Source organism: Cnephaeus nilssonii, assembly GCF_951640355.1.
Source record: "Cnephaeus nilssonii genome assembly, chromosome: 4".
Classification (NCBI taxonomy): Eukaryota; Metazoa; Chordata; class Mammalia; order Chiroptera; family Vespertilionidae; genus Cnephaeus; species Cnephaeus nilssonii.
The window spans coordinates 75,530,654-75,602,742 of NC_137075.1; positions in this window are offsets into that span (position 1 = coordinate 75,530,654).

A 72,089-nucleotide genomic window follows, 5' to 3' on the forward strand; every position below is an offset into this window, starting at 1 on the left:
TATTTCTTTTGCTTGAAGCTAAGGAATAATCGGTTGACTGCTCCTCATTAAATGTTAACTCTATTATTAACCTAAGTAACTAGGGTCTCAGGGTGTCAGAATGAGAATTTGACATCCACAGCAGGTAGATTTTGAGCTAACGTTTGGTGTTTGGTGATTTTATTAAACCAAGAAAAGGACCAAGGGAGGAGAACTGGTTTGGGGAACAGACATCTGAGTCAGAGGTACCCAGGGAACAGCCACATTGCAGTGCCCAGCTTCCTGTGCTCTCTGTTCATCCTAGGGCATTTCATCCACTTCTGTGGCTCGGTTTTAACACCCTTATATGCTGATAACTCCTAACTGTCTATCCCTGATCCAGTCCTATTTCTTGAGTTCTAGATATACATACAGCCATCTCCTGGACACTGCAGTTTGGATGACTGGAGGCAGAAGATCTCAAAAAGAGAAGGAGAACAAGAAGAAACCAGAGATATAGTAGGAAAGGCAGGAGAGCTAGTGTCAGGAAAGCTAAGAGAGAAGTTTCAATAAGTAGGGACAGATGATAGTGTAAGTGCTGCAAAGACATTAACACAATAAAACTAGGGGGGGGGGTGGGAGAGACTAAACTTCAAATGGATGATATTTCAAAGTGATAAATGGGATTGAAGTGCCAGATCCAACAGGATACCTAATCTTTTAAGATGACTCAAGCCGGTGTGATCCTTCCCAACAAAATGAGATTGGGCCAGTCTACATACTTCTCACCAGCATCTCCTGTGCCTGTCTATTTTCCAGCTCCTGCTTTTGGGTTGCTGATTATAGCTCCTGCTGTTTTTCTCTTTGGACCCCTGGTCATGATTGATCTCTGTTCCCCGTGGCAGTACCAGTAACACCTTCCAAGCTGTTTACTGAGACCTCTCTGAATCACCCTGGTTACCGCTTCCTTGGGCAGGAGAGAAAATGGGTCCATCAACTAACATGTTTGGCAGGGCTTCAGGAGCCAGCTAGGACTTGACTGATGCACAAGAACAGGTATCCTAGACTAGAGAGTGCTGTCCCATAGCCCTTGTTTCCTGATAGGCAGAGGGACACGCGGGACACGAAGGGACAAATGCACCCAATGTGCTGCTACCATGTAATGCTGGCCCAGCCAGGAATCTCACCAGTCTCCCTGTCCTCCCCGCAGGGTGGGTTTGGAGTAGAGGAGTGGATTCCAAGGAACAGATTCAAAAACAGCAAATGGGACATGGCTATAAAAGAACATATTAGGAATGACCTCAGAATTTAGACATCTGCCCGAACATTATTCCCAGCTCTAGGCGTGTCCTCCTCGGTAAGGAGGATGCTGTTCCAGGGTTGCACTTATTACTCTGAATGCCTTTGTCCTTCTATATTAGTTTTCTAATGCGGCAAAACAAATTACCACAAACTTCGTAGCCTGAAAGCAACACGCATTTATTTGCTCACCATTTTGTAGGTCAGCAGTCTCTGTGGGCTTGGCTGGGTATCAGGAGGCACTCGGGGAAGAACTGGGTCCCAAGTTCATTCAGGCTTTTGGAGAAACTGGTTCATTGCTGGCTGCCAGGTGCGGCTGCATTCCTTCCTCATCACATGACCCTTCATCTTCACATGAGCCATGGCGTGTTCAGTTATTCTTATGTTGGGAATCTCTCTGACTTCTGCCATCAGCCAGAGAAACATTTTTGCTTTTAAAGGGATCATATAATTACACCTAGCCCACCCAAGTGTTCTCCATTTTTAAGGTCAAATGATTAATAACCTTAATTACATCGCAAATTCTCTATTGCCGTGCAACGTGACATAGTGCAGAAGGGGTGTCCCATTGTATTCATAGGGGAGGAAATTACACAAAGGTGAGGGTCTTTTGGTGTCATTCTTAGAATTCTGCCTCCCACACTTTCACAGCCTTCCCTCTTTTAAATGACACCAGTAGTGCCAAATTTTAAAGAGTGTATCTGCCCTTTTGGACACAACCCAAAGTCATCTGGGAGACTGATTTGTTATTAAAAAATGGATTTGAATATAAAGCAATATGTCTTGCATGATCCATAAACAAGATTTGAAAGTAATTTCAACATGGAAGTTTTCTTAGTTCACTGTTAATTATGCTACTGGAGAGGGAATGATTTTTATGGGAACTAGTGGTTGAAAAAAAGAGAGGGATCTGAATGGAAGCACAATGCATAAGTGTATGAAGCCCAAAATTCCCTTCCCAGTTTTTGATAGACTAGTCTCCTGGGACCAGCATTTATTCACTCGCAATGGAATTTGTGTCTTAATTTCCCCTTCCCTCCCACCTGCCAGTGACACTGGGCCAGAGGAGTGAAATTCCTGTCCAGCTCAGCAATTCGGAAGAGAGGAAAGCCTCCTGGGCGCTGTCTGGGGAGACAGTGAGAGGCAGGCGTTTGCCTTTCTGTGGAGTTTGGACAGACCGTGCATCTATTGCAGGTGGGTGGTCTAAATGATCTGCAGACAGTCTAACTCCTTGGGGTCCTGGGTCCTGGAATGTGCCTAAGATTTCAAAATCAACTCGGTTCTGGATGGATTTCTGGAGGCAAAACCTCAGAACCAAAAATAATCTCATTAAAAGGAGCAGAGGCAGCTGAAGCTGAGGTCCCAGAGGAAGCGGTTTCTCCTCAGACCTCCTTTATTTGACTTTCATCAGCCCAAAATTAGATAGATAGATAGATAGATAGATAGATAGATAGATAGATAGATAGATAGATAGATAGATGATAGATAGATAAGCAAGCCTGCATGGTTTTTTATATTTTTATTGGTTTAAGAGAGGAAGGGAGAGGGAGAGAGAGAAATATCAATGATAAGAGACAATCATTGATCAGCTGCCTCCTACACACCCCACATTGGGGATCGAGCCCGCAACCCAGGCATGTGCCCTGACCGGGAATCGAACTGCAACCTCCTGGTTCATAGGCCAATGCTCAACCACTGAGCCACACCAGCCGGGCAAGCCTGCATGTTTTAACTAGTATGGAAATAAAACGTCTCCCTAAGGCTCTCCGCTCCCTGCTCTCTAGCTCTGTAATGTTCTATAGTGACAGGGAGGGGAGGCCTGGGGGAAAGAGAAGGGTGGCCTCCGCTGACCATACCTATAAGATAAAGTAATAAAGATCAAATTAGGAGAAAAACACCGGACCTCAGGCTCAGTGTTACATAAAAATGTCAGATTCCATGATAAAAAGGGAGAAGCAGGCCATATCTGTCAGAAATGAAGACCATCTCAAAGAATGAGGTGATGCAACCCCATAATAATGGCAACATTTCTTAACTTGGCAAAGTTAGAACTTGCAAGACGTGTGTTGGATGGAGAAAGGAAGAATTATTGCCCGATTAAAAAGATGAATGCTCCTTCAAGAAACTGGCTGGATATAATAATGGGAATACTCTTAAAATGTATATATAGTCATTTTTTAGATTGTTCATTCTTTCTGCCTGACTGATATTCCCTCTCAACTATCACACAACATTTTAATTTCATCAGTGTGCTGGCCCTAAAATACTTGGTACATTCTTTCCAGAAAGGAAATTAATTAAATTAAATATTTAATAAAATTATTTAAATATTAAACTTAATAAACTCTTCCTCTTGGCATTTCTTTCCTCTCCTTTCTTTTTCTGACCCAAAATTTCTAAATGTAAGTCGTTGTCCTCTCTCTTATCATCAGAACTTAAGTAACTCAGTGGGTGGAGAATTTGATTTGGGGTGTCTTTGAAACATGAGAGTTAGAACTTAGTTTACCATATATTTAAAAATTACTTTCAAAATCCTTTGTGACCTGAAGATTTAGCTGTCAATAAGAAATGAGGAGAAGAAATAATTTAGTATAATGTAAACATTGAGATATGGACTTCCAACTTAGAAATACCTATTTACAACTATTAACCCTGCCTTTTAATATCTGTGTATCCTTGGGTAAATTACTTAGCCATTCTGAGCCTTTCCTCACCTATAATTTGGGTATAATAAAAATAAATACAAACTATAATAGTATGTGGAACTAGAACATAGTAACACTCAAATATTTGTTATTGGTATTAATATCCCCACTCTGAGAACCTCAAGCATAATTATTTTAAGGTTGGTTTTTAAAAACTTTATGATTTACCAAAAAAATCCCACAAACAAAACAAAATTCCCCCAAAACTGGAGTATTAGACTCTAGTACATGAAACTTCTTCTCTATCAATCCCATTAACCTCAACCCTGAACTTGAACTTTTGCCTCAAGGGTTTAGAAAGAATTTCATCCTCTATTGCCCTTGCAAATATTCCCTTCACCCACTTCCATTTCTTGCAATAAACCACCCACTAGTTCGTCAACAAAACTTTGACAGTCTTCTCTGTTTGTCTTGGCTGATTGATTTTCCTGAGAGCCATTAGAGGCCTTAGCCTTCACCTGCCCTAATTGGGTTATTTGGTTGGTAATGGCCTGGAATGCTCTTAAGAGGTTAAGGTAGAACCCAGGCCTTGCCCATAAATGATCCTGTTAGTTACAATGTCTTGCCTTGATATACAATCCTAGCAAATAGGAATTGATAAAAGGGCAGTAAATGCCTTTCTCTTTGGGTATAGAAATTCATTGCCTCAATTCAGGAAGCTGAAAGAAAAGGGACAACTTTTTGTGTATGTTTTACAGCTATAACGTGTAGGTGATTATGTGGAACACTGGGAAAACAGAGTATAGTTTTTTTGGTGGCAAGTGTGTTTTTATATAAATGAGTATTCTTGGATATGCTAGAACAGGGATTGGCAAATTATAATCCATGGGCCAAAATGGTCCTCTGCCAGGTTTGTAAAACTATGACTGCTTTGTGCTACCACAGTTGGGTTGAGTAGTTGAAACAGAGACCTTGTGGCCCACCAAGCCCAAGATATTTGCTCAAGTGTGCTACCTTGTGAGTTTCAAGTAAGACAAAGCTCCTGCAGAGTTTCTGTTGGTTTGCCGGCCGTGTGTCTTGCTCATCTGGTAGGAACATTGCAGTCATATACAATTTTCTGGGACAGTCTTGTCCAATGTTATTTTCCTATTACACTCATATGTCCTCATATACATGAGGAAATTTATACCGATTTGACAGTATGTTTTGTTCTTCGGTTGCAATAATTTAGCCCCAGGAGCATGGATGCCAGGGCTGGCGAGGAGCACAGAAAAACAGAAGTTGGCAGAGGCTACAGTGATCACTGTGTTGAATCAGTGCGATCGTTATTAGTCCTGAGGCTTTCTTGGTATTTAGAAAATGTTTGCTTATTGCAATTTAGCTCTTCATGATAGAGCATAAGTGAGGATTTTCACTTTCTGCAGCCACAGAGAAAGCGAGGGCTTTAAATCAGTGCATGGTCCTCCAGCCTCCCTGCTCATCCATGCCTCGGGCTATGAAACCATTTGCAAGAAGTATTCTGCAGGAAAACAAGACTCTTGACATGAATAGGTCCTAAAACGTTATTGTACAAGATCACTTGGTTAGAGGGCACTTTGAGAAAGTGCTTTATATTTGTTCCCTAGCCATTTTTTTTTTTTTTTTAGTAATTGTGGGATTTATCATGTGGAGGAAAGGAAAGTGTGTTAAAGTAAACCAGATGGCCAAAGAAGAGAAGCAGAGGACGGGTCCAAGATGGCAGCAGACCGGATGGCAGTGAGAAAGAGAGTGTGAGTGAGTGAGAGAGCGAAAGGGGAGTGCGTGGACGTGTGGGGCGTGTGGGGCGTGTGTGTGTGTGTGTGTGTGTGTGTGTGTGTGTGTGTGTGAATGAGGGACAGTTATATTCCATAGGATTGTTGGAAACTGGCGGACCAGGCTCCCCCAAGCGAGGCAGCCTCTACTACCGCTAAAATCTCTCCCGGGGTGGCTGGATCTGCCACAGAGACCAGGCCATCTTGAGGGGGAGAGCAGCTGTGGCTGAGAGCCCACCCTCACCTTCACCCAGGGAGACCTTGGACACCACCTGGGATCCTACAGCCACACCGGGACCAGCTGCCATGGCTGAGAACCCACGAACACTGAGACTCCAGCCTCCCGGGCCGCAGGCTCCTAAAAAGTTTGTCCAGGGGGAACAAAATGGTGGCCGAATAGATGGATGGGTCCAGTGCCTTCTCACGGAGCAGATAGAAGAAACAGCTGAATTGGATAACATCCACCCGGAATTGGCGAAGTAAACACAGCTGGAGAGGCAATCCGTGGACAGAAAGGTCAGGGCTAGTCAGGAAACCGGTGGGATCAGGGATCTGGGCTGAAGGAAGAAACTCGCGCAGCCTGGACTGTGCTGAACCAACACCGTGTCCCTTAGGGAGAAGGGTAGCGCTGGAATGTGGAAGGGGGTCCACAGGGCTGCTGGCAGTGGGGACTCTAGACCTAAGCCCACAACCATGGGAGGCTGCGCCCAGGAAGGCAGCCTGAAGTTCTGCACTAGCCACACAGTGCTGGGGGGAGAAAGACCCGCAGCGGCATGGTTGCTCTGTCTTTATAATCTCCTTGCTTTTACTCGATAAACCAGGAGCTATTAATCACAAACACTCACTGTGGCTGTGGTGCAGGGGAAGGTGGTTTTGTGGAAGCTGGGGAACAAAATAGGGGGAGGCGATCAGGAGGCCAGCTCTGGGATAGTCCTATCCCTCCAACCCTGAACAGACATTTTTCTCCTGGAGACCAGGCCCCTCCTAGCAGTGAAGCTGAACCCAGCCTTGAGCTAGGTATGGAAAGGAGGATTTGAAACACTCCTAGGGAATCCTTGGGGACTGGGTTGAGGGGCCATTTGGTCTTGGAAACTAATACAGAAACAACGCCACCTAAAGGCAGTGTCAGAAATAGATGCCTGTGTAAATATAACTGAAAGCAGGTAGACAGACAAAGCAGGCAAAGTAGTCCCTCCTGACTGACACCAAGGCTGTGGTGTCTGACACAAAGGAGCTGAGGATCGCTGGGAGCTTCAACATGGTGCTGACTATCTAACAGGAAGCTGAGATGTGGCAGATAGAACAGTGGAGAGGGGTCTTAGACCAGCCCCCATGGGACATTAAATACTCAGATGAAGCGAACGAACTTCACTACTTCACCTTTTTTTTTAACTTTTACTTAAGAAACTAAATTTCTTTTTTTTTCTTTATTTTATTTTTATTATTATTATTATTTTTTAAACTTTTTTGTTTTTTTGTTTTTTTGGATTAGTGTTCAACATTCTATTTTTATTTTATTTTATTTTTTTATCATTACTTTACTCTATCTCATTTTTTTCTTTATCCCAAACATTTCTTCCTAACTTCACCCTTTTTCATCCTGTTTCTCTTCTCCTGTTCCTGCTTTAGATTTTCTCTCTCCTTTCTGTTTACGCCTTGCTAAAATTTGATCTTCTTTATCTGTTTTATTGACGCATTACTATTACAGTAGTCTTTATTGGCTTACTCATATCTAATTTCCTCTCCCCTGATCCAAATTCATGCACCCTTCTCTTTTCTCTTTCTTTGCTAGCCAATATTTTTTCTTGTTGTTTGATAGTTTGTTAGTTTTTTTATGCTTTTGTTCGTCCTCTCCTTGCTTGTTCTCTTCTTCTACTAATAGCTTAATTAGTTTCACTCACCAAACTCAGGTCTATCTGCTGCCTACTCTACTCTCCTTTTTCAAAAATAGATGAATATATAGATAGATAGATTAAAGAAAGGGGGAAATTTTATATATATATTGAATATTTTATTTTTAATTACTATTATTTTAAATTATTACTTATTATTATTTTTTTGAGTATTTTACTTTTTACTTTTCTTCTTATACATTCATTCTCTTTCTACCTCCTCTATACTGAATTGTGGCCATTTCCCCATTCATTTGATTCCTTTACCTTACTGTCTGGAAATAAGCTCTGCCACTTCAGATTCAGCTCTCTTCCATTTTTTTCTGGGGGTTTGTTGTTTGCACATTTTGGTTTAGTTGTTGGTTTTGTGGCGTTTTCTCACCATATACATATATATATTTTTCTTTTTTTTCAAAAATATATTTTATTGATTTTTTACAGAGAGGAAGGGAGAGGGATAGAGAGTTAGAAACATCGATCAGCTGCCTCCTGCACACCTCCCACTGGGGATGTGCCCACAACCAAGGTACATGCCCTTGACCAGAATCGAACCTGGGACCTTTCATTCCACAGGCCAATGCTCTATCCACTGGTTAGAGCTTTATAAACTGGTTAGGGCTTTTTTTCTTTTTTTTCTCTTTCTTATCCCTTCTTTTTTCTTCATGTTCTTTTCTCTCTTATCTTTTTTCCTTTTCTCAATATCATTTTTGTGCTCTTTTCTCTCCCATAATTATCTTTTCTCTGGTGATCACCTTTATTAGGGGTTATTGGTGTTGTGAATACATTTGTGTTTTGTTCCCTTTGTGTCATTTTTTGTCGAGTTGTATTTTGTGCTTTTTGGTCAATGTGGTAGACAGTGAGCCACATAACCAGACACCCTGAGAGGAATGAAAATGGGGAGACAAAGAAACAGCCTCGACACAAAAGAAAAGGAGGAATCACTGGAAAAGGAAGTAAATGAAATGGAGGCAAGCAATTTGCCAGAGAAAGAATTCAGAGCAGTAGTCATAAGGACGCTGAAAAGGGTAGAAGACAAATTCAACAACATGTGTACGAATCAAGAGGAAATGAAGAAGAACCAAGAAGAAATGAAGAATGACATAGCTGCAATAAAGAACTCAATAGGAAGCATCAACAGTAGACTAGAAGAAGCTGAGGACTGCATCAGTGAGCTAGAAGACAAGGTAAAGGAAAAAATACCCAAACAGAGCAGCAACTGGAAAAAAAACTTAAAAAATAGGAGGGGAGCCTAAGGGAGCTTTGGGACAACACAAAACAAAAGAACATCTCCATAATAGGGGTGCCAGAAGGAGAGGAAACTGAGCAAGGAATAGAAAACTTGTTTGAAGAAATAATGACAGAAAACTCCCCTGATATTAGGAAGAAAAAACTCACTCAAGTCCAAGAAGCTCACAGAGTCCCAAACAATATGAACCCAAAAAGACCAACACCAAGACACATCATAATTAAATTGGCAAACACCGACAAAGTAAGAATCATAAAGGCTGCCAGAGAGAGACAGAAAGTTACCTACAAGGGATCTCCCATTAGAATATCAACTGATTTCTCAACAGAAACACATCAGGCCGGAAGGGAATGGAATGAAATATACAAAGTGATGCAAACCAAGGGACTGAATCCAAGAATACTATACCCAGCAAGGCTATCATTCAAAATTGAAGGTGTAATCAGGAGCTTCACAGACAACAAAGGGCTAACAGAGTTTATTACCACCAAACCAGCAATGCAAAAAATGCTAAAGCGACTACAGAAGAAGGAGAAGGAGAAGGAGAAGGAGAAGGAGAAGGAGAAGGAGAAGGAGAAGGAGAAGGAGAAGGAGAAGGAGAAGGAGAAGAAATAGGAAAGGAAGAAGGAACACAGGCATTAAGAATAAAAATGGTGACAAACAAGTACCTATCAATCATAACCTTAAATGTAAATGGATTAAATGCTCCAATCCAAAGACACGGGGTAGCTGAATGGATAAAGAAACATGACCCATATATCTGCTGTCTACAAAAGACCCACCTCAAAACAAAGGACTCACACAGACTGATAGTGAAGGGATGGAAAAAAGTTTTCCAGGCGAATGGAAATGAAAAAAAAGCTGGGGTAGCAATACTTATATCTGACAAATTAGACCTCAAAATGAAGGCTATAACAAGAGATAAGGAAGGCCACTTCATAATACTAAAGAGAGCAATTCAACGAGAATTTAACTCTGGTAAACATATATGCACCTAATACAGGAGCACCCAAATACATAAAAAACTTCTGGAAGATATCAAGGGAGAAATCGACATCAATACAACCATAGTAGGGGACTTTAATACCCCACTGACACCACTGGATAAATCCTCTAAACAAAAAAATCAGCAAAGAAACAAGAATCCTAAATGACTCACTAGATCAGATGGACTTAATTGACATCTTCAGAATATTTCACTCCAAAGCTACAGAATATACATCCTTCTCAAGAGCACACAGGACATTTTCAAAGATAGACCACATATTGGGACACAGGCAAAGTCTCTTCAAATTCAAGAAGATAGAAATCATATCAAGCATCTTCTCAGACCACAATGGCATAAAATTAGAAATCAACTACAATAAAAACAATGAAAAGAAGAGAAGCAGAGGTAGTACAAGTAGGAGTATAGCTATGGAAAGACTTAACTCTCTAAAAAGTTTTCATTGGCCCAGCCAGCATGGCTCAGTGGTTGAGCTTTGTTCGATTCCCAGTCAGGGCACATGCCTGGGTTGCAGGCTCAATCCCCAGTAGATTCTCTCATCATTGATGTTTCTATCTCTCTCTCCCTCTCCCTTCCTCTCTGATATCAATAAAAATATATTTTAAAAGTTTTCATTGTTCCATTGCTTTCAATACATGAAAACACACACACCCAAAAATGAAACATAGCATTAAAAGGGTGAGGCAGAAAAACAGATCTTGGATGTAAAAACAACCTGAAAATGCGTGAAGATGATGTATTGCCTGGAAATTATTTTTTAAATGCACAGCTAAGTACAGGTTATTTCAGGCTGCCCACAACCTAAAATGCCTGCCTTAATAACCAAATAATTAGCTTTCCTGCATAAGCACCCTACCTACTCTGTGGAATTCCCTTTGCTGCCATCAGGAGAACAAATTGGAACTATTTGAAAATTTGCAGGCTACAAAAATAGTAAGTTCTACAACTTTGAAAAAAACAACAGCTTGATTAAGGGAGTTGGTTTGGGTGTGTAATTTTGGATTATGACCCTTATCCTCATCCAGGAGAAGCATGGACCACTGGACCCACGCCTAGGGAAGCAGTGCAGCTCAGGTCTAAGGCAAGGATGTGAGAATTGTTGGGTTTTGGAAAAGTGGAACCAAAACCCAGGTCTATCATCCAGGGTAAACAGGGAAGAAGACTAGACACAGGGCCACTGGGGGGCAGAAATGGAGACTAGGAATAAGTGGAGGTACGAAGTGGCAGGTCGGATGCTGGGAATGTGCTTGGGAGCAGATGATGGTTGGGGAATGTGCTAATGGTGCTTTTGGTGGGAAGTGGTGGTGTGTGTGGGGGGGGGGGGTAAGAGATCAACCAAAAGATTTGTATGCATGCATATAAGCATAACCAATGGACACAGACAGTAGCGGGGTGAGGGCCTGTGCTGGGGGGCAGGGTGGGCAGGGATAGGTCAAAGGGGGGAAAAAGGAGATATGTGTAATACTTTCAACAATAAAGAATTAAAAAGAAAAGAAAATAATATTCAAAGTAAGTTAACATAAAAAGAAGAAAAAGAAAGAAAGAATCTGGAGCCATAGCTGGGAGTATCCCCAGCCGTGTTTTATCAGCCAGGGGCCAGTCAGAAACCACAACTACTTATTGGAACAGAAAAACATACAAACAAGCAAACAAACAAAAAAACCCTTAATATGAAAAATTGACTAGATATTGAAGAACTGAAAAGAAGAAAATAGAATGTGAGTTATGAAATGTCAACTGGTGAAAACAGCTCCTGCCCTGGGCCTGGGGAGCAAAGGAAGGGCTGGAGAAGGGGCCCAGGGGACTGAGAGTCAGACCTCTCGGAGTGAGTGTCTGCTCAGGTTACCATGACAAAACACCACGGAAGGGTGACATAAACAACAGAATGTTATTTTCTCATAGTTCTGGAGGGCAGGAGTCCAAGATCAAGGTGACAGGAAGGTCGGTTTCTGATGAAAGCTCTCTTCTTGGCAGGTGGCCACCTTCTCTATGTGTGCTCACATGGCCTTCCCTGAATCCCAGCTAGTGGAGAGGGAGAGAGAAACAGAGCCAGACAGACGGACAGAGAGACACAGAAGAGAGTTTAGGATTAGGGTCCCGCCCTTAGGACCTCATTTAACCTTAATTACTTCCTAAAAGCCCAAACATCAACACAGTCACATTAGGGGTTAGGGGATCAACAGATGAATTTTGTGGACACACTTCATTCCATAGTAGGGCTGCCAGCTGGCCTGGCATTGGTGCATCTGAAGTGGGGAGAGATGAGGCTGGTCTGTGGATGCTGGGAAACCTGCAAACTGGGACCAACCACCGCTCCGGGAAAGAAATGCCAGCGACAGGGTGAAGAAGCAAAGCTGGGTGACATGGACGGGGACAGCATCCTTTCTCCTCAGGTCTTCTTGTCCCCCTCCAGATGCCCTGGCAGAGCAGGCTGTAGTGGTCAGAGTCCCATCTCCAACATCACAAAGCAGAGTATGAGAGGGAGAAATTGCAACTGAGGGACCAGAACTGGAAAAGTGGCTCCATAGTGCTGTGGGAAAGACAGCTGGGTGCTTATTTTTAACAGGGGTTCTATTCTTCATGCTTAGTGATAGAATGCTAAATTTCTTTGGAAGGCAAGACTCAGGTAAAGGATGTTTCTCAGGCTTCCTTGCAGCTGGATACATCATGTGACTTTATTTGAGCCAATAAATGCAGTGAAATTATTTTGTGGGGGCTTCCAGGAAGTGTGGTTTTGCTTTTGCCCCTTCTTTATCATGCCGCCAGAATGTGGATGTGATGGCTGGTGCTCCATCAGCCATGTTGGGCCTTGAGGACAAGAACCACCCTCAAGGACAGCAAAGGAGCTGTGCACTTGGACAGCTTTGTGAAGTGCCAACACCAGTTCTGAATCGCTAACTTCTAGATCCCCTTTATGTGTGTGTGTGAGAGAGTAACTTCTATCTTGTTTAAACCTGTTAGGGCTTCTCTAGTATATGCAGCCCTGACTAATCCTGAGAAAAACAATACTGAGCTGGCTCGGACAGTACATCCACCTTGCTTTCAAACTCTTTTCCCTTGTGGGACTTCATATTTTAATTGGCTTTCTTATTAAAGGAATTACTGAACACGCCTTTATTTATATATTTAATTGGAACCATTTCTCTTTTACAAGGGTAAATAGTTGTATGAGGAGTCAGGGAGCATGAGTCATCCATAGCTTAAGAGTAGATTTGTTTAATTGGATTTTTTCCTGACCCCCTCACCAAGATCAGTTGCACTGAAGAATTGGGTACCTTCTGGAAATTGTTACTAATTCTTACCAAAAATCTACAAAAAAAATATATTGTTATTTTCACTTTACATAAAAAGGAAACTGAGTTGGTGTGAGGTACATTGTGAGGTGGCCCCTTCAGCGCTCCGGATGGGAAGTGGGGTGCAAACCCTTTAGCTGAGGGATTTTCTGCTGCCTGGGGGGTCTTGGTCTGCCCCTCACAGCAGGGCTTTCAACCTGGCTGGGGGGCAGGTGGAGGGCAGGTGGGGTGGGGCAGGTGGGGTGGGGAGGAGAAGCAGCCTAGGGCAGGCTGGGAAGGCTTTCACGGCATCTCAGTGCTCCTGATTCCTCCCTTCAGCCTCCTTCCTGCCCATAAAGGAATCTGCTTTCCCTCCCGTGGGGCAAGCAACTGCTGTTAATCCCTATCTCGCATTATTTCCTACATGGCTACGTTCCACCCCAGGCTCTGGCTCCCTCTTCCACTCCAGCCCTTTCAGAAATCAAAACAAAACCCCTTCTCTCTCATACTCTTGGCTCTCACACATCAAAAATGCTTTGGTTTTAGACTATTATGCCTGCCATGACTTAAAAAAAAAAAAATCCCTTAGCAAGTCAGTGGAAGTCTTTGTCTCTCTGTTTCTGCCTCCCCTCCTCTCCCAGCCAAGGATGCCCTACCCCCAGTGTGTGGGGCGCTGCAGGGCAACAGGGATAATTTTCAGAAAGGAAAACCTCTGTTTAAAATCTCCATGTATTATCCCATTACGTAAATAACAGAAACCAGCTTAAGCTAGGTTAAAGAGAAGAGAAAGGAATTTACTGGCAGAAACCCCTCTTGGTTCTCCTTGCTGGCCCCCTTCTCTTCTCTTTGGCTGGCCCTTCCTCTCTCCCTGGATAAAGTCAGCAGGGAGCCCACGGCTGCTTTTTCTCTCCACAGGTGCTCCCTGGAGGACTTCTCTCAGACTCAGAGCCTTTCAAGTCCGAGTGGACACAAATGACTCTCAAACTCATGTCTCCAACTCAGCACTCTGACTTCAGCTTCATAGTCATACCGCCAACTACCTATTGATGTTACTGTCTAAAAACACTCTCAATAGCATGGCCAAAACCAAAGTCCTGATTTCCCTAAATCCTCCCTCTTTTCCATGAATAACTACTCTGTCCCTCCAGTTATCAGGCCAAAACCTTACAGTGGTTCATCCCCCTCGTTTATTCACAGCCCTTATCCAAACTTGGAGCAAATCCTGTGATCACTCCGTAGGAAAGTATCCAGACTTTGCCTGCTCCTCTCTTACTGTGTTGGTCCAAATCACCTGATTATGGCAGCTGCCTTCTGAGGTCTTGCCCATCTAGAGATTATTTGCCAAATAGTCAGGGTGAGCATTCTAAAATATGTTATCTTTCATTTAATCACTGTGATCAAAGCTGTTTAATTGCTACCCATCTTGCTCAGAGTAAAATCCAAAGTCCTTATCATCACTCTCAAGTTTTCCTTGGCCAACGCTCTGATCTCTCCCCTGGTCCCTCTTTCCCTTATCTCTTTGCTCCAGAAAACACTTACCTCCTGCTTCACAAACATGCCCAGCTCACTCCTGCCTCAGGGCCTCTGCACTTGCTGTTCCCTCTATCTAGAATGCTTTTTCACTCACTACCTTTAGGTCTCTGATCAAATGCCATGTTAGAGAGATACGTTCCCTCTGCATTCTTCATAAGATACCAATTTCTTTCCCTGACACCATACTCCCTATTTTCTGAATCCTGTTTTATTACTTTTCATTTGTTATAGTGTATATTTACTCTCTTACTTGTTTTTTGCCTTTCTCTTCGCCTCCCCAACAATACTCACTCAAGTGTGAGCTTTCTGAGAGTGGGGACTTTGTTTTACAGTAATGTCTCTGTAATTTCATATTCTTAGCACAAGAACTTATCCTGGTATTTACCAGATGCTCGACAAATATCCTACCTGGGAATATATCCGAAGAAACTAGAAACACCAATTACAAAGGATATATGCACCCCTATGTTCATAGCAGCGCAATTCACCATAGCTAAGATTTGGAAACAGCCTAGGTGCCCGTCAGCAGATGACTGGATCAGAAAACTGTGGTACATCTACACAATGGAATACTATGCTGCCATAAAAAAGAAGGAATTCTCATCATTTGCAGCAACCTGGGAGGAATTGGAGAACATTATGTTAAGTGAAATAAGTCAGTCAATGAAAGAAAAATACCACATGATCTCACTCATTTATGGATAATAAAGAACATTATAAACTTGAACAAAAAGATAGATACAGAGACAGTAAAGCATCAAACAGACTGTCAAATTACAAGGGGAAGGTTAGGGAGAGGTGGGGGAGATAAGAGATCAATCAAAGGACTTGTATGCATGCATATAAGCATAACCAATGGATGCAAAACTCTGGGGGGTGGGGGCATATATGGGAGTGGGGTGTGGGGAGGGCAATGGTAAGATATGTACACATATAATACCTTAATAAAAAAATTGAAAAAATAAAAATAAAAAAAATAAAATAGTAATATGCAAATTGATCGCACCTTCGCTACACCCAAGCCACACCCACCAGCCAAAGCCACGCCCACCAGCCAATCAGGGCGAATATGCAAATTACACAACAAAGATGACGGTTAATTTGCATACGCTGAGGGAGGGAGGGAGGGGTGAAGACTGAAGACAACTTAGAAGGAAGAGGAAGGAAAGCGGAAAGCAAGGTGGCTGCCAGAGGGAAAGCCCGGGCGGGGCGGGGCAGGGCGGAGCGGGGCGGGCGGCACGGTGGCCGCAATGGTGGCGGCAGCGGCAGCGGCAGCGGCAGCGGCAGCACACGCAGCCGCAGCGGCCGCTTGCAGGATTCTTCCTGCAAATGGGCTACTAGTTAAATAGATAAGAGAAAAAAATGGGCAAACACACAAATTAGGGTGTATCAATTAGACATTGCTTCATGATAGATCACCCAAAACTCTGACGTAAAACAATGAACATATCTTTACTTGGGTATGTATGAGTCAGATGATGGGTCTAATGCTCTGGGCCAGGCTTTGCTGATCATAAATTCGTGATCAGCTGGCAGATCCAATGGGGCCTGGCAGGTCTAGGGTAGCCTTTGTGCTTCATTTGCATGCCTGCTGATAGAGCTTGTACATCATCTTCACCACATGCCATTGTTCACAGGTCATCCCAGATTCAGAGGACAGGTAAACATATTCCACCACTGAAGGGAACTGCAAATCACACTGGAAAGAGAAGTGGTTACAGAGAGGGATGAGAATTGCTGTTATTGACACAAATCATTCTGCCACACAGAGTATTTTATGGAATCCAAGGAAGAGTTTAACAAACGGGCCTAGGAAGACTTAACGTTCAGCTGTGGAGCTTATGGACCTTCTCAATCAATTTCTGACACTAAAGTAACTCTGTTTCCAATTCCCACACTCTGAATTTCACAGTTCAAATTCTAGATTCCCAGGAGAAATAATTGGCCCAGCTTGGGTCAGGAGTTCCTCTTGTCCCTTGCATGCTCCAGTTCACGCTGGCGAGTAGGAGGACTAAATTTAGGGCCTGTGGATCAAGGGGCAATTCCCAAAGAGGTGGAGATTATCAGGGAAATTAGAGGAGAATTCTCTAAACAATCTATCACATCTAAGTATAAGTTTTTGCAATTCTTAAAATTTAAATGTATTGCCTTTCAAATATCCATATTTGCATGAAATGTGTGGAAAAGATTTCTCTGAAGAGAGCCTTGCTAGGGGGCTGAGGTAAATTTAATATGAATTTTTAAGAGACACTGAAAACATTGATATACATTGAATTAGCAACTAACCAAAGATGGGTGTAGGCTAATATGGCAGAAGGCTTACAGTGTTAGTCTATATTTTTCTTGCTCCCATTTGGATCTATGTGACAGCTTTCTCATGCTTTCTTAAAAAGGCTTTGTTGAATTCCGAATCAGTATTGGACTTGGCTATTGGGCTCTCTGAATTTATGAGGCAAAGAAATGAAGAAAACAATCATGAAAGCTGCTTGGTGTTGTAGGTTTATATTGCTGCTGTAACAAATTACCACAATTTAGTGTCTTGAAGCATTTATTTTCTGACAAACATGGAGGTCAGAAGTCCAAAATGGGTTTCACTGGGCTAGCTGTTGGCAGGATTGCTTTCCTTCTCAGGCTCTAGGGGAGAATCCATTTCCTTGCCTTTTTCCAACTTCTCGAAACCATCTGCATTCCTTGGCTCATAGCCCCTGTTCAGATCACTCCAGCTCCTGCTTCTGCCGTAGTCACATCCCCTTCTCCGACTCTACACTCTTTCGTTTAAGGACCCTTGTGATTATATTGGGGCCACAGCGATAACTCAAGACAGTCTCCCCATCCCAAGGTCTTCAATGTAATCATATCTGCAAAGTCCCCTTTGCCATGTGAGGTAACCATATTCATAGGTTCTGGGGATTTGGACCTGGACCTGGCCTCTTTGGAGGGGCCATTATTCTTCCTACCACACTAGGAAAATATGAAAATCAGACAAATCCATCCTTGGACATGTAGAGTCCACATTTTTCCAAATGTAGAAGGTTCTTACTCAGGAGGTCTTCATAGAGCATTGGGTCTTCAATAAGTAGGGGTTGTACCTATGCATATATTTTTAATTTATTTATTGTCTAAAATTTTACATATGTCTCCTTTTTTCCCCGCTTGACCTTCTCTCCTCCTCACCCCCCTCCAGCCATTCCCACCCCAGGCAAGCCCCCACTGCCCCAGTGTCTGTGTCCATTGGTTATGCTAATATGCATGCATACAAGTCCTTTTGTTTCCCCAAATCCTCAGATATAGAAATAAACTAGAATTTGTTAATTTGATATCCTTATGTTATTTCAGAGTTAGTAACATTTCCAAGTATGCATTCATCATTCAGTAATTGTTGTTAAGCTGCTCTGAATTGCTATGTGGCTCATAAATTACTCTACCGCGTTGGCAAGCAGAATTGCCACTGTTGTCAAGTCTTTAAGACACTCTTTCATTTTTGGCAGGGTGGTTTTTCTCTAGCTTTCTTCATTCATCACTAAGAATCATAATTTTTTAATAAAATCTTTAACCCTGCATCTGAATCTTCACAGGAGACCAGCTCTATTCAAGCTCCTCACCAGTGCCTTTAGGTCTCTGCTTCTGAGTTATTATGGCACTCGGTGGGCCCTCAGTAATCTTACAGACAGTTTGTCTGGCTTGAGACTATTCATCGCAATTTACTTCATGTTAAACTGGCCTCCAGGCACTAATGTGGCACTCAGAGGAATCTTGCTAAACTAGTTGACTTTTCACAGAATACCTGCTTTCTGTAGAGGCCTACATTGCAAAGTATCTGGAGAAATTGTTCAATCCTCCCCCGAGGACTTTATCCTGCCTTTAAAAATCCACCCTGTTATTTAAGGGCCACCTAGAATCTGACTCTTGAAAACATTCCTGTCAAATTCCCATTCTCCTGCTAAGAGCACTTGGTGAGGTTTAAGTGCTAGCGATTCTGGTCACCAAATTCCAACATATGTTGGGTGGGGAGTTGAGGGAGTGTTTCCCCATACCACAAAGCAGTTCTCTGACACCAGCTGGAATTCAACTCAATTCTAACACTGCCTACCTGGAGAGAGCCTGGAAATGGCATCAGATCCCATCGGTTAAGGGCTTAGTTCTACAGGCTGCCTTCCCACCACTTCAGATGCCTGTCGCAAATCCAGGTTATCACCAGGGCTTCTGACCAACCAGCTATAGATGGGAGGATCCAAGAACCCCCTCCTTGGGTTGGATTAATTGCTAGAATGGCTCACAGAACTCAGAGAAATATTTTACTTACTAGATTACCAGTTTATTATAAAGAAAAAAAATATGTCTCTTCCATCAGGAACAGGAGATGGAAGAGACATATAAGGCCAGCTATGTGAGAAGGGGTGAAGAGCTTCCATGCCCTCCTCGGGGTGGTAACCCCGAACCTCCAAGTGTTCATCACACAGAAGCTCTGCAAACCCTTCCTTTTGGGTTGCTATGCAGGCTTCATTACATAGCACAATTGATTAAATCATTGGCCACTGGTGATTGAGCTCAATCTCTAGCACCTCTCCCTGAGGGATGGGTGGGACTGAACATTCCAACCTTCTAATCACATGGTTGGATCCTCTCATAACCAACCCCCTCCTTAGGTGATCTAGGGGCTCTTCAAACGTTATATAATGAACATAACAAAAGACAACTATTGCTCTCACTACTTGGGCAATTCCAAAGGTTTTAGGCGGTCTGTACCAGAACCAGGGAGAAAGATCAAAAATATATTTCTCACTATAAACCACAATATCACAACTGTTCAAGAAGAGTGCTTCTCAATCACATTTGAAGGTTGTAGAGCCAGAGGGCAGATGTTGACAAGTGACTCCGGGGAGGATGCTGAGGTCAAGGCCAGGTCAGCAAATCCAAAGGGGAAAGTTTATTTATCAAGGGAGCTAGGCAAACCATGGAAGATAAGATGGCCTGTCAAAAATTAGGTGATTGAGGACACATGAAACTAGCGAGGAGAAGCTGGCGGGAATGGATCATGGGAGATGATGAATGAACTCAGGAGACAAAGTGTGAGTAACTGTAGCATATTTTCATTTTCACTCTTTGTAGGCCTGTGAGATTAAGCTACATTCGTTTAAAGAGGCTCAAATATGCACCACAGCATTGCTTATAGCAGCAAAAACAAAACAACAAAAAAATGAAAATGACTAAATAATTTATAATTTTGTGATGAACTAATTTACTCTTGGTAAAAGAATAAAGGAGATTTGTATGTGCTGGGATAGAAAAGCCTCCAAGATATACTTTAAGTGGGGAATAAAAGCAAGGTACAGAATATATACATGCAGATAAATGCCTTTATTTTCCTCTGAAGTATATACAAGAAAATGTTAAATATCAGTATGTCAGGGAGTGATCCTGGGGGAAGAGAAAGAGACTTTTATTTCTTACTAGAGGCCTGATGCACGACTGCATTGAGCGTCCTGCCCCCTGGTGGTCAGTGTGTATCATAGCAAATGGTCATCCGATTTGCATATTAGCCTTTTATTATATGGGATTTTATCTTTTTCTGTACTGTTCAAACTTCTTAATCATGTATCTGTATTTCTTTTGTTATTGTTTTTAAATATCAGCAATGGTGAGCTGGGCTTTAGAACTGTGTATCATTTTCATTTCCTCCCTTGTACTTCTTTGTAATATTTTAACCCAATAATTATTATTTTTAGGAAGAAATCATATACAGGAGCACAATAAAGCAGCCATCTCTGAACAGAATTATTCTCTTTCTTTTCTCCACCTTTACAGCATCTTTATCTCTCCTTTGGCCCATATTTTCTATTTTCCATTATTTTCACACAGCTAATACGTAGAGTTTCAGGACTTGAACCCAGGGCCTTTGACTCTAAAATCTGGGCTATATTTTAAATCAACTCTAAGTGAAACCCAATGGGATGTTTAAATTGGCACCTAGTCCTAACTAGGTGCCAATTTAAACAGTGGATAGAGCGTTGGCCTGCAGACTCAAAGGTCCCAGGTTCGATTCCGGTCAAGGGCATGCACCTTGGTTTGGCTCAGTGGATAGAGCGTTGGCCTGCAGACTCAAAGGTCCCAGGTTCGATTCCGGTCAAGGGCATGCACCTTGGTTACGGGCACATACTCAGTAGGGAGTGTGCAGGAGGCAGCTGATTGATGTTTCTCTCTCATCAATGTTTCTAACTCTCTATCCCTCTCCCTTCCTCTCTGTAAAAAATCAATAAAATATATTAAAAAAATAAATTGGCGCCTGTCTTACAAATTGCTCCCTGGTCTTCTCACGCAGGGAAATTCATTTATGGAACAGAATATTTGCGTTCATAAAGTGCATTCATTTTACACATTTATTTACTTGATGTGGTCTTTTCTTCACAACTAGATGATAATCTGTTTGTGAACAGAGATGATGTCTTCCTTCTTTTTGAAGCATAAGTTTCTCCTCATCTGGAGATTTGCAAAGCAAACACTCATATTTATGCTGAAAAATGAAATAAGTGGCATGCTCATCAATGTGAGCAGAAAGTGTCATGAGGTGCCAACTCTATGATTACCTATAATTTTCATCTCTGGAGGGCTGCTGGGATCACTGTTGAGAAGGCTGGGGTCAGTGAGCAATGTCTGCCATGGGGCGGCCCTGCTTCCACCTGCTGTCTCCATGTAATTATTCCTCCTTTTCACTCTCAAAGGGTTCTGGCTTAGCCAATGAATTCAATGATCACCCCAACTGTGGGTGCAGGAAAGACAAGTGGCAGAATATATGCAATGCATTCATCATCCTGTGCTGTTATAATTCTATAAATGTAACATTTCAAGGGACAGGGTCAGCTTCCATTGAGAAGAGTCTTATGCCAGCAATGCAGCAGAGATCAGAGTAAAGTCCAGGTATATGGGCTGGTGGAGAGTAGACCGGGGTGGGCACCTGAATAACTAGCACTCATCACTGATAAAATGGGTCTTGGGCGAAACATACATTAAATAATGCTCCCTGTAGATGAGATTAGGAGTCACCTCAGAACTGGCCAGGATCTGAGCCTACAGATTTCAATCTTTGGCGATTCCAACCCAGAAGTCTGGGAAGAAAAGTTGCAGAAATGGAGCATTTATTCTATAGGGTTTGGTTATCTGGAGAGATTTAAAACAGAAGCTTCTAGAACATCTACAGATATCATAGTATAAGTAGACAACCAATGGGTCACGGCTGCCTGCCACTGCTTGAGCCAATTAAGCAGAGACAGTGTTGAATTGTATATGAGCATTTATTCTCATAATGCCGGCAGTATGGGAGAGTAGCAGGTCATCCACAAAAATCTGCTCTGCAATCCCCCATAAGCCAGCTGCTTATATTGGGTAGAACAAAGATTACATGGGGAAGTAGGAATTATAGCTTGGGAAGTAGTCTATGGGGGATTGGGGTGGGCCTCCATTGTTTGGGCCACAAGGTTGTTAATCTTTCCATGTTAATAGGCAGTTCTTGAATGAGAATGGATTTCATTCCAAGGTTGACTCCCGGGTCCAAGGTTGACTGCCAGGTCCAAAGTTGACTCTCAGGTCCTGAGGACGTACAACGCCCAGCCATGTTAGAATGTCTTTTCTTTAATCAGAACAAGGCAATCACAGTTAACAGAGCATGATTAATATTTCTTATAACTATAGCTAGTCCTCAATATTCTATTTTTGCCCTTAACAATAGGACTCAGTCATTAAGACTAAAGAGTGTAAATAGCAGGAGTTCACTGATCAGTTACATTCAAATAGAACAAACAAGTCATGGTTCTGTTTTACTCTCTCTTCTGTAAATCATAGATGAGGAGGTCAGTGACTGTTTGCAAGGCTGGTTAGCACTGAACGTACACACTGTCCACTGAGTTTCCCTCAGAGCTGATACACAGCATTGCATAGTAATGAGGAGCTTTGGATGTGGGGGAGACACAGACCTAGTTTGAGTTTCAAATCTGCCACTTTCTAGCTGTGTGATGCTGAACAAACCGCAAAGCCTCAGGATCCTCATCTATGCAATGGGGAAAATAAGAATGATGACCACATGGGGCTTTTGTGAAGATTCAGTAAGGTAACAGAGAGCCTGATACACAGCAATGGCTCAGTAGATGCCCATTAAGTCAGTGATATTAAAGACAATAGTTTCCTCTTTGTGGTCACGTTGACCAGTGTGGTGTCTGATTTCCATTGCATGTGATGTGAAGGTCCCTTAGACATGGCAGCTTCCACTGTGATCGAGGCTCTGGTGGGTGGAGAACTCAGCTGCTGAACAGCTGGGAAGTGTCCCGGGTGTGCCTGAGAAGCTGGGAACTGGCCTCAGGGAGAATTGTTTTGGTGATAAAGAGGTTGCTATTTTGGCTTTCTCACAGGAGCAATTCACTGATGGCACAGAAAGAACGTTTTTTTTGTCCACTCTCATTACAGATATATTCCAGCTGTTTTCTGCTTTACTGTCTTTGGTCCCCACCCGAGATAGGCCAACTCTTTCTTTTAGGTATATCTTTTCTCCATAAAAAAAAAGAGAAGAAAAATATAAGAAAGGGAAAGGTCTTTACTTTGGGTATTTCCCAAAGAGGACAGGAGCTATAACTCACTCACACTCATGTTCCATTTTCTCTCTTTGATTCTCCCCACACCTCAAAGCTCTGTCAGACACATGACAAAAGCTCCCTGTCGGCTGCGGACTCATCCCACAGCCATTTTTCCCTGTGACAGCTCATAAAATGCTGCTTAATAGTTTATGTACAAGCATGAGAAAATATTGAAACGATGTCAAGAAAATCAAGCAAAAGGCACTGGTCCCTGCATGTATCCGCAATGGGTCCCCTTGGACGGAGCCTTTGCTGGGAGAACTATAGTGACTGATGGTGAGTGGGACTGAGCTGGCAGAAAGGACTAAGGCAGTTTCTTTGGCTGCTGCTGCCTTCAGGACCTAATCTTCCCCATTATCCGATAAACTAGAGCTTTCATATCAGATATATTTTTCTTTAGCTTAAAGTCAGAGATGGTCAAGAAAAATGTGATCTCAATGTGCCCCCCGATTCCTTTCCTATCTCCGGCTCTGTGCTCTGTGGTCCTGGGGCTGAGCCCTGCCTGCAGGCTAGGATTTCCAGACTCCTGTATCATCTGGCTTCGAGAGAGGCTGGGAGGGATGGGAGGACGGGAGCACACAGGACAGCTCTCTGCCTTGAGTGGTTTCTCCAGCATGGCTCCATCTGCCCTATGGCTCAGCTCCCACTGGACAGGTCTGCCGTGGTGCCAGCTACTGCCCCGTGACCTTGGCTCTGGATTCTGGAAGCCCCAAGGCCTCTCTTTGGCTCTCTTTGCTGTTGTTAATCTCTGGGTTGCCTCACTATCTCTGTTTGGCTTCCAGCTCTTCTATCAATCACACTTGTAACTAATTCTCTGCATTGATTTTTCTTGATAAAAAAAAAAATATAAAGTGGTTTTCTTGTAGGACTCAGACTGTTACAAAAAGGCAGTTAAAGTATATGTAAATACTTTTCAAACAATAAATTCAGTGAACATTTGTTTCTGGATTATCTTGGAAACAAGTCAACTTAATGCAAACAAGTGGAGGCCAGTTATAATTAGACCTTTGCTGTCTGAGCAATGTGCGATCGTTTTAAAATGTGAAAGTCAAGGCAAATGTTCTAGATCTGAGATGGGAAAAGGTGAAAAGGCTCTCGCATTCCCCCTGACCCTGTTTCTTAGGGCTTGTGGGCACTGCCTGCCTCACTGGTTCCCTCGGTTGCTCTCTGGAGAGAAGGAGCAGGAGGATGGGCAGATGTGGGCAGAGGGGCCTGGAACCGCTCGGGCTTCTTTGTTCCTTTGCCTCAAGGCCTGAGTAAAACAGGTTTATTTGTGCCAGGAAAACGGCATGTTGCGGCCACCAGCTCTCTTTTTATGTCTTGGCTCCGTCAAGCCCTCAGTCTATTGGAGTCTGAGGTTTTGGTAAAAATGCAAAAACATACTTTCTATTATGATCTGCCATTTTTCAGAGAGGAACCCTCATAAATGTTCAATACAGCTTTTATACCCGGGACACATAAAGTGCAGTGCGTATACACACAGTCATTTGTGCTTGGCTGCTCTGAAAAGCATGCTTTAAAAACTAGAATTTCAAAGCAGCCTGCTCGAGGACATTTAATTCCACCTGGGACGTGGGTGGCGTGAGACCCAGCAGCAGCTCGGGCGCTGGGTTGACTTTGTGCACCTTTAGCCACAAGGCAGGAATTCACAGCAAAGCGGCTTCTCAGTATAGTTCCAATAAAATCAGAAGCATCCAGGCCAGTTATAGAACAAGGCCTGCCTTTATAGCAGAAAAGTGCTATATAGAGTGACATTCAACGGCTGAAGAAGCCGTCCTGATTCATTTGATAGCAACAGCCTGATGGGGTTTTCTGGGCACTTTTTCCTGGCCCCAAACCTTCCCAATGAACAAAACGGACATGTGAGTTGTGTTACTTATCTATGTTTGTTAGCAAAAATGAGCTTATTCCCCACTTTATATATAAAAAAAACACACGTAAAAGGATGTATTTCAAAGAATCATTTGTGGATTTTACAAAACTGTTTCTCACCCCAGACTTTAAGAGGCATAGAATAGTGTGCCATTTGAGCAAGGGCTTTTGTAGTTAATACTGCTTAGAATTCTTCAGCTAGTAGGATGCTTGTGTGATTTGTCAAGACATTAGTTTCCCCCTTTTCTCTAGTTTCAAGCAGAAAGACAGTTTTCTGTGTTCTCTTGACCCAGGGGATGTTCCTGTCTTTTGCCAGCAGCCTTACCTCTTTAAGTGGAACATGTCAGGGGTGTGGGGGTGTGGTGGGGTGAGGGAGGGGTTGCAGGGTAAGATGCACTCCTTCTAACTGGCATGTCAACCACTGCTCATCCTTCTTTAAAGTAAGATGAGGGGACGATGGCAGTTCCCATGACACAGTTTCCGGAACTGAAATGCACACTAGTAGCTTATTAGATTGAAGAAAGTAAGGTCAAGAGAAGCTAAGTAACTCGCTCAAGGTTACACAGATTAGTAAGTGATACAGCTGGGATTTGAAGTCTTACCATGAATAAAAAATAAATGTGAAATCATAGTGTCAGTGGAGATTGTTACTACTATTATATCTCTGTTTATTAACCTTTGACCCTGAGGTCATCCCTACAACTCATTTTCCTTCTTGTGTTCCATGAACATATCAACCCTCCTTGGAATGTGGAGAGCTGATATGTTCAGATCAGAAAATCACACATATTTAAACATAAACACTTAAAGTATTCCATCAATTCTATCCTTTCGACATTTCTATCTTTGTTTCAAAAGCAACTCTACTTATATCTGTTTTAAAGTCATTGGCATATAATTTCTGTCGAAGAAGAAGAAAGAGTTTTAGTCTTGAATCCCACTGCTATAGTGTCTATTGACATTTTAAATGTGCATACTTTTCTGGGGAATTCTATTTTGAGGAATATACTATCGAGAAGTATTGTAAAAAGTACAAAGATATATGTAGAAAGGTATATTCCATGATGTTTTTGGTAATAATAAAAAAAAAAGAAGAAAAACATTTACACAATGGAATACTATGCAGATATAAAAAGAAGGATTTCTTACTCTTTGAGACAGCATGAAGGGACCTAACAAGTATTATGCAAAGCAAAATAAGCCAGTCAGAGAAAGACAAGTATCACATGATCTCACTCATATGTGGAATCTAATGAACAAAATAAACTGACGAGCAAAATAGATCCAGACTGGATGCATGGAACAGACTGACAAATCTCAGAGGGAAGGGGATGGGGAAGAGATTATCCAAAGAACTTATATGCATATATGCATAACCCATAACCCATGGACACAGACAATAGTGTGGTGAAGGCCTGAGGAGGAGGCAGGAGCTGGGTGGAGAGAGTCAAGGGGGGCAATATTGGGGGCATCTGTAATACTATCAACAATAAAGATAATTAAAAAAGAAAAAGAAAAATAAACAACCAAAGTGTTAGTTAAACATATCATTGTATGTCCCTATATGGAGGACTGTTAAGCCATTACAATAGAATACAGCACATCCAGGTTAGTGCTTCTCAACCAGTGACTCCTCTTTATATATAACACATAGTTTATAATGTCCCCTTTACTATTGTAAAATTAAATCCATAGATAACATAACTTTATTACACAATTTTTTTGAAACCAATATAACTGAAATATGAGGTAGAAATGAAATAAAAGCAATTTGTAGTATATTGTATCTGTGATAGTTGATTTTTATGTGTCAACTTGTCTGGGCCACAGGGTACCAGATATTTGGTCAAACATTATTTTGGGTGTTTCTGTGAGAGTGTTTTGGGGTAAACATTTAATCAGTAAACTGAGTAAAGCAGATTGCCCTCCTTAATGTAGGTGGGCCTCATCCAATCAGTTGAAGGCCTGAGAAGAACAAATAGGCTGACCCTCATCTAAGTAAGAAGTAATTTCTCCTGCCTGACTGCCTTCAAATTGGGGTGTTGGGTTTTTTCCTGTCTTTGAACTTGAGAGGAAACATCATCTCTTTCTGGGTCTCAACCCTGTTGGCCTTCAAACTGGAACTGTAACATTGGCTCTTCTGGATCTCCAACCTACTGACTCACCAGGAGATCTTGGGACTTGTCAGCTTCCAAATCACATGAGCCAATTCCTTACAGTACATCTCTTCATGTTAATCAAGAGAGCCCTGATTAATGCAATATCTATTTCATTATGTAATGTTTAGGCACAATGAAATTAACCAGTAAAATAATACTGTCAGATGCTTTAGGGCAACAGATACAAATGCAGACTGACACAGTTGCATTGATACGATTCCAGACAAAGGAAAATACAAACGTCCCTTACTTTACAGTAATTGTATTTCTTGAAAATTCAGAAAACGTGTCTATATTAAACTATGCACAAATACTTCATGTTTACTTGTATAACAACATAAGGTTCTTGCCTCAAATCATTATAAATATTTTTTTTCACCTACATAAATGAGATATTCAAAAGTCATGCAGACGACTGAACAATTTCTCATTGTGTGAGACTGGCATGAATGTTGCCCACTCAATGCCTGTAGCATTCTCCAATTATTTGAAACCTAAACCACCTTCATGTATTTTTATATAACCTTCACTGAGAACCATTGATTCTTATGGAAACCTTCCAAGGTAATAATGGTGTGGTGTGGTGTGTGTGTGTGTGTGTGTGTGTGTGTGTGTGTGTGTATGTGTATTAATAATTATATGCTGTATTAGTTTCCTGGGGCTGCCATAAAAAAAATGAATACAAACCTGGTAGCTTAAAACAACAGAAATGTATTCTCTCACTCTCTGGAGAACAGAAGTCTGAAATCAAGATGTCATCAGGATTGGTTACCTGAAGCTAGAAGCTCTGAGGGAGAATCTGCCCCATGCCTCTCTCCAGGTTCTGGTGGCTACAGGCAGTCCTTGGTGTCCCTTTGCTTATAGATCCGCCCCTCTAATTTCTGCCTTCATCTTCACATGACTTCCTCTGTGTGTCTACGGCTTTTTCTCTGTCTCTTATATACAGCACTATTATTGAATTTAGGGCCCTTCATATTCCAGGATGATCTCAAGCTCCTTACCTTAATCACATCTGCAAAGTCTTTTGTTTAATTTCATTTTTTTCTGAGGTAACAGTGGTTTATAGCATTATATCTTTCAGGTAATAATGTATCACATCATGCCCACCACCAAAAATCTAGTTTCCACCAGAACAACACACACAATCTTTTTTCCAAGTAAGATCATATTCTGAGGTTCCAGGTACATGTGAATAGTTTAGTGATGGTTTAATACTTTTAATCATTTAAGAAATCTATCTTCTTTGTCATAAGCAAAGGACAAGGAGGTTGTAACCAGATACACTGCCTAGAGAGTCTCTTTCTTCAGCTAACGCCTACTAAGAGAACTACATCATCAGAATTTACGCTTTGTGTGTGTTTGAGGGGAACCGATCTTGACCCTGAGGAAGAAAACAAAACTCTAGACTTGTAAAGGGCTGAAGCAGGGGCCAGCTGGCATTGTCAATAAAAGAGCAGCCAGGCTTCCTGCCATTGCTGGGGCATCCTAGCAACAAACACGTGCAAAAAAATGATCGTTTTTCTTAGAAACCTGTAGGTAAGGAAAAAAAAAATTCTTTGTACCCATACACTAGTACAAGTGCAGGATAGGTTGGTTGGAAATCGGGGCAATCATACAGCACCATTTGGAATAGAGAACATTTTAAATTGGAAGAGGGACAAACGTGCAGTGCTGGAGCCATTACTGGCTGAGTTTTGGAAGTAATAGATTTCGCTTTCACGGTTCATTTCCTGCTTATCTGTATATTGCAGCACATACTTCCCCCTATGAAAAGTGACTTCAAAACAAACATATGCAAGGGCACTTTTGGAATCAAAGCTACAGGTACCAGGTGGTGCTGAAAGGCAGATATATATTCTGGGGGTCTTGATTTGCTTTCAATTTTTCATGCTTTGGTGCATGAATGAAGTTGGGTTATTTTAAAATTGTTTCCAAGGAGACTTTTTAAAATATTTAAGCCACAGGGTTCAAAGTGCATATACCATTTTAATTCTGCTAAAATAAACCATGTGAACTTGAAAAGATCTAGACTTTTATTTTGATGTTGATTATTTGTTAAGAACTCAAATAGTCATTTATTTAATCAAAGGACATTTGCTTCAAATTGCTTCCATCCATTGTCCTTACCATGAAAGACTGATTGTGTTTTGAACTAGGCTCTTACTTTTTTTTATTATTATGAAAGAGATAAAGAAAAATTTGTATAAAAGAACTTACACATCAAAGAATCAGCTCCTTAAAACGTTTTCCTTTTATAATGTTGGCCACGTGCCTACATCTGTTCATAAATTGATATGTAGTCTTTTTATGTACATTTGACATTACTGAACATTTCCTACCTTCAAAGATGAAAAATACCAATGCGTTGGAAAATGCACTTGAGATAAGGCTGTGGCTTATGGCTATTTGTTTTCTTGTAGCTTTGCATTAGGTTTATTATAACCTTCTGTTTAACCTGAGATTGCGTTTTTAATACAGTGGAATCCCGGTTCTTTAACTTAATTTGTTGTGGAAGGCTGTTTGAGAAGTGATATATGTTCAAAAACCAAATCATTTTTTCCCATTAGAAATGATATAAATGGACTTAATTCATTCCAGACCCCCAAATGATTCCTTGTTTTAATATTTCTTATATACAGTACATGTCTAAAGTGCTGTTTAATTTATAAATAGTTTAAAAACAAAAAGGACATGATATGTAAATGAAAGTTTAACAAAAAGGAAATGATCAGACACACAAACATCTCTATCATACTTTGCGATTTTTTTTAAAGCTCTATCGTTCTCACAACTTCCCTTCTCACTTTGTTGTTATCACTAACCTTCTTAAGGACCCAGGGTGACTTACTGTACAAATCTATAATAGTAAAAGCATAATATGCTAATTAGACTGGACAGCCAAACAACCTTCCAGACGTCATTCCAACGTCCTTCCAGATGAAGCCACGGTGGCGGGGGCTGAGGCAGTTGTTAGGGGCGATCAGGAAGGCAGGTGAGTGGTTAGGGGCAATCAGGTAGGCAGGTGAGTGGTTAGGGGTGATCAGGCAAGCAGAGTGGTTAGGGGTGATCAGGCAAGCAGAGTGGTTAGGGGTGATCAGGCAAGCAGAGTGGTTAGGGGTGATCAGGCAGGCAGGCAAGTGGTTAGGAGCGATCAGGCAGGCAGGCAGAGGAGTTAGGGGTGATCAGGCAGGCAGGCAGGCGAGTGGTTAGGAGCAATGAGGCAGGCAGGCAAGTTGTTAGGGGCAATAAGGCAGGTAGGTGAGTGGTTAAGGGTAATCAGGCAGGCATGCAGAGTGGTTAGAGGTGATGAGGCAGGCAGGCAGAGTGGTTAGGGGTGATCAGGCAGGCAGGCAGGTGAGTGGTTAGGAGCCAGCGGTCCTGGATTGCGAGAGGGATGTTCAACTGCCGGCCTGATCCCATAGGGGTTGGACCGGCAGTCGGACATCCCCTGAGGGGTCCCAGATTGTGAGAGGGTGCAGGCCAGGCTGAGGGACTCCCCCTCCCATGCACGAATTTCATGCACTGGGCCTCTAGTTTAATAATAATAAGCAGCAACAAAAGCAAAAAAGAAAAAAACAACCCAAAAACCCATGATAATATTCACAGCATAATTTCCTGAGATGTTAACAATGCGAGGTTTAGCAGTTAACTGACTCGTACTCTCACATTCTCTCCTTTATTTGTCACCTGAGAGACATGTGACTGATCATATAGGCATCAGCAGGAAAGGGTTGTCAGGTTGGGAACTGAAAGTTTGTTCGACAACCAAGACATTTTTTTTCCATGAACAATTTGGTTGAGAACTACACGTGTCCTTCCCTAGCATTTTGAGGACCCTAGACTAGAGTGTTTGTTTGCACTAAATTGTTCGAAAAGGAAGAAGTTCGAGAACCAAGGCTTGACTATAATTTGTTAACAAATAAAAATACAATCAGAAGTGGCCAAAATCAAGATATAAGAAAGCACCAGAAATCTAAGATTTACTACAATATTTAATAAAACACCTTATTTTTTAGTTATGCCCAACTGGACTCCAGATCCTCATTTTAGGTAGTAGAGATGAAAGATAAAATTGTTCACCCATTACATATTGGAAGGCAAAAGAGGGGAATATTGATTTTTTTCTTCTTCCTGACAACACAGGAGAAGGGAAATTTTGAGAATTGAAACAGGTAAGAAATGAATGGAAAAAAAAAATATATATATATAAGAGGGAGAAAGGTGGGTGCATGTGTGTGGAAGAAAAGTGTCATAAGAGAGTCCTGTGGTAGAGAAAGCCAACGTGGACTCTAGGCAAGATGACATCTAAAATTAAAATTTAAGTTATTCATTTCTCTCTCTTGGAATTTTCCCCCTTCTCACCAAATCTTTCATGTGTCAGACACCTATCATGGCACTGTGATAGTGCCGCACTGGGAAGGATGTGGAGGTCTTGCTTCAAATTTGGGACATAGATGCCAAGAGGTCATTGAGGCAGCCATAAGAAGTGGTGGTAAGAATACTGGAGGAGACAGAGTACTTAACTAGGAGTAGGAATTCAAAGCAAAAGGAGACTGCTATATGCAAACACTCTAGTCTAGGGTCCTCAAAATGCTGGGGAAGGACATGTGTAGTGGTGATAGAATTGCACTGCTCATATGGTCATTCAACAGAAACTGCTATGGGTCACAGTTGACTGACAGCTTCCAGCTACCTGACCTTAGACCCACAGGGCACTCACACCTAAGCAGTGCTTCCCCTGGATGCTCCCAGACAATGACTGAACACGGTGGGTACTTAGGTCGGGCCATGCCTTCCTGATGTAGGACTCTTCTAACAGCAACATTTTCTTGGGGGTTTTCCATCAGCCAAGACTTTCTCTAAACTTTGCTGAGATCTGAGCCTCTTCCTACCCAATCTTCCCTTTCCTGTCTCCTTTGCAACAGTCAGTCTGAAATGCAGTCTGAAAGTTTTCTGTACCTACTTATGTTCCCTTCCTTTATTCTTCCCCCCACCCCATATCTTAGTATCTATTTCTTGGGAGACCTGAATTAACATGGGTGGTATCAAGAATAGATCGGAGAAAGCTGACAGTAGATGGGGTTTAGGACTGGCTAACTTGATGTCAAATGGGCACAAAGGACTCTTTCCTGAGTGGAACATGGGAGGCATGATACAGTCTTGGGCACAAAGTGAGGGCCCAGTTGCTAAAATTTCCTCCTCAATGGTGACATTGGAAAATGACCCAGAGGTGAAAAATGCTCTTGACAGTGCAATGATTCTGGCATGTGAAAGACATTGGGAAGTAATGCCTACAAGGAGTGGAGTTGCCTTCTTATTAATAAGCTATACTGATGCCCTGTGATAAGATCATGAGAAATTGAGGATAGTTAGCAAACCATTAAAGGCTAAGTGTGAGCCCTAGCCAGTTTGGCTCAGTGGATAGAGTGTCGACCTGTGGACTGAAGGGTCTCTGGCTCAAGGGCACATGCCTGGGTTGTGGGCTTTATCCCCAGTGGGGGGGGGGGGGTGCAGGAGACAGCCAATCATTGATTTTCTCTCATCATTAATGTTTCTGTCTCTCTCTCCCTCTCCCTTCCTCTCTGAAATATATATATATATATATATATATATATATATATATATATATATATATATATATGACCAGCGACCTAATGGCCGAACAATCAGAACGACCTGAATGACTGGTCGCTATGACGCGTACTGTGGTGGCCAACCTGCTGGATCTGGGCCATGATCGGCCACCCATAACCGCCCGCAGCCCCTCCCCCTGGCCGGCCAGCCTCCCCCACCCCAATCGGGGGCAGGCCAGCCAGACCCTACCCATGCATGAATTCGTGCACCGGGCCTCTAGTATGTACACACACACACACACACACACACACACACACATGTACTGTATATGTAGCTAAGTGTGAGAGCCAGAGGGCCTCTTGACAGCTTAGAAAGAGATCATTATCTTCTGAAATGGAGGAGTAAAAACAGTTGAGCAGTAGAGAAGCTATGATGGACACAGAGCTCCAGAGATGTTTAAATGCTCAAATAAGGCAGCTCTTTCGTGCTAAAGTGAGGACCCTGGATGGGAAAACCTGGGACCCTGAACTCTCAGGGCTTGCAGACATGGCATCCCTTGCCTAGGAGGAGGCTATCACTCCTCCTGCTGGAAGTTACTGCAGAGACCTTTCACCTGCAAGGCAACAGGTACCCCCTCAGGAGCTGCTCCCACCTCCTCTCCTGGCTGCTGGAGAGAAAACTAGGGGTAACTCCCCACAGGACCTGGCTGGAGACATGCTGGGGCTGATAAGGGAGGGGAAAAATTGCACCTTGGAAGAGTTATAAGAATTAGCTAGCATGCACCATTGAGAATGAATGGATTACCCCTAGAATTAGATTTTGAGGGTGCTTGACCAAGAAGGTTGGAACAAAATAATGGTTAGGTAAGAATTCATTAACTTTGGGACTCTCTCTCAGACTACATAACTTAATACTCTGGTGAGGCCCCAGGAGATCAGGCAAACTCACTCTTAGGGTGGCTCTTAGCAAGCTGGAGAAAGTGATGGCTGGTGCCAAGCAAGGTAGAAAAGCTTCAGTTCTTCTGGCAAGCAGCAGAGGAGAGCAAGACAGAAAGAGGAGGCTGATGGAAGTGGGCATGCAGGAGCGGATGGATTATGGGAGGGCAGAGATTATGTTTGAGTTGCTGCCCCTCAGATCATTCTAGTCACATTGAGGCCACACTACCTTTGAATTGTTCCCAGCCAATTACTAAGTGTAGTGCGGGACCAGAGCTGAGCCTGCCCCAGTGCTGGACTTCTCTTCGAGGCAACTTTGCTCAAAGACTTTTTGGTGTAGCCAAAACTTTCTCAGAACTGCCCAGCAATTCAGGATCTTCCTACCCAATCCTTCCTTTTGCTCTTAGTTTTCTAGCTGTCGGACCTGCACTGTGGTCTGCAATCTCTCTCTACCTATTTCTACACACTTTTCTCTTCATCCTTCACAAGCACTCCCCTCAGTGACTCTCTTGCATGTCTAACCTCATCTTGGCCTGTTTCTTAGAGAATGTGAACTGCCAAAGCACAAAACTCAGTTACATGTGACGCGTTTTTATTGCCTGCTTGATTTCCTGAGAATGGATCACATTTTTCCTGTTTCTTTGTGTGTCTAGTAGTTTGTTGAAAACGAACATGTTCGATAATATATTAAAGCAATTCTGGATTCCAATTTTTCCTCCCCTGAAGGTTGTTACTATTGCAATTTTATTTATTTGCTTATTTCTTTGTTTACCAAGTTCCCTGGGCAAGATCTGTGAAATCAGTCTCTTTTGTGGTTTGTGGCTGTCCATGTCTCTGCTTAGTGTTTTGTTTCTGTTTTTAATATCCTTGTGTTTATTTTTAGGCTTGCTTCACTTGACCTTACCCCAGTGTCTACATTGCTTTGGTCAGACATTGGTTGGATAGAGGTTGTGCTCACCCAGTTGAAGCCAGTAAGGCTTCTGTTCTCTGCTGATAAGTATGTAAGTGAGTATAGGGAGGAGGCTTTCAGGATGGATGGCATTTTTAAGTATGCCCAGCCTTTTACTCTCTGCGTGGCTCTTTCCTCTTTCCCATGCACGTGTTCAGCTTCAGGGTTGGCCAGGCTTGTGTGATGGTTTTGGGTTTTCTCCAGTATCTGCTGCACGTGCACACAGTCCAGTAAGAAACACGCCTCCTCCAACAATGACTACAACCTCAGGCCGGTGGCCTTCCCGACTCAGCCGTCTCTGCGATGGTCACTTCTGCCCACAGTGCTGCTGGGGGTGGCTTTTCCCACCGCACCGCAGGGCGTGGCGCGAGCCCTTCCCCAGCCAGAGAGAAGCTGCTGGTCCTTCTGACCTGCCCCGCCCTGGAAAACCCTCTTGTCCACTGAGCTGGGGAAGGGGACGAAGCACCACGGATTCCCAAGTTCCTGTCTGAGAAGTGAAGCTGATTTTCAAGTGAAAATGCTTCTCCGATTACCACATGCTTTTGTTCACTTCCAGACTGCTGATGCTTTTTGCCAATGTTGTCCTAAGTTACTTCGCAAGGGAGAGGATTCGCCAACTCCTCGCTTGACCATAGCCAGGAATTCTGTCTGTGCAATAGCTTAATTGTTATTTATGACTCTAGCCTTTCTCGCTCTGAGCTCCATCCTGCAGTCTAAGGAACCATTCTAAAATACACATGTAATTGTATCTCTTCCACCATTTAAAGACTTCAGTGGTTTTCCATTTTTCATAGAATAAATTCCTTATAAAACCCAGCACCATCTGGGACCTGCATGCTTTTCTAGTTTTCTTTGTGCCACTTTCCCCTAAACGTCTTTGCCCTGACCAGGCGGGACATCACTCGTGCCACGTGTCTTTCCATTCCACAATGACAACCTACGTCAGATTCCTTCCTTCTTCCTTCTTCCTGGCTCTTATTTTTCTTCCTGACTCCTACTCACCCTTCAGATTTCAGTTTCTATATCTTTTTTTTTTATAATAGGTTTGGTGCCTTTCATTTGTGTTCCTATAATCTGCTCTATTTGCCCTATTATGGATTTGGTCGCAATGTTGATGCTTTTGCTGTTTAACTAGAACATAAACTCCATGGGCAGAGCCTGCCGCTGTGTACTCCCTGCTTTCTTCTCAGCACGGGACCAATGCCTGTGAGACAGCAAAATACTTGTTAAATGATAACCATTGATGAATGCCTGATTAAATCAAGACCCAGCAAACTGTTTCTGTAAATGGCCCCATAATAAATATTTTAGGCTTTGTGGATCATAAAGTCTCTGTTACAACTCCTTAGCTCTGATGGTTTAGTGTGAAAGCAGCCATAGAAAATATGTAAATGAATAGGCATAGCTTCGTTCCAGTAAAACTTTATTCATAAAAGCTGGTGTCTGGCCTGTAGGCTGTAGTTTACAAATCCCTGGATTAAATGAATGAAGGAATTATAGGTGATTATGAAGTGTTTCAATGAATTAAACTAAACTCTAACTTATAGTTCTTTTGTACATAATTAAAACTTATTTTACCTACCTTTGGTCTAGCTAAGAAAAAAAAGTAATTGACATTTCATACATCATAATTTACTATCAGAAATAAAAATTATGTCATTGTATATTTTAATACAAAAACTGTCACTTGGATCGACAGGGGATGCTGGGTTTTTTCATTGTCTCTCCATTTAGTTTTTCTGTCTTTCTTTTCTTACTTCTTATTATTTCACATAAGTCAAGGTGCAAGGTTAGCCAAAGAAATCAGGATAGTTAATTAACATGGTTAAAAGACAATTTACACAGGTATGCTCAGCAGAGCTGTAAAGAACTATGAAGAAATATGCCATTTAGGAATATCATTAAAAAAGGACAGTTTGACATTTTGATATTATCTATTTGTCATTATCTTTTCCCTGCTTTTATCTACTTAATAATACCATGTTTTATATTAATGCATTGACTTTTTTTAAGCAATTCAGTCAATTCATGAAATACAAATTGTTGCATTAATAGATGGTACCTGCTCTTTAAGAATCACAGTATTCTGTTCTGATTTACATGTATATTTATGAAAAAACCTACTTTAGTTAGGGAATATTTTTATAATTACTAACAATTACATGGTATTGTGGAGACAACTCATTTTATTCCTTATAAAACTGAATTAGTGTTTCCATTTTTTGATTAGTTATTGGGCATTTGCCCTAAGTGTACATATAAAAGGAGACAGAATATTGAAGTTTATCAATAACATCTGAATGCACATTTAATTTATGAACTTGAAAAGTCAGCATTCTCTGATTTCACTTAAAAAAGTGTTTTTGTCATTTAAGAAAGAAAATGTCCAGTGCCAATTATACAATAAAAAGGGGGGAGGGGAGAAGGAAAAAAGAAATAGGATGTCTTATTCAATAATTTTATTGGAAGTGTTTTATGAAAACAAATAGTTCTTAACTATGTCTTGGATTTTTAAAAAAATATTCAGATGCAGTGATTTGCTACTAAACATCTAGCAAGAGTTAATGTAGTAATAGCACCCTAACTGGTTTGGCTCAGTGGATAGAGCGTTGGCCTGCAGACTCAAGGGTCCCAGGTTTGATTCCGGTCAAGGGCGTGCACCTTGGTTATGGGCACATACTCAGTAGGGAGTGTGCAGGAGGCAGCTGATCGATGTTTCTCTCTCATCGATGTTTCTAACTCTCTATCCCTTTCCCTTCCTCTCTGTAAAAATCAATAAAATATATCTTTTTTTTAAAAAGAGTTAATGTAGTAACAGGGTGTTTCATTATTGATGTAGAAAAAACCTGATATTATATTTCTGAAGTCACCTTCCACTCTTGGGGAATTTTGAGGAAAGCCTGAAGGGGAATAAGGAGATATTATCTGGATAATCCTGCCTCTTGAAATCTTGGGCAAAAGGCCAATGACCTTGCATTTACACCAGGTACTTCAAGATCAACTCATTCACAAGAGGTGGCTGAATGGATAGTTTGTTTTATCTTAGTGGCTCATTTAATTGTATTCATTAAAGCTTAGTGAAAGGCTGTTCTAAAAACTCAGCAATTAGTCCTGGGAAATCGCATAAACAAAAAATATTTATCTCCGCATGAGATTCAATAAATACCACATTAAGGATAAGAGTTTCTAATTAAAGGGCGGGGACCACATGTCTATACCTGCATACAAAGGCATCTGAGAACCAGCCACGTGCACAGCATCATATGTAGATTGTTTCTTCCAAGCGAATTTGAATACACACAACTTGAAATAATATTCCTTTATCTTACCATGGCATTTCTGAAATCTCTATTTTAATAGTTTTCAAAGAGTTCTGTGATCAAATACATGGGATACCCTGTGTTAAACAGAAAAAAAGTAATTGGTTCTCTTCTCTACGGGACTTCTCTGATCCTTGAATATGCTAAAATGTACACTAGACTGACTATATTTTATTTTTCTGAATTATGAATGCGCTTACGTGGTGAACCAAAGCCAAATACCTTGCCTTCTATTACAGTCCAGGGAAGATATGTTCACCCCTGTGGTTTCCACCAGCTGGTGCACTTATTAACTGAGTTCAAACCCACACAGCCCACTAACGGAGTCTCCGAATTCTGTCATTGGATCATTTCTGGGCTCCTTGTCTCTTGATCCTGTTCAACATGGTGTTGGCGTCCTGGTCAGCGAAATAGGGTAGAGACTGGAAGGGAAGAAAGTAAACAGTCATTTGGACATGGGAAGATCATCTACATTTTTAAAAAGCTGAGTTGCCCTCGCTGGTTTGGTTCAGTGGATAGATCATGGGCCTGCAGACTGAAGGGTCCCGGGTTCGATTCTAGTCAAGGGCACCTGCCAAGGTTGAGGGCTTGATCCCTAGTAGGGGGAGTGCAGGAGGCAGCCGATCAATGATTCTCTCTCATCATTAATGTCTCTCTCTCTCTCTCTCTCTCTCTCTCTCTCTCTCTCTCTCCCCCCTTCATCTCTGAAATCAATAAAAATATATTTAAAATTAAAACACGGGGGTGGGGGGAAGCTGAGTCAACTGAGAAACTGATAGAACTAATAACAGAGTATTGCAAGCTTCCTTAACACATACTATTTCTTTAAAATTGCAATAACCAACTGGAAAATGCATTAGAAATCCAGTCATCCACATTTTAAAGAATCTATAAATTATACATTTTTGATAATGATTAACATTAAAATGTAATTCATAATTTCCTGGGTATCAAAGCAGGGTTATTATTGGACTAGAGGAGAAATAGACATCACCCAGAAATGGAAATAATTTAACAAAAATCTATAGAACTTTCTAGAGAAATTTAAAAATATTATTATAGGAAATAGAAGAAAGCCCAAATACTAGTAATTGGAGAGCCATACAATGTTCATTATGAATAGCAATATTATAATGATGTCAATTATCCAAAATCATTTAATAAGCCAATATGATTTTTTATATCCTCACCAAGGATATGTTTACTGATTTTTTTTTTAGAGAGTGAGGAAAGGGGAGAGAGAGAGAAACACTAATATGAGAGAAACATTGATCAGTTGCCTCTCATGCCCACCCCAACCAGGGATCGAACCTACAACCTGGGTATATGCCCTGTCTGGGAATCAAACCTGCAATCTTTTGATGTCATGGACTGATGCTCCAACCAACGAGCCACCAGCCAGAGCTGCCAATATGATTTTAATAAAAATCCAAGAGTATTTTTCAGTCACATCCAATTTATTTCACATATATATGGAAAAACAAAAGTCCACAGATAAAATCCTGCAGTGACATGTTTTATAATGGGAAACAGATCCTCACTGCTTTCATACTTAACCTATATGAATAGATCCTAGATTCACATTTTATTCTTGAGGGTTTTCAACCACTTATGCTACCAATTACTGTATAGACCAGCCTTCTTAGTTGCCAGCAACAGAATCTGCTCTAACTAGTTAGAGCAGAAAGGAGTTATTAAAGGTTATAATGTTCATAGAATCATTGGGAGGGTTGACAAAACAGACTAAACTGAGCACCCACGGCATCTGTTCTCAACACCCCCTCTTCATCTCAGCATCCATACACACTCTTCTCTATTCTCAAACTTTGAAGCAAAAGCATACTCAGTCTAGTAGATAATATAACTACCTCATACAAACAAAATGTATTCAACTTCCTCCCCAAACAATATATCAAAATCTCAACATTTATGTTAAAACAAGAGATTACTTTATGCCCATTAAATTCTCAAAAATTAGAAAGACATTATCAAATATTAATGAGAATGTAAGGAAACAAAAAAGTCCCAAGCCCTGTTGGTCAAAGAGCAACTGGCCTGGCGTTTCTAGAGTAAGAGTAGGTCCTAGACGGCTTAGTAAAATTCAGTATGTGTATATGACTGTGGAATCCTACTCTGGAATGATACCTTAGAGAAACTCTCTTACAGATACACACACACACACACACACACACACACACACACACACACACGATGCCTTTGTATGTATCTATTCATACATATGGACACATATCAAGCACATTGGTGAAGGGAATTGTAGTGTATGTAGAGAATGGAAGTAGGGATAAGGAATCAAATAGAGAAAAATAATTTTCAAAAATGATGGGCCTTGCACGGATGCATAATAATATGTTTGTATAGACAAATAGGGTTAGTTCAACTTTGCACCTGAGGGTTTTTTTTTTTTAAATTGGGAGATGTTCTATGATTATGGCATCCCATTTTCCCCAGTTAATCATAATAATTAAAAATTCAAAAATTGCCCCAAAGGTGCAGACAACATTTTACTTTCAAACATTGTATTGACTCGTTTACATCTCTAAGGAGACTTCTACCGAACATATCAGCCTTATTCATCTCCAAGTTGCTTATTTTCTTGATTCCATCTAATCTTGGCCAAGGAAAGGGGGAGGTTAGAACAATCTTTCAAAACTTTGAAAATGGTTCTAATTGCCCTACATTTAGGTAAAGTTGCTGGTTGCTTAATAGCCATTTAGAGCTCTTTTTGAAAAGCAGACAGCAATTCCAGGCTGTAAAGGTAGTTTAATGGAAATGTTCCTTTTGACAGAAGGAAGACATTGGAGAATTCATAGGCCATTTTAGCCGGCTCTGTGATTGCAATCACACAAATCACTACATTCCAGAGAGATTCCAGGAACAGAAGGTTTTTCCATTTTAGTCTTTCAAGGTAAAACATTACCTTTTCATTTTCTATATACTCCAGAGTACCAAGAAATGATGACATGTAAGCTATAATTACAATAGCATTTCTAAGTTTTTTGGGTTTCTTTTATGGTCAGAGGTATGAAAAGGAGAGAGGAAGGAGGAAAATTCCTTTTTCTCAGTGACATTAAAATGCCCATTCAGATAATATATATATATATATATATATATATATATATATATATATATATATATATATATATATATATGAATAGCTTCCCTTTGTTTAACTGTTGTAACCTGCTGCAATCTCACTGCCTATTTTCCCCCAACACAAATTAGTGTTGCAGAGCAAGATCAGGACTGTCTGCCAGAAGCCTGTGTAGTGCTATGGAACTGGAATTGGGGGTGCAAAGACCTGGAATGAAATTAGAAGGTGAATGGACTATAGGCTTGTCAGACATTTTTCCAGCTGTTCAGTCTGGCCTTCTGTTCCTCTCTTTCGTAATTTTAGTGGTGCACATGTAACACCCTGAGGAAGAAGGTCGTATAAACAGCGAATATCTCCTGGGCCATTCAATTTTTGGCTTTATATTTTTAACCAAGCTGATGGCTGCTGGTCACATTTCTAATCCATTTGGGTGGTCTGATTTAAATGCAGAATACTGTAGGAGGGATGGCCAGAACGGCTGCCTCATGTGGAAGCTTCCGCATTCAGTAATGAAGATTTAATTGCTCAGGAAATTCTAGTGTGGGAAACGCAACTTATCCAGGCTTCCTAAGGACTGATCTTTGCTGAAGCATCTGCTGAGATCTAGTGTGCATGGCCTCCATTCACTGCAGAGGGAAGACCGTCTCTGAGGAACAGCGCAGTGTTTAGTATGTTAGTTGAAAATAATTTTTTTTTTTAGAAATAAAGATTGCAAAATATGGGTCATTGGTGATTAAAAATATCCCTCCATATGATGAGAAACATAATGCAAAGTGACTTCTTTTCCAGGATTTTTTCTTTAGCCGTGAATACTGTATGAGATTTCTTAAAAAGGTACCATAATTTGAAATGCAGAGTAGAAGTTGAACTCTAACCTTGAAACTGTTCTAAACATTCTCTCACTGAAAGCTCCTTTCCTCTTCATTACTCTTCTTGTTTTGTATCTCTACATGGCCCTGAGCAACTGAAATCTCTGGCAGATCTGGACAGTATTTGCTAAAAGCATGTTGGCACCCAGATTCCACTGTTACTAACTAAACATGGAGCTAAAAAGAAATGAGATATGCTAGAGATATGAGTAAATTCCCAGTCTCATGGCAAATGGCAACAGACTCAACTATAGTCTGCTTGCTGCGGGAGGATAAAACCCAGTATCAAAATTGTTTGGGTGATAATCTTCTGTTCTTTCTCGTCCAGACAGCAAATAACCTACACTCTTCAAATCCCTAAAGATTTTCATGTTCACATTTTCCAAATACTTAAGGCTGCTATTCTGAGATAGAGAGAACCAGCCCAATCTGTCATCTTATCGCTCTTAAGTAATAAAACCCAGATTGCCACAATCAGCTAAAACCAGGGTTCAGAGGTTGCCATTCAAGAATGTGGCATGTTGTTAATGGGTGAAGTACAACTTCCCTAGCCAAGGATTCAAAGTCACAGCCAAAGTGTTAATGGCCCTGACTATCTAAGATAATTGTAAATATACAGAAACATATGTGAGCCCAAAAGGTTGGGGAATCCTAAAACATTTAAGATCCTCTCTATTGAGTTGAATTATTCTACTTTTCTAAAGTGAAAGAATATAAAAATATATTTGAAGGGAGTCCTCTCCTCTCTAGACTCATCCTGCTTTTCAAAGCCAAGTTAATTTTACTTGGAATGATTTCAAGCCTCCATCATTTTACTTCTTGTAGCAATGTGAATAGGTTTGAAATACAAGATATTAAACTTCAATCTAGTGTGCCCTAAGCAGTATTCTGCCATTTGACTAATATGTGTTCATTTGTATTGCCTTCTTCCTTGAATGAACTTGACACTTGGATTGTCCCTACAGGACTGGGATGTGTTACGTAAGTGCACTGTCTGGGTGGGATGGACCTCAGGATCAGGTCAAGCTGGTAGGGTTATTAGCCAAGTCGGTTTTCCATGCATTGCAAGGATAGGTAAGAGCCAAGGTCATAACTCGAAAATTGAAGGACACACATTAAACCTGAGAGGTGAGATGGAGTAATTAACAGCATGATTATTCAGAAAATACCCATCCCTGAAAAATGCTGAGTGTTTAGCAGAGATAGCTGGTTTAGCAGCTAATTTGTTAATCAGGTATGCAGCAGACCTTCCTTAGATGCGAAGCTTGGCGTGCTGTGGGTGTTACTGCTTAAAGGAAGCGTGCTCAATCGGAGACGGTGCAGCAATCCAAATTGAGGGGTGGGCAGCAAGAGTAGGGACAAAAGGAGGTAGACATACACAGGCATAGCAAGTTCTTGGAAGCCTGCTAATTACAATATTTAGTAGAAGCTCTCTGTCTACTAGTATATTGGCATTTTTGGATAATTTTACTTTTTGATTTAATTATATTTTCTAATTTCCCTTCAATATACATATATTACCTGAATAATAGGAGAATTTAGAAAAAAATATTTAAAAGGATCAAATAAAATATAACAGAAAGCCAAACAACATAGTTTAAAACTCAGTCTATAGACTTCTAATGTAAGAACATGACCGATTGTGACACACACACACACACACACACACACACACACAGAGAGAGAGAGAGAGAGACTCTGCATCTTAAGCCAAGAGAAACACATGATTTGGTTTATTTTTGCTGTAGAATATTATGAGGAAGACAATATCTAGGGAAAGGCATGATCTTTGCTCTCATGTGTATAATGAAGGGCCAGCAGCTCTTCCAATGGCTTATAATTTATGGTTTTAAAGGAAAGAAGTGGTCACTCTGCCCTGTAAGCTTGGTAAAGGCAGGAACCGTGTCTGTCATGTTCACTAATGTATTTCCAGGGCTCAGAACACTGGCTGTTTATTCATTGTCTATACAGCGTTAATCATGCTTACCTCTCAGTGGTCATGAGGATTGAATGAGATGACATAGTATTTGGTTATTCTGGTTGTCTATTGCTATATAACAAATACTCCAAAACCTAGTGGCCTAAAGCAACCTCACTAATTATTTTGTTCACAGAGTTGCAGGGCAAGGGACAGTGGGACTAGTTCATTCCTGCTCTCCTAAGATTCAGCTAAAGATGGGGCCTGGAATTAATTACCTAATGGCTCACTCACTCATAGGTCTAGTTGTGATGCTGTGGCCAGTTGAGACTTTAGGTGGGCAGTTAGCCAGAACACCTACACATGGTCTCTCCATGTCACCAGGGAAGCTTCACAACAGCATCCTTGTGTTCCAGGTGTGAACATACCAAGAGAGACACCGGATGGAACTCGTATGACCTTTCCTTGGAAGTGAGCAGTGTTGTTTCCACCACATTCTAATCATTTAGGCAGATAGTCCCCAAGGTCAACTCGATTTCCATAGGAAGAGAAATCGATTTCACTGCATGAGGAGTGGCACGCAGGACCAGGAATACATTGCTGTGGCCTTTTTTGAAAATACCATCAGCCATACTGGCACCTAATGGGTTACTGAAAATTTGACATGATTTTTTATCTTAAGATAAAATGTTGAGTAGGTGTTATTATTCATTCTATTTATAGTAAGGCTGCCTCTCCTCAAATAAGCCATTAGTTAGTGACAGTGTGGCTATTTTGTAGAAAGAAATGAGTTCTTTCTGGTGTGAGAAGGTCCCAGATTCCTGGAGAGTAATCTGAATTTCTAGCAGAAATTTGAGAGCTAGATCATAACCACAACTTTTTGTTTTGGAAAATGCATTTAAAATGATAATTTAAATGATTGATATTATTTATACACTTTGAAAACAAAGGCAAAATTAATATTACTTGAATAGATGGAAACATTTTGCTCAGATGTGACCCAGAGTATTTCTGTTGACAGTAAGATATGGTTAGTGTAACCACAAAAGTTTTTCTGGAGACTGATTTTTTGTTTGTTTGTTTTATGTTATTATTGATTTTAGAAAGAGAGGAAGGGAGAGGGAAAGAGAGCTAGAAACACCAATGGAGAGAAACGTCAACATCAATTGGCTGCCTCCTGTATGCCCTCCACTGGGGATGGAGCCAGCAACCCGGGCATGTGCCCCGACTGGGAATCACACCATGGCCTTCTGGTTCATGGGTCGACACTCAACCACTGGGCTGCACCAGTGAGGCTGGAAACTGATTTTTAAAAAATCCTATTTTGTGTTCACATTGGATCACTGAACTTCTGAGCAGAAGAAAGAAAATTTCCCTCCAGTTCTTGAGGTAAAGGAGAGGCCTTTGCCTCAGCCATTTGGACAGCTGGAACTCTCTCTCCTGCACTGCATGGAAAAGGAAGGATGTTGACTTCTGTTGTGTGATTGAGGAAGATGTGAGGAGAGCCTTTTAGTAATTTAAAACCTAGATGACCAAAAGGAAAGAGCTAATGGATTTGGAGACCACACAAGTGAAATAACCTGGGATATTTTTTAAAAATCATCTGTGTTTCTGAAGCCAGAGAAAATGCTTTGAGTCTCTGTTTAATTGGTAGGTTAGGGCATGTTTCAAAGCCTGTTTATTTACTCATTCCATCATTCACTAAGTATTTATTGAAAGCCAGTTATATGCTGAGTACCAAGCTAGATACTCAAAATAAGAAGATGAACACAAGAAGCAAGGTCCTTGCCCTCAGAGCCCTTAGAAATTATAAAGATAAAATTGTATGAGAATTCTGTTGGTTCTAAGGTTTTCAGTAGCCACAGGGAGGCACAGGCTGGGATTGGGGCTGGACAGGATTTGTGTGAATGGGTCAGCTAGAATATGCAGCCATGGGTGACTGCTTAGAAGGGGACCTATAGCCTCAAAAGAGACCAGCCAACAGAGGAGAAATGTCATGTCCATGTGGTATGTGTCCAGAGACTGGCAGGGATTGGTGTGTGAACCCACAATAGAATCCCTGTCTCAGGACCTTGAATGGATAGGTGTGACCACGTTCCAGAATGAGGCAAGATGCCACAGCTACTTTCGGTTGGTGATTGAGATACAAGCAGGTCTTGGGCAACGTCCCACTGTCTATCAAGAAGAGAAGGAGAGCCCTGGCAGGTTTGCAAGGTGGTTAGAGTGTGAGCCCACAGACTGAAGGGTCATGGGTTCAATTCCTGGTTAAGGGCATGTCACTTGGTTGCAGGCTCAATCCCTGACCCGGTTGAGTCATGTGTGGGAGGCAAACAATTGATGTGTCTCTCTCACATCCGTGTTTCTGCACCCTCCCCCACCCCTCACCCCATTCCTTCCTCCTTTCCAGTCTCTCTAAAGAAAAAAATCAATAGAAAATATATCCTTGGGTGAAGATTTAAAAAACAAAAGAAGAGAAAGAGAGAGTCATAAACTGCACCCCATTGCTGTGGTCTTCTCTGTTTCTTAGAGCCCTCTCTTGACCAAAATGTAGTGAAGCGCTCTTACAGTCCCAAAGTTTGCCGTGGGATACCAAAGCTACCTAAGTCTCATTTTGGCTTCTGTCTTCTCTGCAGTGAGAAATGGGCTTCAGAGTGGATCAGATGGGACATATAGGGATTTCACTGACTGAGTCTCAGGTGGCTGAAGTGATCTCCAACTTCATTCCAAAGTTTATTATTTTTTACAGCATCACTAAACAGATAGCCCATGGGAATGAGGGGAACATGTACCAAAAATGCCCAATAATGTATTGATTCCATCTAAGTACTTGTATTGATTCCATCTAAGTACTTGCCAAACTTTGTCATGGCATCCTTGTGTGTAAGCTTGAAAAATCGGACCATTAAGTGGCAAAAGTGTGTCTCAAGAACATTGAGAAATTAATCAATGCTAATGTGAACCAATGTTTCTCAGACATGAGTAATATGTATATACCCTTTAAAGGAAATATATGCTCATATTTATTTAAAATTTTTATTATAATGTTATTCAAATACATAAGCCTAAAGCTAGGAATCATTTTTACACTTGCAAGCTTTATTCAACAATAAATATTTTTAAATCAAAACAAACACATGAATCAAGTAAAAACACAGGGTAAGTTAATAGTATTTATTGAACATGACAGATAATGCTGTTTGCTGACACTAAATCACTGGTGTTAAATTTAATATTACAGTGATGAGTCTTCATGTCTGGTTGTATAACTTCCAGCATTTTGTCTTTGCTGTTTCTGCGGCAGGAAAGGCTCACTCGCATAAATATGCTGCACAAAATGACATGTAAGACTCTGAGGGCTTGTTTGATACTTCCGGTTAGTTGGACCTTATGATTTATCAACATTCTGCCAACAAGAAATCCTTACATGCCCATTTTCATTAATTACTAAAGATTGGCATTAAGGTTAATATTTTTAGGCAATTGACATCTACATTAAAGGGGAACTTAATCCATTTATTTCTGGAAATGGAAACAGAATTTTTTATCCTAATTATATAATTTCCTGCTAAATTGGCATTCGAGAAGGAAAGTTAAATATTATTTTTTAAATGAAGTATTCAATCAAAAAGCATTTATTGAGCACATTTCTCAAACTGTTGTGTTCACTGTGAACACAAATCTCTCATTACATTTCCCCATATGCCAGAAACCTTTCTTTGTGCGGGATGCTGTGGAATTATTTGGCTTTCCTATAGTGTGAACACAATGGCAGACATAAGTGCAAGCTTGAATTCTAAAATGAAGGAGCAATAGTCAGTGTTAAGACAATTACCAGATGATGAAGAATATGTCCCCATTGTTTTTTAAAGATCATCATTCGGTATCAATCGCATTTAAAATTCTGATTTCAAATTCATGGCTCAGAATATTTTTTTTGGAGCAATTCTTAGCTTAATGGTTGGAAATGCTCAACAAATGACAACTATTTTATTATTGTTGTTGGTGTTTATTTATTTAAAACATTTGGTTGACAACACAGCCACAAAGGGCTGGTACCTAAGCAAGGATACTAAGTCTCTTTTTCAGTCTTGTCTTGACTAACCAACTCATCTTGGATATCTCTGTATTTGATGTTTTCTATCCACAAATGAAGGTGAAACCTTCTACACTTCTTAGGACGATCATATGAGCTTAAAAGTGAATTCAATTTATGTGTATTATGCAAAAGCCCCAAGGTAAGTCATATGGCATTATATGTCATACGGTACTGCTCACATCTTAGATAGTCTTTTAATAGACATGAGCCGATTTAGAGAAAATGGATTTCTCAACAATAAAAACTTCACTCAGGAACAGAGAATCATACCATTGCCCCTGGACAAGGTTTTTTTTGTTTTGTTTTTTATTGTACCACCACACTATAGTGGTTATTCTCAAATGAGACTTTCTGAAGCTGAGAAAATATTCAGAGAAAGGAATTCAGAGAAAGGATTCCTTACCTGAAATTCAGGGATAGGCTTTGAGGAATGAAGTTTATAAAATATATCCAATATTTGGTGCATGTGTGTATGTGTGCGTGTGTGTGTGTGTGTGTGTGTGTGTGTGTGCGCGCACACACACACATATCTGAGAGGAAAGGTTTATATTTCATCCAATTCACACAGGTGTATTAGAACTAAAATATATATGAACCACTGTTTTGGAATGAGACTTTTAACTCTTAGTATCACTTGATAATTAACACTAAAAATGAAGTCATGTTTTTTCTGGGAATAGTCTCTAGTGGGCTACAGTAGTAGCCCTTGCCATAATTATGAGGCAAAGTATTAATTTCATAAGGGCAGTTACATCCTTCTTTATCTTGATCAAGGATAGATTAAGACTAGAGATTAAACAATGGCAATCATTGAACTATGTTATTTTATTTGGAATTATAGTATTAACTTGTGTAAAATAGTTGGTGATCCATAAACACAAGCTTGATCTTTATAAATTGAACCCATTGAAGTTACAGAGTATCCTTTTAGTTAAGTGTGAGTTCGTATTAGTATGGGGACTAACCAGATTCAGCCTGGCTCTAGCCTTCCATTATTTTACTGAGGTGTATATGGTGACAACATATATGTGGTGGGTCCTAAGTGTGCAGTTCAGTCTTGACAAATGCTTACCCCTGTATAACCCACACGCCTGTCAAGATACAGCAAACTACTATCACTCTAGAGAGTTCCCTTGTTCCCCTTCTCAGGCATTCTCCTCTCTGGAGACTGGTTTGGTTTCTCTCATGCTGCTTCAGTTATTTTAGAGTTTATCCTAGTTTCTTATTTAGAAAATCTATTGTCAGATTGGCATAGGCTAATGTTTTCAACCTGTGATTCCTAGAAACTTGAAGATCCTTGGAGGTGGCTTGGGAGCCACTGCCAGGAGATTGGTGGGAGGGATGGAGGAGGATCTCCGAGAGATCTAGACACTTCCCCAACTCCTATTGCAACTGGGGCAGCTTCCCTTTGAACTCTTTTATAAACTGGAAGTCCTTGTGGGGATTGGTTTTAAGAGGGGCTCTGCTTCTTGTAAAAAATTATCCCGCATAAGCTAGTGTGCCAAAAATAACTGCAGTGTTCAAATTAAACCATTATAGAATCTAACCCTTGAAATGACAGTTAAGACTTCCTAAGACCCAAGGGAGTGAGCAAAAGTCAGCAGCTGTGCAGAATGAAGACGGACCAAACGAGATGGCCCACCTTGAGTCTGACAGCAACAGAGCTCGGGAGAGCAACCCATGGGTGTGCTTCCCAAGTCAGGCAGAGGAGCTCGCTCCTTCTCAGATGATGTGCTTGCATTTTAGGCTGTCTTTTCTCTAGTAAGGTGAAATTTTACTGTTTCAGCCCAATCTTGTGCCTTAAAACCAACTGGACTCAGAGACAGGTCAGAGTCACTTGTGACAACATCTACTTAGACATTGTCCCATTTTCTCCCTAAAATCCAACTTCATTGCTTAATGAATTTCAATCTGACATCTGTCCGCCCTGGGAGGTTTTGCTTTAATGAAAGAAACCATGAATTGTATACACTATAAATGTTCTCTTATTTATGGTAGGGAAAACTACATTTAGAATAAAAATTTTTTTATGAATTATTAGCTCCTAATTGCTTAATTTTTATAGAGGACCCATTAGAGAAACATCTTTGCTGGTTGGCTGTTTTGATCTTGTTTTCCTTTTAATTTTATCTCCAAAAAGAAAAAAGACCCAAAAAAAACCCCTTTGTATCTTGATGTACAGTTTGTAAAAATATCACATCTGTTTATTACAACAGCCTGAAAAGTATGTATTATCATGTCCATTTTACAGACGAGTGAGCTGAGGCACTGGGAGGTTAGGTACTGTGCTCAAGAGGTAGAGAAATAGAGTTCGGTACTCCGTTTAATTGCTAAGTCACTAGTATAGTGTCATACTTACCCCTGACATTGTTTACCTGCATTTTTTAGTACTGATGTGTTTAGTTAAGAGACAACGAGTGGGTGACTGTTCTTAACCTGATATCTTAGTGTCCGCATTTACTAGCCCATCTTTAATGTTGGTTTTATGTTTTATTCACTTGTAAATATTTTTAAAATTTAATTTTAAAAGTCTGTTTCCAGCAGGAGAAGAGAGGAAATCATTCCCCAAAACTTGAGAAAGTGCCAGGAAAAGTTAAAATAATTTATTTTTCATAAAGTTCAGCAGGCATTTCATTCTGAATTAGAAATCTTCCTTAGATTGGAGATACAATATTTGTGAGGTCTCTGAACCAGGAAAATGCACATTTGACTGGGTGGTGAAGAGGGACAAAGCATAGGAAAAAGGTTCCTAGAAGAAGTGCCCCGCCCCCCCGATCCCTTATAGGCATGCTTATAAGACACACGGTGGGTAAGTCACAGTCTGCTAACAGATGTGTCCAGCCTGATCATTTGTCAGATGAAGGGTCATATTATAAGAAAGGATTGAGAATATCCTTTTTAAACAAACAATCACTTTACCAAGTGCACCATTCATTCCTACGAATGTACACTCTCCATCAAAGAGGAAGAGAGCCTATGGTCACACATGGGAGAACCAAGGCCGGAAGAGAGATAGAGACTCACAGAGGATAACATTGCCATCTGGGGGTCAATATAGAGCCGGGGCTGTGGATGAGTCAATGACGGGCTGAAGTCCTTCAGATAACACAGATGAGAGTAAGGAAGAGAAAGCCCATGACAAAGGGAGAGACCAGGCATCTAGACAAAGGCTGTACAGGATGTTGGGATCCAGGATAGCCACAAGAGGGCAGCAAAAGCACCATGGATGTAAATTCTCCAGCATCCTTTAATGAAGCCTAAGTTTATTTTAAAGATATAAATCTGTCACAGAATTCAGATGTAAAAACCTGCTGGAAGTCAGTCTTTCTTAATGCTCTTATGTAATGTAATCCAAAATAACTTTTATATTCAATTTAAATATTAAAATAATCAAGTCAGAGAAGTGGATTGGGTGAAAGCATTTTCTTGACTGGGTTAAAAACACAAGATGAATTATTCCTTTTATTATTTTCTCATTGCCATGATGAATAGAAAAGTCTAGGACTAGTAATTAAGAATTAGGGACAGATGTTGTGGCCTTTCTTTGAAGTAGTGGCAAGCAGGCCGCTAAAGATATACTAATGTCTTTAATCAGAACAGGATAAATGAAAGTGTGTGTGAGGAAATTGACAATTGGTTGATGAAAATGCTTAATTGGTTAATTAAGTAGTTGATTAAACTACTTAATTAAAATTATATCTGGGGGCTACAATGAGGCTTCCTTCAGAAAGGACTCCTTTACTCACTTCTTGTGCGCCATGAATTTTCAAAAATTGTGTGGAGGAATGATTCTAGAGTTTTGTTTAAGTCAATTTTTCTTCAAAAAAGGAAAGTGAGAACCCATAACTGAAAAAGAAAATACTGTTCTAGTAAGTCATCTGAGTGGCCCCAGAAGAGCCCAGTGGTTGTATTAGGAGTTAATTTTGATCTGTAGATGGACTGGATTACTTGGATTTCAGGCAGGAAGCCAAACTTTGGAGGAAATGGGTGAATCTACTCTATAATGTTGAGAGGGGGACTGAAAGACTGAAATGGAAAATACTTATTTTGTTCAAGGAATGTATTCTTCTCACTATTGCCTCTTGGGGCCTGAATTTCCTGCTATTTTGTTTTTATAAAACTCTGATTAAGTATCGAAAACAAGAGACATTAACCAGGAATTCCCTTCCTAGAAAATGATTCCAAAAAAATAACCAGGAATGCAAAAAAGTGACTTATATCTAATGATGTTTTAAGACATGAATGTTTTTGAGATTAAAAATAACCCTAAAATTTTATAATAATTTGAGTACTAATTTTGTGCCAGATCCTGTTTTAAGGCCTCCTATTATTTGTTTCTCACAAGCCTAGAAGGTAAGTGTTATTGTTATACCCATTTTATGAGGAAACCAAGGCTCCAAGAGCTTATATACCTGTCTAAACTCACACATCTAATCAAAAATAGAGTTGGGATTTTTACCTCAGAACAGAGTTTTAACATTATATTATATAGCTTTCTATAAATGTAATGATTCAATATGTTTTGGTACATCTTCATAATAGGACATTTTTTAAACTTTAAACATCATGCTTTTGAAGAATATCAATGCAAGAGTAAAAGCAACATGTTAAGTGAATAAGCCAGGACACAAAAGTATACATGCAGTATGACTTCATGTGTATAAGATTCAAAAGAAATACCCTGAAATGTTAACTGAACATATTTTCAGATGGCAGAGTGACATTTTCTTCCTTTTGTCTTCTGGCATTTTCCAGTTTATTATAAGAATGTACTTTGCTTCTCTAATTACAAAGAAAGTTATTCTGTAACAGGTGTGTAGTGGGAAGGAACTTTACATTTTTATTCTGTAAGAAAATTGGGTATGATGAACTTGACAGTTGCTTAGAAATTTGTAGGCACATTTGCATACGCAGCCCAAACATTTGGTGGGAGGTGAGGAACAAGAATCTGATTTTATCTATGAATGGTTCAGAGTTACTGAAACCTGTCAGGGAGAATTATCACGGCTTTAATTAAGCAGCAGTGAAATACAGCCGAGGAAAAGAAAATGTGGGAAAGAAAATCTCCGTGAGGGTAGGAAAGAGATGAGGTCAGTGCAGTCACTCCTGCAGTTCTAGACTTTCCCATGGGATAGCATGTCCCAGTTGGGATGCTGTGGACTGTAAGTTGCACAATATCCAACTGAAACTGGCTTACGTAGGAAGGATATTTATATTTTCAGGGTGATCTCTTCACAAGGTATATACATGCCTCATCACGTTGCACACCTGGGATTAATATAATATTGCATGTCAATTGTAATTGGAAAATAAATTGATTTTTTTTAAGTTCATCTAAAAAAAAAATAAGGACAGTTATTACCTCCCACAAAGATGTCCAGAGGCAAAGTGGGTCCAGGTGTGGTGCAGCAACCCAATATGCAGTGATGAACCCGGGTGCTTCCCATCTTTCCCATCACCATCCTCAGTGTGTTGACAATATCTCCCCTCATTGTCTCATGATGGTAAAGTAGTTCCAGGCTCCACGTGTAGACAAAACCACATTCAACATATATGAAAAGTTGTTTCTCCCCCAGGCATTTCTTCTTACTGTAGGTCTACTTCCCATTCATCCCCGTTGGTCAGGAATGCATATCAGCAAGAGAAGAGGGAAAAGGGAATGGCCGTTGAGTAAGCAAAAAGTATTGTCTGCACAGGTTCTTCTGGGTGATGTAGTAAATACTAGAAGTTGGCCTGGTCCTTCATGTGACACAGCTATGCTTTTAAAGAACTGTAACATTGTACATTGGGAGTCCCAGCCACATTTGGCATGGAGCACCCTGGAGTCAGAGTGAGGGTGAGAGACTGACCTTCTGGGTGTTCTGGGTGAGATAAAGCATTCCCAACACTATTGGGTAACAGAGGAGAGAAGGCCCAGGTATGATTCAAGTGGTTCAACGGGAATATTTAAAAGAATTGTGACCATTTATCATGCTGGTAAATGGGATGTGATTACATTATTATAAAGCAGAGGGATAAAATTATCTAAGAGAATATATTAAGATCAACCTGGTAAGATAAAATATTTTTTAAAATAAGGTAATATAAACTAAAGAATAAATATTATTCTATATAATAAAAGGCAAATATGCAAATTGACCAAACGATGGAACAATTGGTTGCTATGATGCTCATTGACCACCAGGGGGCAGATGCTCAACGCAGGAGCTGCCCCCTGGTGGTCAGTGCGCTCCCACAGGGGGAGCGCCAATCAGCCAGAAGCAGGGCTTATGGTTGGCGAGCGCAGTGGCCGTGGCAGGAGCCTCTCCTGCCTGCACAGCAGCACTAAGGATGTCTGACTGCCAGCTTAGGCCCGTGGGGAGTGGGTCTAAGCCCGCAATCGGACATCTCCCCCAGGGCTCCCAGACTGCAAGAGGGCACAGGCTGGTCGAATTTCATGCACTGGGCCTCTAGTAAGTAAATAGGCCAATAAAAGCTAGAAGACAGAGGAAGAAAATAAAAAAGGTAAAATAATACCAACAGGTACATGAGTAATAATAAAGGAAGTAATAGAACAAAAAGATCAAATATAGTAATATAACAACTCCAATTAAATGTACATTCTTAAAACAAGGTGGGAAAAAATAGAATCAACAGCTACAGAAAGGTTGGTGTGTGTTTTTTGTTATATATGACTTTAGTTTATAGCTCTTGGTTGTGGTGGTTACAGAAGGCCAGCAAACCTATTCTTAAATTTTTTTTTATGTAATTTTGAAATGCAAGAGTGTTTCTGTAGCCTCATGCTGAAGGCAGGTATTTCCAGGTATTTTTTTTTTTAACTTTCTATTAAAGAAACTGCCAACAACTTTGGCCCAACTCCACTGTTCTTCCTTTTCGGCCCCAGTGGAAATGCAAAGCCTGTGCTTTATTCCTGCCCAGGCAGACCACCAAGTCCACATTTTGTTCTTGCTATTTTAGTGAAGGCATCATTTTTCAAGAGGAAATGCATAATTTGACTGAATCGTGTGCAAATCACAATCATGCCTCAGGAATTCTCACTGGATAGTCCACAAAGGGAGCTAACCAATTTTCTATTGCAGCATCTAAAAATAATCCAGAGGAGCCCAGCCGGCATGTCTCATTGGTTGAATGTTGACCCATGAGCCAGGAGGTCAAGATTCGATTCCCAGTCAGGGCACATGTTTTGGGCTCTATCCCCTTTAGGGGACATGCAAGAGGCAGCCAACTAGTGATTCTCATCATTGATATTTCTATCTCTCTTGCTCTTTCCCTTCCTCTCTGAAATCAATTTTTAAAGAGAATATTTCATTAAAAAAATAAATAAATGAAAATAATCCAGAGGAGACACAAGTCAAATTCCCAGGTGATTAGGACTACCTGCTCCATGTGTGCCTTCGAGGATACAGCAGCACCCTGTAGACTCTTTAGGCATAGAAACCTGCTTTGTTTTTAACCTTCATTTGTTCAGTCTACCCTTACCAGCCACTTGCAAGAATTGCCATTCCTACCTGGTCAAAGCTCATGGTCCTGCTAAGTGCACTCTGACCCTTGGTTTGAGACCTGAGCTGGTGATGGATTATGTACATTTTCTAAACTCTTAGCTTTGACATATATTAAAACTTATAAACCTTCAAATAAATGTTAACCCTTTGCACTCGCTTGCTTTTTTCTCGAGCTGCTACCAATGCTAACCGTGTCGAGTCACACTCGACATCCAAGTGCAAAAGGTTAAGTGAAAGCAATCTTTTTATTAAGTGACTAGAGGCCCAGTGCATGAAATTTGTGCACTTGGGAAGGGGGGGTTCCCTCAGCCCGGCCTGCACCCTCTTGCAGTCCAGGAGCCCTTGAGGGATGTCCAACTGCTGTGGAGGCAAGAGAGGCTCCCGCCACGGCCACTGCACTCGCCAGCCATAAGCTCAGCTTCTGGCTGAGCAGCACTCCCGCTGTGGGAGTGCACTGACCACCAGGAGGCAGCTCCTGCATTGAGCATCTTCCCCCTGGTGGTCAGTGCACGTCATAGCGACCAGTCGTTCTGCTGTTCGGTTGATTTGCATATTAGCCTTTTATTATATAGAATATATGTTCATTTTAAAAGTTAGTAAATACACATAAATATGAAGAAAAACCATTTAATGTTATTACCTAAAGATAAATTCGTTGACATATTATAATAGGTCCTTTGGGTTTTGTGTTTTTTGTGTGTAGATGTACACTTTTGTTCACTGTTGTAATATTCAACAGGTATGTATTGTGTGTGGGCTGTGCCTTGGGAATCAGGTGTAGGGAATATAGCATTAAAAAAAAATCCCTCCTTTCATGGAGCTTACATCTGAGTATCTTTTATAAAAACTGGAATCATTCCACACTTAAAATCTTAAAACTATTTTTATGATTTTAAAATATACATTGCATGTACTTGCATGCTAAATATAGATCTACGCAGTAATTTTAAATGAGTAATAGTCTTGCATTTGAATGCTCCATAATTATTTTATCCAATTCTATAATTATAAATAGTTTCCATTGTTGTTGTTCTTTTACTATCACTATATAAACAACATCTTGGAGGAATTTTGTACATTGGCACATTTATTCAATTACATCCATAAGATGAATCTCATTCTCCAGTGTTTTGAGTCCCAGATCCTAGGCCTTTTTCCCAGTTAACATGTAGGTCTACTTTATCATTATTTATATATTTTCTTGTAGGATAGTCCAGTATTTAAAAGCATTTCCCTACTGATTGTTATTATAAACAGTGAAGCAATTACATTCTTGTGCATATACTCAGGCACAGTTATATGATTAGTCATTCCTTTATTTAATTAGATTTTAAAATTGAAATACATGTCTGGTATGAAAACGATAAGTAGAGAACTATATTAAATGAAAAGCATAGGCTCCATCCTATCCTTTCTCCCTACCCCCAGATCGACTCCTTGGAGGTAAACCACAGACATGTATTTCTGTTATGAATTTCCTCCCTACATGCTGTATGCACTACATGATGTGTTTGATCACGCAGCATCCGTTCTCTCTCTCCTTTGCAACCATATCCTAATTTTTAGAAGCACCCACTCTTTCTCCACTACATCTGCTCCTGCTGCTCTGGCTTCCTTGTCCCTCAAAACGAATTAAAAATATTCCAGCTTCAGGGCCTTTGCCCTTGCCACTGCCACAGCCTGGAAAGTTTATCCCCAGATTCCCACAGGTCCTCCCTTCATCCTTTAGGTCTTTGTCCAACTTCTATCTTGTCAGTGAGGTATTCCTTCATTGTTCCATTTAAAATGGCAGCCCCCAGCCCCGCCCCTCCATCAGCCTTCCTGGCTCTCTCCTCCAGGGCACTCTCCATCACCTAACGTTCTATAAACCTGTTTAGTATTTGAATCCCCCCACTAGATGTAAGCTCCAGAAGGGCCAGAGTTTTTGTCTGTTTTGTCCACTGTTACATGCTCAGTGCTAAAACAGTTATTAACATCTAATAAATAGGTACTCGATATTTGATAAATTAATGAATGGCAGTGAAGGGAACACATAGGTTTAGGGCTGGTTAGATATTAGTTTGAATCTCAGCTTATTAAAGTCACAATAGCTCTGTGATCTCGGACAAATTTCATAGTTTGTGTAAGCTTTAGTTTATCCATGAAAGAGGGGAATTAAAATTATTTCATAGGGTGCTGTGATGATTCAGAAAAGTCTTGTTACGATGTTTTTAAACAGTACTTGGCACATAACAAGCATCAACAAATCTCCTCCTCCTCCTCCTCCTCCTCCTCCTCCTTCTTCTTCTTCCTCTTTGTCTTGCCCCCTTCCCTGCTCCTCTTACTCTTCCTTTTCTTCTTCTTGTTACTATTATGAAGTAAAAAGCATATCCTTGTTATTATTTGTCCCTCAAGTTCCAATTGTTGCTTAGCACACAATGCACCAGGAAGCTTGAGGCTGACTCTTACCCTTCAGTGTTTCCTCCCATCCAATGTGGGCAACACTGCCAGATCCAGAAGCGCTTTGCTGCACCAGCCTGCTCTGGCGCTACTGGGGCAGTTGTTAGAACACAGGGACGCTGTAGTCTCCTTTCACACTGCATGGCCCAGCTTAGGGGTGGGTCCAAGGTTACAGTCACTCATGATCACAAGCACCTGAAACCTGGGATAGCACCGATGTTTCCCTGAGTGTTTGAGCGTTCTCTTGGTTCATGCACTCAAAATCGCCATCTCATTCCTAGTTCATAGCAGCAGCCATAGGTAAATTAGCAGAGGAAGAATCCCACGTGGTTCCTCGGGATTCAAGAGAAGAGGAAATAACCCATTCTCATTTCTCTCAGCCTAATTCCCAGGAACTTCTGGCCAAGACTCCATCTGGCTCCAGGTTCATTTCATTACCACATTTTTCATTCACTCAACAAACTTTTACTTTTTCTATGAAAGAGAGGAATTACAAGAGAAACAAACACTAGAGGGAAGTCACCATAAAAATGTGCCATGAGGATTCTTTCTGCCTAAAGACATTACAACAAATCAGAAAAGTTATTTATTGAGAATTTCTGTTGTGTTAGGCAGTCTACACAGAAACTCAAATTCAAAATAATGTGTGAGGACACGATGAAATCTATACTAAGGATAAGAAAACAGAGATTCAGAGAAGTTACCTATCAAGATCACAAACTAGATACTGACTGAGCCAGGACTCAAAGCCAGTGTCACAAAACTCTGAAGCCCATGATTTTTGCAACAGTGTATTTTGTCTTTGGATAGTGTCAGTAGGAGGGGAAAATATAAAGCTTGTCAATCATATATGTTATATGGAAATTATTCAATTGCATCCAAGAAGCATTTATTGAGGATGTAGATGTTCAAAGGCGGTATAACAACTTGAATAAGGTAAAGTCTATACCTTCTCCAGGGGATTGTGCATGAATATAGTACAAAGAAATGCATAATTGAGTTAACAGCAGAAAACCGTATGTCTAATTAGAGAGGCACAGAGAGCAGATGATGTCAGATGTCCACCTCTGGGCGGCCGAGGAACATTTTAGCAAGTGGAGAAGGGTGGGAAGAACACAGTGAAGGTCCAGAGGCCTGACAGCATTGACTCTGAGTCTAAAGGGACTAGGCCTGAAGCAGTAAGTCTGATGGGGTAAATATAGAGATGTTCTCTGACCACAGGAGTCACACCATTACCAGTAAAGGGGTCAGTGGGGGACTGATAGGACAGGAAGGGTGAGCTGAATGAGGTCACAGCCAAAATGTCACAGGGGGCAGGGTCTTGAGTGCAGAATGAATGTGAATCACCAGGTAAAGGAGCTGGGCCACAGCTGACTAGAAGGTGTGGTAATAATGGGGAGGTGACTGTGTAGAACTAGGCACCTCCAAGGTTCCAGACGGAACAGAGGAATGGTGACAAAAATCATCTAGACGGGCTCAAAATGTCATTTACCAGCGAATTAACGTATAGTTTTAAAGGGCAATCCATTCAAACTAGAGGTAGGATTACTTGAAACAGCTTCACCAGAGTGGGGGCCTGGTCTTTGGTGACAGGGATATTGAGAAGCAGTGTTGGCTTGGTGGCAGGACTACTGAAGAAGACACCGCTGAATGGTGGAGTGTTAATGAGAAGTTTAGTCTTCCCAGTATAGCATCTTTCCCCAACAGGTCAGTGAAGACCCTCTTGCGAAATGTGGCCAGATCAGATGCACTTGGTTTTAATGTTCCTGAAAGTAGTTTTTGAGACTACTTTAGTTCCTGAAAGTAGTTTTTGAGACCTAATGAACATATAACATTGTATTACATAATCACTTGATTGCTCCCTATTCCCAGTATTTTACTGAAGGCAGAGAGTCCTCAGAAAGGCTCTATGGAGGTTGAACTCAGATGTCTTTTAGTCAGAGTGTTTATTTTTAGTTTAAACATGGAAATAGAAGACAATAAAAGCCCATTATTATTCTGATAGAAATGAAAAGGAAAACAGCTGCTTAGGCAAGACTATTTGTCTTTATTATTATTCTGAATTATTTACATATAGTATGATAGAATTCATTATTTGACACTGGAAATGTATATTAATAACTGTGGCTATGATATATTTAATTGCATAATATTTAATCAGGCTGCATTTTGGATATTTTAAAAATACTAGCTTTAAAATGTGCTTGTTCTCATACCTATTTTTTTCCTGCATTAACTGAACCAGGATTTTTTTTTTTTTTTACTGATATATCATTGGCATACAATGGCCTATTTCTTAGAGTTTTGATATCACATAGAAAACAACCATATACTTGCATTTTTAAAATCCCACTGGGAAGGATCACCCAGGTGATGAAGGTCAGGGCTACTGAGACTTGCCGTGTTCTCTAATGCAAGAGGCGTGAGGAGGCAGATTCAAGTGGAGGGTGCTGCTACTTCCAAGACACATGCCTGCCTCAGAGCTCTGTCCCAGAGCCTTGAGAAACACACAGGATTTGGACAAAATGGCAGCAGAATAGACAGATGTGTCCCGAGCTTTGTCCTGGAGCACATAGAATGACCAGCTGAAATGAGTGACACCCACCCCAAATTGGCGAAGGAGACTCAGCTGGTGAGACAATTTGCAACTGGGAAGGGCAGAGGGCCCCTGGAGAAAGCCCAGGGCACTGTGACCACATGAGCAGCAGACACGTGAGCAGCCCACTCCTGTCCAAGGAGCAGCAGTCCCGCGAGCAGCCCACCCCAGGCCAAAGAGCAGCAGCCTCTTGTCCTGCTCCAGTCCAAGGAGCAGCAGCTGTGTGAGTGGCCTGCTCCCCTGTCCTAGGAGCAGCAACCATGCAAGCAGCCAGCCCCCATCTGAAGAGCAGCAACCGCATGAGCAGCCCGCCCACAACTGAGGAGAGGCAGCCCCGTGCAGCCCACCCCGTCCGAGAAGCAGCAGCTGCGCGCAGACCGCACCCTGTCCCCGTCCGAGGAGCAGCAGCTGCACAAGCAGCCTGCCCCCATTTGAGGAGCAGCAGCTGAACCCAGTTCGAGGAGCAGTAGCCACACGAGCAAACCGCCTACATCCGAGGAACGGCAGCCCTGTGCAGCCCATACCAGTCAGAGGAGCAGCAGCCACATGCAACCAGCAACCGTCTGACGAGCAGCAGCTGTGTGAGTGGCCTGCCCCCGTCTGAGGAGCAGCAGCTGCATGTGCAGCTCAATCCCATCTGAGGAGCAGCAGCCATGCAAGCAACCTGCCCCTGTCCAAGGAGCAGCAGCCTCATGAGCAGCCCACCCCATCTGAGGAACAGCAGCCACACGAGTAGCCCACCACCGTCTGAGGAGCAGCAGCCGCACACAGCCCATTCCCATCTGAGGAGCAGCAGCTTTGTGATCAGCCCATCCCCATCAGAGGAGCAGCAGCTGTGCGAGCAACCTCCCCCCACCAGCCAGAGGAGCCACCACTGCTGCGAACAACACCCACCAGAGGAGCTGCTGCCAACTGAGGAGCAGCCGCTGCCGTGACCACACGAGGAGCAACTGCAGCCATAGGAGCCACTGCCACCCAAGGAGCAGCCCCTGCATGACTTGACATCTAGATCCATTGGTGATATAAAAAATGGGTACACAAAGAAACCCCCCAAAGGAAATAAAAGGAGGAATTGCCAGAAAAGCAGCTAAGTGAAACAGAGGCATGCAATATGTCAGAAAAAGAATACAGAATAAGAGTCATACAGTTCATAAACCAGATGGATGAAAAAAATCAACAACTTATATAAGAATCAAGAAGAAATGAAGAGTGATATCGCTGCAATAAAAAACACCATGGAAAGTTTCAACAGTAGACTAGGAGAAGCGGAGGACCGAATTAGCGAATTAGAAGACAGGGAAGCAAAACACAGCCAAACTGAGCTGCAATTGGAGAAAAAAAATTAAAAGACTGGAGGAGAGCCTAAGAGAACTATGGGACAACATGAAATGAAGCAACATATGAATAATATGTTTCAGAACAACAGGAAGAGGAACAAGGGTTAGAAAACATATTTGAAGAAATAATGTCAGAAAACTTCCCTGATGTGGGGAAGAAAAAAGTCACACAAGCACAGAGAGTCTCAAACAAGATAAACCTGAAAAGACCCACACCAAGACACATCATAATTACGATGGCAAATGTTCAAGACAAAGAAAGGATCTTAAAGGCTGCAAGAGAGAGACAGAAAGTTACATACAAAGGATCTCCCATTAGATTATCAAATGATTTCTCAACAGAAACACATCAGTCCAGTAAAGAATGGAAGGAAATTTACAAAGTGAGGCAAAGCAAGGGAATGAATCCAAGAATTCTCTATCCAGCAAGGCTATCATTCAAAATTGAAGGGGAAATAAGGAGCTTCACAGACAAAAAGAAGGCTAAGGGAGTTTATCACTCCCTAGCCAGCAATGCAAGAAATGCTAAAGGAACTGGTGTAAAAATAAGAAATAAAAAAGTTAAGAAGGAACACAGGCAGAAAAAATAAAAATGGCTATAAACAAGTACCTATCAATAATAATTTTAAGTGTAAACAGACTAAATGCTTCAATCAAAAGACATTGAGTGGCTGAATGGATAAAAAAACATCACCCATACATATGCTGTCTACAAGAGACCAACCTCAGAACAAGGGACTCACACAGACTGAAAGTGAAGGAATGGAAAAATATCTTTCAGGCAAATGGAAATGAAAAAAAAAAAGCTGGGGTAGCAATACTTATATCTGACAAAATAGACTTCAAAGTGAAGGCCATAACAAGAGAGAAGGAAGGCTACTTCATAATACTAAACGGATACAATAAGAGTATATAACCCTGATAAACATATATGCACCCAATGCAGGAGCACCCAAATACATAAAAAACTCCTGGAAGATATCAAGGGAGAGATCAACAACAATATAATCATAGTAGGGGACTTTAATACACCACTGACATCACTGGATAAATCCTCAAGGCAAAAAATCAGCAAAGAAACTGCAATCCTAAATGACTCACTAGATCAGATAGACTTAATTGATATCTTCAGAATATTTCACTCCAAAGCCACAGAATATACATTCTTCTCAAGTGCACATGGGACATTTTCAAAAATAGACCACATATTGGGTCACAAGCAAAGTCTCCCCAAATCCAAGAAGATTGAAATCATATCAAGCATCTTCTCAGACCACAATGGCATAATACTAGAAATAAACTACAATAAAAAGAATCCAAAAAATTAAAACACTTGGAAGCTAAATAGCATGCTATTAAACAATGATTGGGTTACCAAATAGATCAAAGAAGAAATTAAAAACATCCTGGAAACTAATGACAATAAAAACATAACAATCCAAAATCTATGGGACACAATGAAAGCAGCCCTGAGAGGTTATAACTCTACAGACCTACCTCAAAAAAACAAGAAAAATTGGTAGTAAATCATCTAACTCTACAACTTAAAGAATTAGAAAGAGGGCAATAAGAAAAGCCCAGAGTAAGCAGAAGGAAGGAGATAATAAAGATCAGAGCAGAAATAAATGACACAGAGACCCCCCCCCCACAAAAAAAAATGAATACAAAAGATCAATGAAACCAAGAACTGGTTCTTTGAAAGGATAAACAAGATTGATGAACCTCTAGCCAGGTTCATCAAGAAGCAAAAAGAGAGAACCCAAATAAACAAAATCAGAAATGAAAGAGGCGAAAAACAAACAAACAAAAAACTTCCAGCAAACAAAAGCCTGGGGCCTGATGGCTTCAAAGGGGAGTTTTACCAAACATTCAAGGAAGAACTAAAACCTATCCTCCTCAGACTATTCCAAAAAATTCAAGAGGAAGGAACACTTCTAAGCTCATTCTATGAAGCCAGCATCACCCTAATACCAAAACCAGATAAAGACAACACAATGAAAGAGAATTACGGGCCAATATCCCTCATGAACATAGATGCCAAAATCCTCAGCAAAATTCTAGCAAACCGGATCCAGCAGTACATCAGAAAGAGCATACACCAGGACCAAGCAGGACTTATCCTGGGGATGCAAGGATGGTACAATATCCGCAAATCAATAAACATGATACATCACATAAACAAATTGAGAAATAAAAATCACATAGTCATATCAATTAATGCAGAAAAAGCATTTGACAAAATCCAACACCCTTTCTTGATAAAAATTCTCAGCAAGGTGGGAATAGAAGGATCATACCTCATCATGATAAAAGCCATATATGACAAACCCACAGCCAACATCATACTCAATGGGCAAAAACTAAAACAATTTCCCCTAAGATCAGGAAGAAGACAGGGATGACCACTCTCAACACTCCTGTTCAACATAGTACTGGAAGTATTAGCCATTGCGATTAGACAAGAAGCAGAAATAAAAGGCATCCAAATTGGCAAAGAAGAAGTAAAACTGTCCTTATTCACAAATGACATGATCTGTAATAGAAAACCCTAAAGACTCCATCAAAAAATTATTAGACTTAATAAATGAATTTGGCAATGTAGCAGGATACAAAATTAACACCAAGAAATATATGGCATTTCTATACACCAATAGTGAACTTACAGGAAGAGATGCTTAAAAAGCAATCCCATTTACCATTGCACAAAAAAAATTAAGATACCTGGGAATAAACTTAACTAAGGAGGTAAAAGACCTCTACTCAGAAAATTACAGGTCCTTGAAAAAAGAGATAGAGGAAGACATAAACAGATGGAAGAACATACTGTGTTCATGGACTGGTAGAATCAACATCATTAAAATGTCCATACTACCCAAAGCAATCTATAGATTCAATGCACTCCCCATAAATATACCAATGGCATATTTCACAGACCTAGAATGAACTTTCCAAAAATTCATCTGGAATAAAAAAAGATCCCGAATAGCTGCAGCAATCCTGAGAAAGAACAAAGTAGGTGGTATCTCAATACCATATATCAAGCTGTATTACAAAGCCACTGTTCTCAAAACAGCCTGGTACTGGCACAAGAACAGACATATAGATCAATGGAATAGAATAGTGAACTCAGAAGTTGACCCAAACCACTATGCTCAATTAATATTTGACAAAGGAGGCATGAACATACAATGGAGTCAAGACAGTCTCTTCAATAAATGGTGTCGGGAAAATCGGACAGATACATGCAAAAAATGAAACTAGACCACCAACTTATATCATACACAAAAATAAACTCAAAATGGATAAAAGACTTAAACATAAGACAGGAAACCATAAAAATACTAGAGGAATCCACAGGCAGCAAAATCTCAGACATATACTGAAGCAATTTCTTCACCGATACTGCTCCTAGGGCAATGAAAACTAAAGAGAAAATAAACAAATGGGACTACATTAAAATAAAAAGCTTTTACACAGCAAAAGAAACCATCAACAAAACAACAAGAAAGCCCACTGCATGGGAGAACATATTTGCCAATGTTATCACCGATAAGGGTTTAATCTCCAACATTTACAGGAAACTCATACAACTTAACAAAAGGATGATAACCCAATCAAAATATGGGCAACGGACCTAAATAGATACTTTTCGAAATAAGACAGAAGGAAGGCCAAGAGACAGATGAAAACATGCTCAAAGTCACTAATTATCTGAAACATGCAAATCAAAATGACAATGTGGTACCATCTCACACCTGTCAGAATTGCTATCATCAACATGTGCTAGAGAGAATGTGGAGAAAAAGGAACCCTTGTGCACTGCTGGTGGGAATGCAGACTAGCGCAGCCACTGTGGAGAACAGTATGGAGTTTTCTCAAAAAACTAAAAATGGAACTCCCATTTGACCCAGTGATCCCACTTCTAGGAATATATCCCAATAAACTAGAAACACCAATCAGAAAGGATATATGCACCCCTGTTTTCAAAGTGGCACAATTCACCATAGCTAAGACTTGGAAATAGCCTAAGTGCCCATCAGCGGATGAGTGGATTAAAAAACTGTGGTACATCTACACAATGGAATACTACGCTGCAGTAAAAAAGAAGGAATTCTTACTATTTGCAACAGCATGGTTGGAACCGGAGACCATTATGCTAAGCAAAATAAGCCAGTCAGAGAAAGATAAATATCACATGATCTCACTCATTTATGGAATATAATGAACAACATAAACTGGTGAACAAAAACAGATCCAGAGACAGAGAAGCGTTGATCAGACTGTCAAACCTCAGAGGGAAGGTAGGGGAGGGTGTAGGTAAGGGGGAGATCAACCGAAGGACTTATATGCATGCATATAAGCCTAACCAATGAACACAGACAACAGGGGGGTGAGGAGTTGGGGGAGGCAATGGGGGGGATAAGGACACATATGTACTACCTTAATCAATAAAGAAATTAAAAAAAAAAAGAAACGCACAGGGGCTTCAACTCTCTTAGTCACGAAATCTGGCCCCATCAAGATAAGAGTCTTCTTCATTCTGCCAGCAACTGCACTGTTCCTTTCTGCCTGGTTTTTGCAGGACAGAGGGTAGAGGAAGTGGGAGGCAGAGTCAATACTCCTCCTCTTTCTAATACTCCTACTGTTATTACTTCTGCTACTACCAACACCACCACTTCTTGACTACTAGCTAAGATTCGTTGGGCATTTCCTATTTGCTAGACCTTGTTCTATGGATTTAAATATACAACCAATTTAATCTTTATAACAACCCCTCAAGTAACTATTATTATCTCCACTTTACAGGTGAGGAATCTGAAACACGGCAGATATGTAACTGGCATAGGTTCACAGCGCTAGTATCTGGTAGTTAAAGCGTCTAAATTCATTTTATCAGACAATTAAAGCATTAACAGTGCATTCTTGAAAAAATATTCACTGGGCATACTCCAAAGTATAACTCCATAATAAAATTTCCTCTAAGGAAACCAAGTGAATAACTGAGTCACTTGGCTAACTTTGACCCTGCAGTATTTACAGATCTCCCAAAATAGCACAATTCTTTTTTCTTTTTTAGTAAGGAAACTTAGAATCAGGAGCACAGTGAGGTCATTTTCTGATTCCATGACTATTTAAGGTTTGTCTGTTTTGTATAGTTGTGTAATAGTAGGTTAATAATTAAGAACAAGTTCATGTTTTGTATCTGGAAATTTTGTCTTGCTTTGTTGTATTGGGATTCTTTTGAGAGGACATTAACGTGATTTGAATTCTCTGACCCTCATTCCACTATATAAAGAGACATCAATCACCAAAGTGCATATGAGCATCCTCTTGTTTTCCTATTTATCATTCCTCGTGCTTGGGGCAATTATATTTCAAGCTTTGGAGGAAGACTTTGAGGTGGATCGGCGACAGTTGGCAGTTAAACTGAAAAGTGATTTTCTGAAACATCGTGCTAATAAAACTAAACAAGAAGTCGAAATGTTTGTGCAGGTAAGAGATGAAGATCCAGTTCATTTAAGAGTCAGAAGACTTCTCTCTACGCAGAGAAGCCATCTAATGTGAGCATTGTATGAAATAACTTCCTTCACTGAGTACTTTGTCAGGCATATAGTGCTAATATTTTCTCCTAGACTGTGGCCTGATTTTAATTTTGCTCATGGCTTCTTTTTTTTAAATTAATTTTTATTGATTTCAGAGTCGAAGGGAGAGGGAGAGAGAGACAGACACATCAGTGACTAGAGAGAATCATTGATCGGCTGCCTCCTGCATACCCCCTACTAGGGATCGAGCCCACAACCCAGGCATGTACCTTGACCAAGAATCGAACTGTGACTCAACCACTGAGCCATGCCAGCCGGGTGCTCCTGGGTTTCTTTTGAAAAGAATTTTGTTTTTTAGAAACTTCAGTTCATAATTCTTTTCTTTTATGGTTTGTGCTTTTTGTGTTCTAAGAAATCTTCAGCTAAACCGAAGTCAGAAAGATTTTGAGATATTATATAGCTTAGCTTTTCTATTTGTTTGTTTATATAATGTATTTCAAGTTAATTTTGGTCAATTATTTGAAGTAAGCATCAAGGTTTGTTATTTTTAATACACATATTCTGTTGTTGCAGAATCATTTGCTGAAAAGACTACTTTATTTTTCATGAAATTACCATGGCAAGTTTGTCCAAAGTCAATCGATCAGGGTGTAGTTATGGGTAAGGTGGAGTGAGTACACTCCACTCTTTCTCTCCCGGTAACACCTGAATGTACCGGTAACACCTGAATGTACCGGTAACACCTGGGAAGAATATATATATCAGGTATTGAAGCATCTGAATAGTAAATAGTAGCAGCAATAGAATTTGAAGTACTGAGTGAGTTAAGCACCCCACCCCAGCCCGGTACCCCCAGTCTGATCTTAATGCAGCTGCAAACTCAGAAGTGAACCAAGAGTTCTAGGAGACATCCTCTAGTTCTGACTCAAGGATCAGGAAAGGGAACTCCTAACGCTCGGAGAGAGTGGACATCCTCCCTTTTATTTCTTTTCTTCATTGACTTGCACCCCAGTTCCCCAGTAACGCTGTGGTGGCTGCAGTCACGACAGCAGCAACAGTGGAAGCAGTGGGAACTCACAAAACTCTGCTCCCTGAAACTGTCCTTTCAAGGCTAGGGCCAAACCCTTTTCCTTTTTCCCCTTCTTTTTCTGTCCTCCTACCACTTGGCCCCAGACATGGCACAATCAAGAAAAACGTTGGTTTCTGGCTGGCAGACCTCAAAGGGGAGCAATCGGGAACAAGACAGTAGCAGGGAGATCGCAGAGAGGAAGCTGTTGTGGAAGTGACCCTATAAAATTGCTTAGACCTGACCTGCACGTACACGGGTTTAGTTTTCACACCAAAGACTCTGAGAATTGAACTAGTGGGTAGACCTAAATCTAGGTCCCAGACTGACCTCTGAGTGATGGGCAGATGATACTGCAGAGGCTGTGAGAGCTGAACTGTCGATGGAAGCACATCCCATGGAATGTGAGTTGGAACTTGCGGTCTGAATCTAAACTAAATGACCTGCTAAAGTGAAAATGCCAACCATCTCCATAGGATTTCAATGAGACTCAGAGTCTCATAGCATAGCATTCAAAATACAATCTAAAGTACTCAGCATATGAAGAACTACAAAAATCTGGTGATGAAGCCTCTCAGGTTTTGTTTGTCCAAAAAGGGTTTGTTTTGCCTTTTTATAGGAGGACATTTACATTGGTTATATCATTCTAGTCAGCACTTCACAGCATGGCAGCTTCCTTCTTCAAAGCCAGCAAGGCAGAGAGAGTCTCTAGCAAGATCAGCACTACAGTCTCATATAATCTAATCACTTACATGGAATCATGTACATCCTGTCACCTTCGATACATTCTGTGTCACTAGAAATAAGTCACAGGTCCCACCGATCCTCAAAGAGAGGGAGTCACACAAGGGCATGAACACCAGACCCTGGGGGCCAGTTTGAGGGTCTGTCTGCCACACTCAAGAAATTGTTTCTGACCAGCCTCACAAAGTTTCACCCTTTTCACGTGTGGAATGTCATTCAACCAAAGAAATATTCAAAGAGGATTCTCTGCAGACTTCTGTGTAACTTCCGCCTCTATACAAGTTGTAGCCACCTCAACTTGACTGAACTCCAATCTCTGTCCTCTCAGCTCAGCAAAATCACCATGCTGTCTTGGGGGTGCCCCTCCCCCCATACCAGAGTCTAGAAATTATCTCCAAACAGCCTGGGCAATGGTAGTACTCACCTTGTTTTCCTTCTCTTAGTGATTACAGTTCTGCATTTCCTCTTGTCCAATATTTAAAAATAGTTGCTTCCTATGTTGTGTGAAACATCCTATCTCGGAGTATTTTACCATCTCCCTAGTGCCCATCTCACATGTCATCCAATAGTGTTTTTGTTCAACCTAATTTTTACTATGTTATTATATAATACTATATGCTTAATTTTTGTTTTGATTTTATTGATTTCTTTATTCATTCTTAGTTTCAGAGATAATTTTCCTTCCTGTGCAATATCTTTGGTAAATTTTAATCATGAGTCTACTAGTGATAATTAACTCTTTTTTGTGTGTGTGTGTGTTTTGTTTTGGTCTAAAAATATATTCATCTCATCTTATTTCTTGAAAGATATTTTAGCAGACTATGCAATACTAGATTGACAATTGTTTTCTTTCAGAACTTGGGAGACATTACCCCACTATTTTATTGCTTTCCTCTGTTGCTTTCAAGTTTTCTGTCAATCTAATTGTCCATAATTTGTAGATAATTTTATCTTTTCTCTCTGACATCAGAGACCTCTGGTTTTATGAACTTCTCTTGATCTCTGTTGTTTTATTGGTTTAATTCAACAGTCTAGATATGACTTTGGTTTTTTTATTTTGCTAGGGGTTTGCTTCATGAATCGTTATATTTATTTCTCTTATCAACTCTTGGAAATTCTGAGCCATTAATTTTTTAAAAAATGATCATTATGGTTGATTTATTTCTAGCCTCTATACAGTATACTCTTAACTTATCTTTTATATTCTCCACTATTTTGCCTTTGTTGGTTTGTTTTGAGAAATTCATTATGCTATATCCTTCATTTACTTATTTTCTCATTGGTTCCATCTTATTGGATGTGTTGAATTTTTAATTTCAGTGATTATGTTTTTCTTTTCTAAAATCTCTGCTTTTTCCTCTTTAAATCTGTGTGGCCTTTCTTATTAATATTTTATTCTTACATGTCTCTAATTCCTTTGATTTTGTTAAACATTTTAAACATGTTCTTTGTTCAATTACTCAACATTTAAAGTCTTTAGAATTCTAATTCTGCTATTAGATTTTCCAATGACTCTCATAGTGGCATGGCATTTTTATCTTACTTTTGACTTTAATTAGAAAACCTCTAATGTTTCCCTGTTAAGCATGAAGCCACTGGAGTTCGTTACAGTTTCTCTGTGTCAAGTTAAAACATTTGTTCCTATTTATAACTTACAAATAATTATTATTTTATTTCATCTATGTTTGTATTTATTGAAGTGATTAATATATAGCTTTCATCTTTATTATATGGTTAGTGATTCCTATAGTTTAACATTGATTACATTCCCTTAATCATAATGTATCCTTCATAACTCTACTAGATTTGATAATACTTTATCTAGAACTTGGGATTCTATACTTCTAGATACTCTATAATTCCCCCCTTTCTTCCTTCTTTTCTTCCTTTCTTCTCCCTCCCTACTTCCCTCCCTCCCTCCCGCCCTCCTTCCCTCCCTCTTGCCCTTCCTCCCACCCTTCCTTCCTTCCTTCCTTCCTTCCTTCCTTCCTTCCTTCCTTCCTTCCTTCCTTCCTTCCTTCTTTCCTTTCTTCCTTTCCTGTGCTATTCATGTCTGGTCTTCCTTCTTTCCTTCCCGGTGCTATTCATGTCTGGTCTTACATATTATTGATTTCAGAGAAGAAGGGAGAGGGAAAGAGAGAGATAGAAACATCAACAATGAAAGAGAATCATTGATCAGCTAGCCAACTGGGGATTGAGACTGCAACTCGGGCATGTGCCCTTGACCAGAATCGAACCCGGGACCCTTCAGTCTGCAGGCCTATGCTCTATCCACTGAGCCAAACTGGCTAGGGCTCATGTCTGACCTTGATTAGTGTTAAATGCATTCTAGCATTCTATAAAGAATCAGGAAGCGTACGAAAATATCTTTCAGTTATCCTGTTCATTGTACCACTTTTCCATCCCATCTTCCTTTTTTTCTCTGTATTTGAGGTTTCTTGGGGTGTTTAGAGAATAAAGATATCAACGTCTCTAACTGGTCATTACTGTTTATATTGTAAAGTTATTTGGCTGAGTTTCTTTCATGAACAGATTTCTATGTGTTTTAGACTTTCCAAAAATTGCTAGCCCTCTCATGAATTCCTTTCTTGTTTTCCAATGCTGTGATACAATTACAATGTCCTTATTTCTTTGTTACCATCTCTCTCATGATTGGTTTGCTTACACTGGAAGTCTCTCTGCAGCTATCTTTGACCCAGATTTGCTAATTATTTAAAAATAATTGAACTTTATTAACATTTTAAATAATTGTGCTAAGTCTATATACATACTCTCACAAATTTCCTCAAAAAAAAT